The following is a 72,089-nucleotide window of genomic DNA, read 5'->3' as shown; positions in this document are numbered from 1 at the left end:
TAAATATTAATAGATTAGACTTAGATACTATTCTGTGTATAAAGTACTCTCATACATATTTGATCCTTACAAGGACCCTGTCAGCCTGGTTGGGCAGAAATTAGTGTTCCTTTTTGAAAATACACCCAGTTACTAAATGGTGGAGCCAGAATTAGCACCCAGGATTCTTAATCTCTTTCATTCTTTCTACAGTATCACAGCACCTCCATTGAACATCCCCAAAGAACAAACTTTAGACATGGAGAAATTGAGTTCATATGTCAAGTCTTTCCAATTCTACTGTTTTCTGTTTTAGTACCTGTCTTGAGCAACATCCTGTTTTCCACAACTAAAATTGTTTTAAACACTTCTACAAAAAGAGAGGTTTACAATTAGGATAAAGGTATTTGTGTAAAGACTCATAACTTGTTGACATCAAAGATATATTTTATGTATAAAAGAATATTTAAATGTTGGAAAATTAGTTTTAACTTAAGTACATTGTTCCTTCTTTTATTCATTTTTTTAAAAATATTTTTTTGGGAGAGTGCAAGAAGGGGAAGGGCAGAGAAGGGGTGCAGAGGATCTGAAGAGGGCTCTGCGCTTACAGGCTGACAGCAGTGAGATGGATGTGGGACTTGAACTCACCAACCCTGAGATCAGGACCTGAACCAAGTCTAAAGTCCGAGGCTCAACCTACCAGGACACCCAAGTGCCCTTTATTTGATTCATCTGCAACAAAGAGTAAAACCCTTTTGAAGAGAGAGGGTGCACAGATAAATTTTTTTGTACTGTTAAAGCTGGGGATATCCTTAGACATCAAGTATTAGGGGAAAGCACAGCATCTCTTTCAAACAATGAAAATAAAACAGGAAATGGTAAGCACTAACAAAGCCTTAGGCAAATGTACAGCAGGAAGTGGGCATGGCAAACAGGGTAGCTTCATTTGTGCCTTTTTCAGGTTAGGAAAACTCGTCCATGATAAATGAGTTTAACTGACAAATAATGTGGCATAAAATATATGAGGTACATTTTGTTACAATAATGAGTAAACTGAGGTAGAAATATGTAATATTTACCCAGAATGAATAAATTAACATTTTAAAATAGTAATGAGTGAAAAGAAGTATATATACAATCACACACAGAATGAATAGATTCAAACATCACAAAGCTTTCATTGCACATTACGCTAAGCCAAATGGGGTTATCTGACGTCTATCTTCAGTACTGATAAATATTGTGATTGTTTTTAAACTGCCGTCTTTACAAACAAAGAACACTGAACATAACTGGTTCAAAACTGGAGTTGGAAAGGACCATGGAATAACTTTGTATGCTTTCTCTACAGAAGCCTGCATTTCAGTTCAGCCTCTGCCGGGTTTGTTTTCAGCTCAGGTTCCCATTTGCTCTTAGTCTCCACAGTAACTAGGCATATTAGAGAGCTCAAAAACTTATAAATATCATAAGCCAGATGCTCTCTTACCCATAGGATTTCTGAAAAACTTCCAATGGGAAAAATGGGCTGGCGTCCAGAGCCAAAATCCCTAAGTCTGAATTGACAGAAATAGAACATGAGACAGAATAGAGAGGAAAAGAAAAATAAGATATGTGATTAACAATTCTTGGTAATTACCAAAGCTAGTACCTTTGATTTTTTCCAGGTGATTGGAACCATTCAGCACTCAATAGTGAGGTTTGGTATAAACTTTCGTTTGCGTTATTTTGTTCATACATCTGTTTTCTCAGATGTATATAACTCACAATAAAGCATTTTGAAAGAAATACATCTGTTGAAGTTGAACATATAATGCCTTTTGAGAAACAGAAAGAGAGAAATGGTGATCTCATGAATAAGAAAGGAAAAAGAAAGTAATTTGCCAAAAGGCACGTCTGATTAACCTCCAAAGAGTGCGAGATTTGAGGTTTTCACATGTGTATAGACAAACTAGTGTGGGCTCTTCAACTATCAGACGGACACATTTGGAGAGATGGCTTATCTCTAATTCCAAGGAACCCAATATCATGTCCTGTGGAGACAGATAACTAGATACTATAGATCTCCAAATTCAGATGGGAACTCTGTAGGTGCCAGTAGCCAAGTGGAAAAGACATAAAAACTTTCCTACAGATTTCATAAAAAGTTACTTACAGATGTCATTTGAAATGCAAGAGACATGTGGCACCAGCACTCCGGGGTTGAGGAGGCAAGAAAAAAAAAATGCAAGAGAAAAGGTAAATTTTAATATCTTATGTGTTGAAATCACTGCCGAATTTTTATTTCTATAAACATGGAGAAGAAATTGTAAAGTTTTACAAAGGCATATAAATATTTTTTTAGAAGTTTGACATCTATAGAATTGTCAGTTAATGTATACTTTGCATATGGCAAGAGCATTAGATAGTTACGAAACTTATGGAAAGCCGTTATCAACATCTTTGGTTTTAACAATAAGAGCTGAAACAATCTACACTCTAATCTAATATTCAACACCATTTTACACTACCTTCTTAGTGCTTATCATCATAGATGTGAGGGTTCGTTCTCCCTGTTTCATCATTATTGGGGCCAGAAGTAGTTTGTCACCACCTGATAGAATTTGGCCACTTCAGCTTAAATATTCTGATCAGATTCTGTGGCTAGCTGGACCTTCTGGACTGTGGTTGCAATGCTAAGAATCTTCCAAGCAGTGGGGGCGTTGGTCCTGGAGGATACTGGAGACACAGGAATCTACCCTCTACCCTTCTGCTCCCTGAGACTGAGTGGTTGGTCACTTCTCTGGCAAGAGATGAGCCTCACTTCTCCTCCAAGTCAATTCTCTTACCATCCTCAAAGTGAATATAAGAATGCCTACCTCTCTGCTGAAAAGCAGGGTAAGGGGAACACAAGAGTCAATCTATCAATAAGAATAATCTGTGTTATTGTGAGCTTTAAATGTGTTTACATACCTGGCAATTGCAAATTATCTTATGGGAAAAAGAAACAAAGTTTGAATTGCTTTCTTGTTTCTTTCTGCACTGCTAATTCTATTACAGATATGAATTCAGGCTTTTAATTTTATGCTTTAATTATGCAGGCAAGCTATATACACATGGATAAAATAACAATCTAATGCACAGTATCTAAATGTGCCATAGACTGGAATTGATAGTTATTGATAAGGTCTATGAAAACTATTTTGATCAATCTAATTTCCCTTAGTATCATGATCAATATCTAAAAATATATTTTAAGATTATTTTTCTTAATTAATTCCTATACCCTTTATTGTTCTATAATGAGGGAGGCTTTTTTTGTCTTATCCACTTGCCTGGTAATAATAAGTATTCAAGAAGTATTTGTTGAATAAATTAAATAAGGAAAATATGAGTTTTACAATAACAGGAGAGAATGTTGTAATAAAGGAAACACTTATGGGGAAAAAATAACAAAATTTATTTTAGCTGGAGGGATGTTTGAACAGTAAGGATAGGAAGACAGAAATGCTCATGGTGTGTTCAAAAGACCATGACAAGATCAATCTGACTTAAGCAGAAGTTTTTGGAAGAGAGCATACGGAGACAGAGTTGGAGAATCAATATACAGCCAGATTACCAAGGGCTTTGAAAGTTAATTTAAATAGCTCAGATTGTATTCTGGACAATTAAGAGTAGAGGAAACATATGGGCCAACAGAAACATGTCTCCCAGTTTTGGTAAAATGAGTACTAAATATGTAATACTGCTCATGAAGCAGATAGGAAAAATAACTTTTGTACATGATACTCACCTTTATTAAATCCTCTAGTTAGATCTGGTGCCATAAATTCAGATTCATAAAAAGCCAAAACCTTGAATGAATTTCCAATATCTTGCAGCAATAAAGGCAAAATTCCTAGAAAAATAAAGAAAAAAATACATTATTAATATTTTCATATCATATTCCATGGTTCACAATATACTTATCAAAATAGAATCCATTTGCAGGTGGAGTCCAGACAGGCATTAAAAGTGGGTTATGGTAGCTGGGGCACAACAGGCTAGGGATGGTTGTGACACGCAGCCAAGGCATTCAGGGAGGGTATCAGCAGTGCAGGAGCAAAGGACAGAGCCTAGTATCTATTAAAAGACTCTATGTGCAAAGCCCTGGGCTTTCAATACACAACCTTGTTAATAGGTATTTAAGAATAAAAAGTCTCAAGTATATAGTGTGAGAGAAGACCACAAGAAAACACTTTTTTAAAAAAAATTTACATCCAAGTTAGTTAGCATATAGTGCAAGAATGATTTCAGGAGTAGATTCCAATGACTCAACCCCTACACATAACACCCAGTGCTCATCCCAACAAGTGTCCTCCTTAATGCCCTTTGCCCTTTTAGCCCATGTCCCCACCCACAACCCCTCCAGCAACCCTCAGTTTGTTCTCTATATTTAAGAGTCTCTTATGTTTTATCCCCCTCTCTGTTTTTTTATTATTTTGTTATTATTTTTGCTTCCCTTCCCTTATGTTCATCTGTTTTGCATCTTAAATTCCTCCTGTGAGTGAATTCATATGATATTTGTCTTTCTCTGACTAATTTCACTTAGCATAATACACTCGAGTTCCATCCACGTTGTTGCAAATGGCAAGGTTTCATTCTTTTTGATTGCCAAGTAATACTCCATTGTATATATATACACCACATCTTCTTTATCCATTCATCTGTTGATGGACATCTGGGCTCTTTCCATACTTCCACAACAAAACAGCTACTATCTGCCTACCTTTTTTCTTAAGCACATATTGTTGTCCTTCAAATGATTTCTGTTTTCAAATAATAATGCATGTTTTCCCCAAATTGTCCTATCTCCGTATTTGGGTTGACTATTAAATCTTTCCCTCTCAGCCACCTGGCAGTTGTGACACATTAGTCAATTATACCTGCCTGAGTGAATATCTGCTTACTTAACAGTTGAATCAGAAATCACTTAGGAATCAATTTACAGAAAGAATATTAGCCAGACTTATAATTCTATTGATACCACTTCTGATAAAATTATTTTATTTTATATCTAGCACTCAAATTGGAAAAATTAAGTCACTGGTTAGAAAAACAAACACATTGATCCAATAGTTGAACACTCTTTTCAGCAATGTTTCTATCACAATGTAGGTAGAACAGAGGATGAAATTCTGAATTGCAAAGATATTAAGAAGAGCCAATGTTTAAAAGTTTTAGAAATGCCTTTATTTATTTTGCTTGCATTTTCTTTTAATGTATGCAAGCAATGCTGTGTGATTTATATATGTGTATGTATATATTATTTCTTAATGTTTATTTATGTATTTTGAGAGAGAGAGATAGAGATAGAGAGAGCCAGAGAGAGAGGGAAGGACAGAGAGAGTGGGAGACAGAGAATCCCAAGCAGGCTCTGCACTGTCACCACAGAGCCTGACATGAGGCTCGAACTCATGAACCATGAGACCATGGCCTAAGCTGAAATCAAGAGTATGATGCTTAACTGACTGAGCCACCCTAGTGTCCCTATATATGTATACATATGTTTGAAAGAGTTCTTTCAATAAGTATAAAGTGAAATCTCTAAGTGATTATAGACTATTGAGTCATAGTGTAATTACTCTTCTTCCCACTATAAATTAAATAATCAAAAATCTTTAAATCAATGTCCTCTTAGATTTGATGAAACACAGTATGCTCCAGGAATTGTGCTAAGAGCTCTATAAGTCAAACTCTACTTTATTCTCACAACTTGTCTGTTCTACAGTATACTATACTCCAGATATGTAAAATGAACCACGCATGCTAAGTCCATTTCCATAATACTATTTATAGTAAATAGCAGTTTCATTAGAACCTATTAACATCAAAATCAGATATCAGCCTTGAAAATTCCCTTGAGCACACTTACCTAATTTCATTGGCTCTACATCTAAAAACAAAATAAAGTAACAAAAATAAAAACAAAACAAAACAAAAAACACTTTATCATCAAAATTAGATTTTAATAGATTCCAAAGAATATTAGAGTGATATCCACAAATAAAGAACTTTGATTAACTTAGAGCATGGACATAACCAGGTGGAAGAAAGGAGATACCCTATTTATCTCCCTGATAATACAAAGAAACATACCACATGTAAATAAGTTGGAGGATGCCTGGGAAAGCTTTATTTAGAGACCCTACTAATTAATAAAGGCTGGAATCAGAAACAGATTATGGGGCATCTACAATATAAATGTCCCCCTCAGTCACCTCTGGGAAGCACGCCAGACAAAGGCAGACACACTAAATTTAGATTCTGTAGTAGTGCTTGAACAAGCTTATTATTTGGCATGGATAGAAATGCTGATCCCTTATTACCACATAAAATGCAAAATACAAAATTCACTGACACAGAAGCCAACCTAACACTGGCTTCTACTTTTCCCAACAAGTTTCTGTGTTTCTATATTGTTAGGACTGAACTATTCGAACATGTTAAAATAGGCAGTTGGACAGAATATAAGCAATTAGAAATTATCTCAACTTTCAACTGTAAAAGAATAAAAGTATCTTAAAAAAATTTTAAAGCCTCACTAAACATAAGAAAACATACTCCAACTAAATAAAAATGGACGTTTTTACAAACTCTGTAAAATTATTTATGAAACAGAATAAAAAACAATATAAATTTTAGAATATTTGTAATTTTATTCTTAGTAATATTCAAGAAGAAACTGCATCTATACAACTTGCTAAAGAAGGCCTTATTAGGAACCATTTAAGGAAAAACCAATTGGAATTTTTAAGAGAAGTTAAAAATAAAACGGAATCAGAGAATAACAGATTTGAAATAATAATTTTAAAAAAGCTACTGTGAAATAGCAGTCAAATTTAAAACTTTTTCCATAGTAAGAAGAAACGGGGGGAAATAATATAATAAGAGATAAGATTTATTTATTTTTTTAACATTTATTCATTTTTGAGAGAGAGACAGAGTGTGAGCAAGGGAGGGGCAACGAGGGAGAGAGACACATAATCTGAAGCAGGCCCCAGGCTCCGAGCTGCCAGCACAGAGCCTGACGTGGGGCTCAAACCCACGAACCACAAGATTATGACCTGAGCTGAAGTCAGACGCTCAACCAACTGAGCCACCCAGGCGCCCCAATAAGAGATAAGATTTAAAAAGCATGTTTGTTTTCATTAATATAATATGGCTACCAGTAAAGGTATAAGAAAAAATCATTTTCTAAGCATTGAAGAAATGGAAAGTTAGAGGTTTTTGGCCAAAGTCTAGGGAAGACTGGAGCTGTAAGGAGAAAAACGAAGCTAACTTTTCCTTGATGGCATTTACCAACCACTGAATCTCAGATTTTCTCATTTTTATGGGGCAAGGGGTATTACAAATAACCACTTTTTTGCTTACTGTAACTTCCTTATTCCTTCTCCCATCTGCCTATAAAAGTCTTTCGTTTTATACAGCTTCATAATTGCAAAGTTACTTTCCTTTAGGAATGACAGGGATCTATTAGGCAGATTACCTAACCAGTGCTGATCAGGCAATTCCTGATTGACTGTTTAAGATTCCATTTCCATAAGAGTCCATACCAATTAAGTCCTGGATTGGTGATGTGGGGCCTAGAGTAAAGTATTCCATTTGGGCCTGTTGTTTCACTTTTAACAGATTGTGGGCTGGCAGGGGGTGAGGAGGGAATCATCCCAGATGTAAGGGTGAGGATATAGGAAGGACTGGGCAGTAAGTGCTTTCTATTCCAGGAGTAATGGGACAAGTCATATGTAATAATCTTATGCTACACAATTAAAAACAACTGAACAAATTATTTTTTAAAAGTCACCACATTGAATCCATCTAAGAGTTATTTAAGAAAGATGAATATTTGGGGCGCCTGGGTGGCTCAGTCGGTTAAGCGACTGACTTTGGCTCAGGTCATGATCTCATAGCTCGTGAGTTCGAGCCCTGCGTCAGGCTCTGTGCTGACAGCTCAGAGCCTGGAGCCTGCTTCGGATTCTGTGTCTCCCTCTCTCTCTGCCCCTCCCCCGCTCACACTCTGTCTGTCTCTCTCTCGCTCTCACAAATAAATAAACATTAAAACAAATTAAAAAAAAAAGAAAGATGAATATTTAAGCCAATATTTTAGAGAAACTAGGAGTAAGGTAAAAATGACATTGGGTACTGTTTTTCCATCACATTGACTAGTGTTATCAAAAGCTATGATGGAGAGCAGAACTTTCCATAGCTTCATGCGTTTGAGGTGGGGGAGTGCAAATGAAGACCTGCCAATGATGGGGAATTCTTGTAAATAACCGAGGTTTGGGAACCTAAAGGGCTACAAAATATAATTAAAGCTGAACTGAAAATAAACCAGAGAGTAAAGACCAGCTGTGATCATTTCAAGGGCTGATAGTATTAATTAGATTTGTCATCTGCCTGCCAGAAGAAAAAGTCAGTCCTCTCTGGAGAAAGCATTATCAAGAGCTCAAATGATTTTGAAAACATTTTTCATGCAAAGTTTTACTTACAAACAAACAAACAAAAAAAAACCACTAGGTATAAAATGAGACACAATTTGAATAAAAATCAATAAAAACAACAGAAAATAACAGAAGAACCATAGGAGAAGCATAAAACAGATTATGTTTTAAAACAAAAGTATGACTAATGTGGTCAAGATATAAATACACAAGCTAGAAGAATTTTGGCAGAGAAATGAACAACATATATAAAAACCACATAAGTGTATTATAAATGCATGAAAACATCTCACTAAAGGGGTGGGAAGAAAAGGTGATAGTCTGAATAACTTTGGAATATGTGGAGTCCGTAAGACTAAACACAATGAAACGTTGCATAGCATTGTACTCTAGTTGATAAATTCGTTTTCCTAAGGGTAAAGGTTAACAAGTCTAAAACCACCATATGTTAATACTATAATTATAATTAAACAAATGGATGGTAGATATGAGAACCAGGTTTCTCAATGTTGCAGTGAGCAGTTACAGATAAGCAAAGAAATGTTACATGTGATAAAAGATTAAGAGTTGGAGACATCAAAAGGAACTTGTGATTTAGCTTAATACAGATACAGATAGTTACATATAGAAATATTTATAGGAATGTGTTAGTATTCAGGGGTTAGTATCCATGCATATATTTCCTTGTGCTGTCAGCTAAGAGGGATTAGAAGCAAGAGCACATCCCCTGCATAGATCTTCATTTCTAATGCCATTCTCAAATAAAAGACACCAGTACTGGGCACCTGAGTGGCTCAGTTAGTTAAGCATCTGGCTTTGGCTCGGGTCAAGATCTTGCAGTTTGTGAGCTTGTGCCCCGCATCAGGCTCTATTGCTTGTGGTGTGGAATCTGCTTAGGATTCTCTCTCCCTCTCTCTCTCTCTCTGCCCTGTCCCCATTTGTGCTATCTCATGAAATAAAAACTTAAAAAAAATTAAAAACTAAGTTAAAACCAGTACTTGTTGGAAAAATAGCTGATTCTAGGACTGGAGCAGGAAATATACAAGATGAGCTTGGAGCATCTTATTAAAGGGCCAGAAAGTATGGATATACATCCTTACCCCAAAACAGTATGTACACAATGATGAGATGAGGATTTGTCAAAGGGACATAGGGGCCAACTGAAAGATCTACCAATAGCTAAAGCTGGAACAATTTGAACAAAATAAATAAAGCAGGGTTGAGCTGTATCCTATGGTATAACATAGGTGTGTCTGGCAATGATATGAATGATTAAATAGATGTGGGTGAAAAGACAAATTTCCCATGTGGAAAACCTCTAAATAATTTTTTGTTAATACTCTGCTCTGAAGGAGGTGGTCACTTCCCACTCATTATGTAAGGACTGTTCATAGTGACTTCCTTCCAAACAGAACAGTTATGGAAATGGAATGTAACTTCACAATGGAAACACCTAACAAACACTACATCAACCTCAAGGTTACTACCATCAGTAATAAGCCATACTGATAGTATGCATCATTGATACGATACAATGAGAATGGCAATTTTCCTTTCTGGGGTTTCTCCCCAAAACATACAACTGAAGTCCAACTATGGGGAAAACATCTGGCAAATCCCTCTCGAGGAACACTCTACAAATTAACTGACCAGTACCTCTTCATATGTAAAGGTCTTAAAAAACATGAAAATTCTGAAAAACTGTCACAGCTAAGAGGGGGCTAAAGAGACATGGTGACCAAATATATTACAATATCCAGTAACAGAAAAAATTGGTAAAGACTACAGAAACATAAGTACAGTACCTATTTAGCTAATAATGTATCAATAATGTTTCATTGATTATTTCACATATACCATTCTGATATAGGATAGTAACACTGGTGGAGACTACTGTGTAGAGCATATGGGAACTTTCTGGAATATCTTTACAATTTTTCTGTGGATCTAAAACTCTTCCAAAAGTTTTTAAAGTTTGCTAAAAACTGGAATAAGTGCAATACCATTTACATTAGCACCACAAAAGAATAAAACACTTAAGTATAAATACAGCAAAATACAGACAAGATCTATATGAGGAAAACTATAACACACTGATGAAAGAAATAAGACAACATAATTTAAATATTAATAGAACAAATAAATTATATGATCACATACAAATGCAAAAAAACCACATTACTTGTGAATGAAAATTTCTCAGCCAACTAGAATTACAATAGCAATTCTAAAAGCAGGCAGCAAAATCATGCTTAAGAGTTAGATGTTGAAATCTTTTCTCCTAAAATTGAGAATGAGACAGCAATATCCACTCTCATCATACTTCAATGTTATACATGATGTCATGAAAAATAAAACACTTTTGAAAAATAAAGATTATTCATAGATGATATAATTATGTAGATAGAATATCTAAAGGAAATTATAATCTATTAAACTGTAACTGTATTCAACAGTGTAGTATGCAAAGGCAACCAAAATATAAATTTTTTCATGATTACCCTAAACACAAAAGATTGGGATATATCTTCAAATACCAACACTGCAAAAGTGAACAATAAATTTGGTTTTATTAGGGAGTCAGTAAGTTAGGGACTATGTTAAAGGTTTAATTTATCTTGGGGCCAGAACAAGATAGATTGATCCTAATTTTGTTTTCCTTTGTTTCGTTTTGTTTAATCATAAGCGAAAAATGTTTGCTTGCTTCTTTCTCTTTTATTATGAGATATATGTTCTCATGTTTTCAGAACTGAAAGTGTCAGTTTTGATTCTATGAGGAAAAAGTGTTCATACAACAAAGCAGAAATAATATCCTCAAATAAACACAAAAGTAAGAAACTCACAGGAAAAAAAATGGGCAAAAGAAAAAAAAATAACAGTCCATTTTCAGAAAAGAACATCCAAACTGGTAAATTAACATTTGAACTATGTTCAGTAAGATTAGTAACCAGAGATGTTCAAATCAAAGCTATAGCGAGATACTTTTCACACTAACACTGACAAATTTTAAAAATAAGGGATATATGGGGCGCCTGGGTTGCTCAGTCGGTTGAGCCTCTGACTTTGACTCAGGTCATGATCTCGTGGCTCGTTGAGTGTGGCTTGTGAGTGTGAGCCCCATGTCAGGCTCTGTGCTAACAGCTCAGATCCTGGAGCCTGCTTTGGATTCTGTGTCTCTCTCTCGCTCTGCTCCTCCCCTGCTCATGCTCTGTCTCTCTCTGCCTCAGAAATAAATAAACATTAAAAAAAATAAGGGATATCAAATGTGGTAAGAATATAAAGCAAAGAGGCCCCTAATATGCTGTTGTGGAGGGTAATTTGACCATCTATAAAAATTAAATTATAAAACAATTACTCAGAAATGTCTCTTCTAGATATATTCCCCATTAAAAGTCTCACACATTTGCATAAGAGAACTATATGAGCATTGATAGCCCCAATGTTTGCAGTCAAAAACTAAAATTCTTAAATTTAATTTCATTAACATGGTACTAAACATTAAAATATATTAATAAAGTGGATTTATATAGAAATGTAAGCAAAAATACTAGAACAAGAGATGGATGGGTGAATAGATGGATAGGTGTATGGATAGCTCGCACAACATGAATTTAAAAAATAGCAGAAGAATACAGAAACTATGATACCATTCATAAAAAAATGAGTGCAACAGTATATATACTGTGTAGGATGTATTTTACTGGTTTGAAAATATGCCCACAGATCTTCTGACACTTCTCTTCAACAGATGGAGTCTAATTTATTTCCCCTTAAAGGTGGGCAGATTTATCTAACAAATTGAATGTAGATTAAGTGGCAGTATATGATCTCCAGTGCTAGATCAAGGGGCCATCTTGGCTTCTGCCTTAATCCTGAATCACTTAATCTGGGGGAATCCGGCCACCACTATATCATGAGGACATTCAATCTGCCTTGTGAAGAGGAACATGGAAAGGATGGTTAAAGAACCTGAACCATGCCCTAACCACCAGCATCAGCTTACCAGGCATTTCAACCAATCAAATAAGAGGATTGGAGAAAATAAAAAATATGTTAATGTAATATTATGCATTAAGAATTATAATTTAATATTTTATATAATTTTAGAATTAGTAATATGGAATTAAAAGACAACTGTATTAGTTAAGATAGAATCCTGGGGTGCAGAATTCAAGACTGCAATTACTGGAAACCCCTGTACACGACTGGGAATGCAAACTGGTGCAACCACTATGGTAACAGTACAGATGTTACTCAAAAAATTAAAAATAGACCTACTATATGATCCAGCTATTCTAATTCTGGCTATTTACCTAAGAAAACTTAAAAATACAGTTTGAAAAGACACATAAACCCTTATGTTCACTGCAGCATCATTTATAATGGCCAAGATACAGAAACAACCTGAGTGCCTATAAGTGGATACATGGATAAAGAGATGTTGTATACATATTTCACTCATAGGTGGAATTTAAGAAACAAATGAGCAAAGGGAAAAAAAGAAAAAAAGAGACAAACCATGAAACAAACTCTTAACTATAGAGAATAAACTGATGGTAACCAGAGGGGAGGTGGGTTGGGGGATGGGTGAAATAGGTAAAAGGGGATTAAGAGTACAGTTATGACGAGCACTGAGTAATGTATAGAATTGCTGAATCACTACATTGTATACCTGAAACTACTGTTACACTGTATGTTAACTAACTGGAGTTTAGGTAAAAACTTAAAAAAAAAGAAGACGTAGGGGTGCCTGGGTGGCTCAGTCAGTTGAGCGATTGACTCTTGATTCTGGCTCAGGTCATGATCTGATATGTCATGACATTAAGCCCCGTGTTAGGCTCTGCACTGACAGTATGGAGTCTGCTTAGGATTCTCTCTGTCTCTGTCTCTCTATCTCCCTCTTCCTCTCTCCCCCTCTGTCTGCCCCTCCCCCACTTGTACTCTATCTCTCCCAAGATAAATATAAACATTAAAAAAAAGATGTATGAACATATGGGAAGGGGGAAAAGAGAAAAGAGGGGAAACAAACCACAAAAGACTCTGAATAACAGAGAGCAAATTGAGGGTTAATGGAGGGAGGTGGGTGGGAGATGGGCTAGACGGGTGATGGGTATTAATAGCTCTCGTCGTGATGAGCACTGGGTGTTGTATGTAAGTGATGAATCAATTCTACTACTGAGACCAGTATTTCAATGTATGTTAACTAAAATTTAAATTAAAAAAAGATGTGGTATACACACATACAAATACTACACAATGGAATATTACTCAGCCATAAAAAAGGACATATGGCTACTGGCTACAAAATATGCTAAGTGAAATAAGTCAAAAACCATACTGATTTCACTTATATATGAAATCTAAAAGACAAAACAAACAAAACAAAACTCATAGATACAGAACAGATTGGTGATTATCCGAGGGAAAGATTTGGGTGGTGAGAAGAGTAGGTGAAGGGGGGCCAACTGTATGGTAATCATTGGTAACCAGACTTATTGTGGTGTATACAAAATTCAAATAGCTATGTTGTACACCTGAAACTAATATAATGGTATATACCAATTTTATCTTAATAAAAAAATTGTAATTGTCTTCAAACATGTCAATTATGTACAGTGAAAATATAAGAAAATTAATTCCTTATTTTTATACATAAAAGAGTTAAATAAGTAGCCAAATTACATAAAAATTAACATACATAAATCATTTTTCTACCTATGTACCATTTGTATCATATAGAAAATGTAATGAAAAGAATTATAAAAAGTATAAAAAATATTAAAAACCCACAAACATATACACAAACAAAAAATTAAAGAATTGTCATGTCTAAATGGAAAAGAAAAGCTATAAAGCTTTCCTAAAAGTCATATAAGAAGACCTCAATGAACTGAGAGAGAACATTTTCCTGTAAGAGAGAACTCACCATTGTAAAAATGTCATTTCTCCTTCAACTACTCTATAAATTCCTAAAGGACATTTACAAAACTTGTCAAACCATCTTAAAATGTATCTGGAAGTGAAAAGGTGCAATAACAGCTTAGTACATTTTGAAAAGAACAGTGAGCAGAGACTTCTGCTGACAGATACCAAAACACACATTTATAGTACTTAATACAGGATGGTATTATCAAAGGTATGTGTGGTCCTCATCTTCCTTCACCCTGCACATAAATAATGTTTTAAAGTATTAATTTTTACACTTACCCCTTAAAGGCTCAGCTGCCTTGGCAACAAATGCAAGTAGATACTCTAATCAGTTTCAAACTTTCAAACTTTTAAAACTACTTATCTGCTTTGTTCCCTCACTCTTTAATTCTTTCCCATACAGGAGTTCTCCATTAGGAACCTGTTGTCCTCATTTTGTACATTTCTTCCCTACTTGCCTGTTATTAGAATCCTAAGTGAGCTCTTTCACCGGTGGATGTGAAATAAACAATGCAGTGAAATTCTGACAAATTAGGCTTGTTAAAGCTCTAATCTTAGGAACTTTCAAGTAGTTCTTCCTCCCTTCCAAAATTCTTCTAAGTGCCACCTAGCAATGGCCTCCCCAGAAATGCTCCAAAGAATGCAGTTCTCCAGTTTAGAAATGTTTACATTAAGTTTACACAAGCCTTCTAGGAAAACTATAATCTAATGATGGATGTAACTACATAAAATTTAAAGGTTTTATATAACCAAAAGCATCATAAACAGATATCATAAATGACATAGCTACATTAAATGTTTACATTGTATAACACAGAATCAACCTCCTTAATATATGAGAAAGTCCTATAAACTAATCAGGAAAAAATAACTACCAATGGAAAGTGTTTCAATTAGAAAAAAACAATATCCAGAAGAAATACAAATTGCCAATATAAAAAATCCTCAAAATTTATCCTTAACCTTACAAGTAAACTGGGTAATAAAAAATTTTCATCTGAGATGCAACTTTTAACTGATCAGATTAGAGAAAAAAAAGTAAACTATCTTGAACAATGCATAAGAAATTTGGTATTTTCATACATTATTATAATAGTACCATTTGATGCATATATTTGGTGGTCCATTTGGTAAAAACGATCAAAACTTAATGTTTTTATAACTTTTAAACTGGCACTTCTCAACATTTCTAAGCAAAGATATGTGGTATTCACTGGTTCTTGGCTTATGGTTGAAACTAGGTATCATCCCAAAGTCCATTAAAGAAAAAATTGCTAAATAAACCATGGTACCTCAGTACCATGGGTTACCATGTAGTAATTTAGAATCAAAATAGAACTACAGATACAGAAATGTACAGCATAAAGTTATATTCTCAAGTGAATCCTTCAGCAGAAAACAGTGAAAGCATATGCAGTTTCTTCCATGGAAACAGTAATCATGGTGGTTAACGACACTGGCTCTGTAGCCAGATTATCTAGGTTTGAATCCAACATTTTCTACTTCCTTTAAGTATGGTCTTGGGTGAGTCACTTTAACTTTCCATGTCTACTATTTCAATCTGTATGCTCTGAGGGAAAGTGTTTAGCCCTAAATGTTGGTTTCTTTTTTTGGCTCATTTTAGAATGTAAGATGAATACTGAAGAACTTTTGTTCTACCCATGGACATTGAACAAAATTCATTAACCAAAAGAAAAATCCTATAGAGTTATAACAACAACAAAACAGTCTTTTCTTTAAATGTTTATTTATTTTTAGAGAGACAGAGAGAGTGCGTATGCGTGAGCAGGGGAGAGGGGCAGAGGGAGAGAGAGAGAGTCTTAAGCAGGCTGCATGCTTAGCATAGACACTGATACGGGTCTCCATCTCACAATTGTGAGATCATGACCTGAGCAGATGGAAATCAAGGGTCAGACACTTAACTGACTGAGCTGCCCGAGCTGCCCAAGCTCCCCAACAAAAGTCTCAAAACATACTACAAACCTGTATTAAATTGTTAAAAGTAGTTACCATTTGAAAGAGATTTCAGATTACAAAATAGCATTAAAGAGATTTCTAATTGTTATTTTCTTGAATCTGCTGTCTTATAAGTATGTATAATCAAATACTGTGTAATTTACACAGATTTTTTTAATCAAGGAGAAAAACAAATCATAAAAAAACAACAGAAAGTAAACATGATAGTTTCCTACTTCAGGAAGTTTTTGTTTTGTTAGCACACCACTTTTTTCTTTGTTTAAGTAATGTACTACATGGACCCTGTTTATATTCAGATGCTTAATTCATTCTGTTGCAAAATGATTTATAAGCCGTACTTCAAAGTCTATTTCAAGCTAATCTAACCCAGTAAATAAATGCTGGTTAATGAATTCATCTTTTTTCTAGTCTACAAAATTTAACATTTACAGTTAATTTTTTTTTTTTTTAATAAAGAGGGCTCATGATACATATTTGGAAATCCAATTTAAAAGATTGCTAGGGCACCTGGGTGGCTCAGTCGGCTGAGCGTCTGGCTTCAGCTCAGGTCATGATCTCACGGTTTGTGAGTTCGAGCCCCGCCCCGTGGGGCTCTGTGCTGACAGCTCAGAGCGTGGAGCCTGTTTCGGATTCTGTGTCTCCCTCTCTCTCTGTTCCTCCACCGGTCGTGCTCTGTCTCTCTCTCTCAAAAATAAATAAACATTAAAAAAATTAAAAAACAAAAAAAGATTGCTGGCTAGGGGTGCCTGGGTGGCTCAGTCAGTTTGGTGTCCAACTTTGGCTCAGGTCATGATCTCATGGTCTGTCAGCTGTGCTGACAGCTCAGAGCCTGGAGGCTGCTTCAGATTCTGTGTCTCCCTTTCTTCTTCTCCCCTGCTTGTGTTTTCCTGTCTATCAAAAATAAACATTAAAAAAATTAAAAGATTGCTGGCTAGTTGTTTCTTATATTTATAAAGGGCCAAATGATAAAAAATTAAAGATTCTCAAAGAAACTCCAAACAACCAATGGGTCAGTTTTATTAGTGCTCATTTTAAATACAGATTTTGTTTTGCAAATACTCTATAGACACTTTTATATTTTAAACACTCAATTCTATTATAAAGGGTGATCAATACATTTATTATCCAATTACACAGATAAGCATGTACTAGGGACATATTTCACAGCACTAGTGCATCAGATATATAAAGCACTTCCTATTATATACTATTATATATATATGTATATTATATATACTATTATATACATGTTTAAGTTAAAATTTTAAGCTGCCTAGTGAAAATAATTTTTGCCATTTTCATCCCCTTTGCAAACATGTATATGAATACCTTCTGGGTTTTTATTAACATCCAGTAAGGTATCACTGCATTTAAAATTACTTTTGAACAAATTTAAGCTATAGCAGAAATTATCAATACAAACAGATTAGTAGATATTAATATATTTTTAAAAGCCCAGTATAATATAATCTTTTTGGAGAAAAAACATATTAAAATATCTTTCTTCATGCAGCATTTGCATATAGTAAAGCAATGTAAAACCCCAAGATATCAGAGTAGTTTCATAAAAGCATCCAAATCCTGCAAATTGGAAATTAATGAAGATTACAATTAATGACATAAAGATATAATATACTAAGACATTGTCATTTTTCCATAATGTTTACCAAATTGATGCTGGTTAGAGATAATGAATAAAATTATGAACTAATCTTACAAGGGCATTTTGTTTTCTATTAAAATAACAAATATGAATGTGTAAAGATGCTAAAATATTAATCGCTTTTCAAGTTAATGCATTGAATATTATGCTTTTTATATATTATTTCTGTAATATAACATATTATTTGAAAATTTATTATTTTTATTCATTTCTATCTACCACTTTCATTCCATTCACCAACAACCTTCGTGAAGGCAGAAGTCTTGTCTCTCTGTTCACATTACTTCTAACGTCTGCCATTGCAAACATGTGCTATATATTCAGTATATATTAATTGCATGAATAAATCTTTTTTCTTATTTTTATTCCTTTTATATATATTTTTTTCTACCCACATGTTCAATTTACCTTATTTTCCTCATTCTTCGAATATTCAAATTTATTAGTAAGTGATCTGACCATAATTTAACATCAGTCCTGCTTATTTCAGCAACTCTAATTTTTAAAGTCCAAGTCACCTACTGACATGGTAGAATTTTTTTAGTCATTCTCCACTAAATCAAATCTCTAGACTAACTTACAGCTCCCATTCTTTCCATGAAACATACTGATGTATGTCTGTGGCCAGTCCTTCAGAACGTTGCTTCTCTCATCATTTTCCTGAAGTCAGTTACATTTGTTCTCAAACTTATGTCATATTCTTGTTATTAGAATTCTCTAATGTGGGGCACCTGGGTAGCTCAGTCAGTTGAGCATCCAACTTCGGCTCAGGTCATGATCTCACAGTTCTTGAGTTCAAGCCTCACATTGGACTCCCTGATGTCAGTGCAGATCTTCTGTCCCCCCTGTCTCTGCCCCTCCCTGCTTGTGCTCTCTCAAAAATAAATAAACATTAAAAAAAATAATTCTGTAATATAATTTTGTATTATATTAACTACGAGTGTAAAACAGGGAATTTTTGTTGTTGTTGTTCCTAGTTAAACCATGTTTTGATTTGCTTTGAAAGCATCAATAAAAGAACTGCTAAAAATAATGTGCTGTTAAGTTATGGTTGAGAGAAGTGTAAGACAAAAAAATAATGACCTAGAAAGATTCTGCATATAATTTTTATCACATAGCCTTCATTTTTATTCCTTTAAAGAAAAACAAATTTGAAAATCACAAATAATGTATTTTAGATAGGATTTATGAAAGCAAAACAATAAAAAATTCTAATCACCTTAGCTATAATCAAAGAAAAAAAAACTTGTCTATTTATTAAGTAATTTATGAGTGTGTACAACACTACACGCATAATTTTTGTACTTCCAACTTTATCCAGTATTTAAAACTTATTATCAATTACAAATGAATTATTGTTCCTGACTGCATTGGTAAATAAGCTTCTTTATTACACTGGAAGCATGTTCTTCATCCCTTCTACAAAATGAGTATTTCCTCTACATGCAGTGTTGTTAGTGATGGCATTTAACTCAACAGCCTATGTTTTTATTTACTATGCTCATCTCCCTCAACTCCATTATCAATAATAATGTAAAAGCATTAGGTCTATTCCACTAAATGTTTTAAAATAAACTTTTTAAGTTATGTTTAATCAATAACAATTGATTAAAATGTAAAAAATCAAGGAGGCGTTCAAATTCTTGCAAAATTCTTGACAGCTACCTACTAACTATAAAAAATAGGCACAATAATGAAATACTGTGGTATTGGCATAATACTAGACAAATAAGTCAATATGAATGAACTTTAGTTCTGAAATAAATTCAAATGTATTTACAGTTTAATATACAGTAGTAGATTTTCAAGATGGTGGGAAATAAGGATAATTTAATAAATATTGTTTGGGACAACTATCTGTGGAAACAAAATAAACAGGTAATTTGAAAATAAAAAAAAATATTGAAATCTCCAAAATTTGAACACACATTCAATTTCACTACCAAACAGATAAGAAGTAAAACAACCATAAAGTACTTCTTGTGCACTTGTGTTGGGACTCCCAAGGCTATGAACACTAGACTCATGATTTTCTAGGAAGACTCACAGAACTCAGCATATAAAATCATCTCATAGCTATGATTTATTACAGCAAAATGATAACAAAACTGACAAAGAGAAGGGGAACATGGAGGGAAACCCAGAGGAAATCAGGTGCACGATTTCAAGAGTCCTGTCCCACAGCAATTATGTAGGTCATGCTTAATCCCCCCCGCAAAAATGTGTGACCACTTGTGTAAAATATTGTCTACTGGGGAAGCTCATAAGAGACTACGGACAAACAGTTTTCAGTGGCAGCCAGTCACATAGGTATCCTCTACCCAGCACATATTAAAATTCCAGACTCCTGGGAGGAAAGGAGGTGTTCAGCATAAACCACATAGTTTACACACATAGTTTAGGAACAGTGAATCATTCTTCTCATTAGGGGTTGGGAATCCAACCAAAATCCAAGTTTCTAGACACCACCCAAGGGTCAACCTTTTTATTACACAAAGACATAATGGCATTATTCACATAGTGAAAATAAAAAGTATACATTTCTAAACTCCAGGGGATGCATGCCAATGTTTCCCAAGCAGTCTCTCACCCCTCTTGGGCCTACAAGTTCCTGGTGTTCAGTAAGCCTTTATCCACAAAATCATATATCAATGTCTCTTCCTTTTAGGCTTTGCCAATCTGTATAAGACATCCTCTTAGCACTGCCTCAAGCCCTTTCCCACCCCAAACACACACATATTTGACTTTCATGAAAAAGAACCTATATTTAAAATAAATAAAAAATTTTAATATATACTTCACTGTTGTATAACACCTCTCAGTTCAATTCAACTCAATGCTTTTCAAAGAAACCTATATTAGAGATCTTACTTAATGTTGGACAATGTGATAAATCAAGGTGAGTAAGATTTATTTCTTCCTCTGAGGAATTTACAGTTCAACAAACATCATCAGAGTAAGACAGCTTTTCTCTAGAGATTTTCTGGTGAAAACAACGTTTACTATGCCAAGAAGCAAATGTTTATGATGAAATGTTCAATTTTTCACTCTAGCAAGGTAAGGTATTTTATTTAGTCTATTTCACTCATCATTTTGAATGCCTTTGTATTTCAACACTTACAGTAGAAATTTAAGACAGTCATTTCAGTTTTGTGATATTCTTGGGTTTGGCCTTCCTTTTTAAAATTTTTTTATTGAGATATCATTGACATATCACATTACATTAGTTTCAGGTGTAGAGTGTAATGATTGTACATATTGCAAAATGTTCACTACCATAAAAATAGTTAACATTAATCACTATTCAGTTAAAATTTTTTCTTGTGATGAGAAATTTTAAGAAATACTCTCTTAGCAGCTTTCAAATATGTAATACAATATTGTTAACCACAATCAACATACTGTACTAATTACATACCCAAGACTTATTTATTTCATAACTAAAATTTATACCTTTTGATCAACTTCAACCATTTTGCCCACCCTCAAGCCCTACCTCTGGCAACCATCATTTTTTTCTCTGTATCTATAAGCTTGGAGTTTTGTTCTCTTTTAGATTCCACATATAAGTGAGATTTTTATGTAATTTGTCTTATTCCGTCTGATTTATTTCAATTAGTATAATACCCTAAAGTTGCATCTGTGTTGTTGCAAATGGCAAGATTTCCTTCTTTCTATGGCTTTTTATGGAAATAATATTTCATCATATGTATATACCACATTTTCTTTGTCCATCAGTTGATGGGCACTTAGGTTGTTTTCATTCTTGGTTACTATAAATAATGCCACAATGAACATGGGGGTACATATATGTTTTTGAGTCAGTGTTTTCATTTCTTACAGATAAATACCTAGAAGTGGAGTCGCTGGATCACACAGTAGTACTGGTCTTTAGTATTTTGTGGAACCTCCATATTGTTTTCCATAATCGCTATGACAATATAGTTACACCAGTGCACAAAGATTCCCTTTCCTCCACATCCTGGACAACACTTATTTCTTGTCTTTTTGATACTAGCATTCTAACAAGTGTGAGGTGATATCTCATTGTGGTTTTTATTGGCATTTCCCTAATGACTGGTGATGTTGACTACCTTTTCATGTACCTATTGGCCATCTACATTTCTTCTTTAGAACAATGTCTACTCAGACACTCTGCCCATATTTTCATCAGACTGTTTGAGTTTTTTGGCTATTGAGCTGCATGAGCTCTTTATATATTTTGGATATTAACCCCTTATCAGATATATGCAAATGTTTTCTCCATTCCATGGGCTGCCTCTTCATTTTTTGTTTTGACGGTTTCCTTTGCTGTACAGAAGCATTTCAGTTTGATGTAGTCCCACTTGTTTATTTTTATTGTCATCTTGGCTTTGGTGTCAAGTCCAAAAGATTATCATCAAGACCAATGTCAAAGAGCTTACTGCCTATTTTCTTCTGAGACTTTTATGGCTTAAGATTTTATATTTAAATCTTTAATTCATTTCAAGTTGATTTTTCTGTATGGTGTAAGATAGGAGTCCATTTTCATTCTTTTGCATGTCTATTCTGTTTTCCCAACACCTTTTATTCAATAGACTATCCTTTCCCCATCACACATTCTCAGCTCCTTTCTTGCAAATTAATGTCCATATATGCACTAGTGTATCTCTGGACTCTCTGTTCTAATGATGTCGGAGACTTTAAAAAAAAATTTAATGTTTTTTTATTTTTAAGAGAGTGAGAGAGAGACAGAGTGTGAGCAGGGGAGGGGCAGATTGAGAGGGAGACACAGAATCTGAAGCAGGCTCCAGGCTCTGAGCTGCCAGCACAGAGCCCAATGTGGGGCTTAAACTCTCAGACTGTGAGATCATGACCTGAGCCGAAGCTGGATGCTTAAATGACTGTGCCACCCAGGCACCCCAACGTAGGAGACTTTCTATGCCAATACAATACTGTCTGATTACAACAGATTAGCAACACAGTTTGAAATCAGAAAGTGTGATGCCTCCAGCTGTATTCTTTTTCAAGATTTATTTGGCTATTCAGGATCTCTTATGGTTCCATACAAATTATTATAAGGTTTTTCCTAGTTCTTGGACAAATGTCATTGGAATTTAGATAGGAATTGCGTTGAATCTGTATCACACTTTGATAATATGGAAATCTTAACAATATTAATTCTTCCAATGCATGATCTTGAAATATCTTTCCATTTATTTATCTTCAATTTTCTTCATCAGTGTCTTATAGTTTTTAATGTACAGCTCTTTTACCTCATTGGTTAAACTTATTCACAGATGTTTTAATTTTTTTAATGCAATTGCAAATATAATTGTTTCCTTAATTTCTCTAATAGTTTATTGGTATATAGAGATGTAACTGATTTTTTAATATGGATTTTGTATCTTCCAACTTTACTGAATTAACTTATTAGTTCTAACAGATATTTTGGTAGAGTTGCTAGGATTTCCCAAATATAATAGGTCATCTGCAAATAGAAACAGTTTTACTTCAGGGTGTCTGGGTGGCTCAGTTGGTTAAGTGTCCAGCTTCGGCTCCGGTCATGATCTCACAATTTGTAAGTTTGAACCCCATGTTGGGCTCTGTGCTGACAGCACGGAGCCTGGAGCCCACTTCAGATTCAGTGTCTCCCTCTCTCTCTGCCTTTCCCCCACTCATTCTCTCTCTCTCTCTCTCTCTCTCTCTCTCTCTCTCTCAAAAATAAACACTAAAAAAGTTTTACTTTTCCTTTCCAGTTTGGATGCTTTGTATTTCTTTTTCTTGCCTAGTACACTAGCTAGAACTTCCAGTACTTTGTTGAGTAAAAGCGGTAAGAGTGAGTATCTTTTAATTCCTGATCTTAGAGAAAAGTCTTTCGGCTTTCACCATTGAGATGATGTTAGCTTTGGGTCTGTCATATTTGGGCTTTATAATGTTGAGGTATTGTTCCCTCTACTCTTCCCTCAGTTTGTTGAGACTTTTTATCATCAATGCATATTATATTTGGTGGAATGATTTTTCTACATCTGTTGAGATGATAATATGAATTTTATCTTTTAGTTTCTTAATGTGGTATCCTACATTGTTTGAAGATGTTCACCCATCCTTGAATCCCTGGAATAAATACCACTTGACCATGGTGTATTATCCTTTTAATGTGCTGCTGAATTTGGTTCGCTTAGATTTTGTTGAAGATTTTTGCATCTGTGTTCATCAGGAATGTTGGCCTGTGATCTTTTCTGGTAGTGTCTTTGTCCGATTTTGGTATCAGGGCAATGTTGGCCTCATTAAATGGATTTGGAAATGTTTCCCCCTGTTTTTGAAAGAGTCTGAGAAGGACTGGTATCAATTCTTTTTTAATCATTTGGTAGAATTCACCAATGGAGTCACCTGGTCTTGGACTTTTGTTTGTTGGGAGGTTTTTGATTACTGATGAAATCTCATTATTAGTCATTTGTAATGCCCTTACTCATTGGTCTGTTCAGGTTTTCCATTTCTTCATTATTCAGTCTTGGCAGTTTGTATGTTTCCAGGAATTGATCTACTTCTTGTAGATCGCCCAGTTTTTGGCATATAATTCTTTACAGTAGTCTCACGATCCTTTCTATGTGTGTGGCATTGGTTGTAATGTCTTATATTTCATTTCCAATGTTGCTTATTTTAGCCCCCCTCTTTTTTTCTTGGTGAGACTAGTGAAAGGTTTGTCTATTTTGTTTATCTTTTCCAAAAAACAGCTCTTAGTTTCACTGATCTTTTCTATTTTCCTTTTAGTCCTAATTTCATTTATTTCTCTTCTGATCTTTGTTATTTTCTCCCTTCTTCTACCTTTGGGCTTAGTTTGTCCTTTTTTTTTCCTAGATCCTTTATTTTTTAAAAAAAAATTTTTTTTAACGTTTATTTATTTTTGAGACAGAGAGACAAAGCATGAACAGGGGAGGGGCAGAGAGAGAGGGAGACACAGAATCCGAAACAGGCTCTAGGCTCTGAGCGGTCAGCACAGAGCTCGACGCGGGGCTCAAACTCATGAGCTGTGAGATCATGACCTGAGCCGATGTCGGCTGCCCAACCGACCGAGCCACCCAGGTGCCTCTTTTCTAGATCCTTTAGATGTAAAGTTAATAAGATGTCTCTTCTAATGGAGCTTAAGCTAGTAAGAATGATAGATAATAAACATGTAAAGAAAACATGAAAAAATATCAAATAGCAACAAATGTGAAAGGATAACTTACAAGAGAGGTAGGGAGTGGTGCCTTGATGGTTCAGTCAGTTAGGCGTCAACTTTGGCTCAGGTCACTATCTCACAGTTTATAAGTTTGAGCCCCGCATCGGGCTCTGTGCTGACAGCTCAGAGCTTGGAGCCTGCTTCAGGCCTGTGTCTCCCTCTCTCTCTGCCTACCCCCCCCCCACTCATGCTCACTCTTGCTCTCTCTCTCTCTCAAAAATAAATAAACATGAAAAAAATAAAAGAGAGGTAGGGAGTCAGGGAATAGCTCTCTAAATGAATGGCAAAAAATAATCAGACACATGAAAACCAACATAAAAAGAACTCCTAATAGATGGAACGATTGGTACAAAACCCCTAAGGTGAGTTTAAACTGGGCACCTTCGAAAAACAAAAATGACAGCAGTGTCACTAAAGCAGGTGAGAGAAGAAATGGCATGCATAGCACCAGGCAGGTAGGCTAAGGCTATTATCACACAGAACTTGATACACAAAAGAAAATAATTTGCATTTTACTATAAGTTACCCATTGGAAACTCACTGGGAATTAATGGCTTACTATTGTTCTTAAGAGAAAACAAAATTTCTTAAACAGATCTGATATTTATGTCTGCTAAACTGTTACAACGCCTTGTATTGTTATATCCTTCAGACTCTTTTTGCATCATATTCTTCCTTGCTTTGGGCACCGCAGCAGCATAGCTAGCTATCTAGCTGTGTGTTGAAGTGTTACGATTCCTTGGACAACAGGGCATCTGACCATGCTGATTCTTTTATCTGAGATTACTGAATTTCTACATAAATGAATGGATAAGATTTAGACACTGTAAGAAATCTACCAGTACCTAGATTTCTGAAATAACAAAACAACTAAAAAAGAATAAAATAGGAAGCTTTCTCCCAACTCACTTCTCACTTCCACATGAAAGACTTAGTGCCAGTGCCACTGAAGTTCCCTAGGTCAGCCTTCCTCCTGATGGGAGCCTCTGTGTGTGGCTGTAAAACCACTTCTACCTCTCAGTCTCAGTGCTTCTATATTATTAGGTCAGACAATTCTCCATAAGGCAACACAGGCTGAAATAGAAGGGGATCTGTGATGAGGCATTTTTTTCTTAGTTAAGTCATGTAAAGTGAAGCAAAAACAAGATAAACACAGAGAGCTGTGCATTCTAGAAAGAACACTGTTTACATGCAAAAAAAAAAAAAAAAAAGACCTATAGGTTGCTTTAAATTATGACAGGAACCAGGAATGAAAAATGTAAAATTCTCATCTCAGAGCACAGAGCTGTATTATATAAATACCTAAAATAAAGTAAAGCCTACACATGAGTGACCTAAATAATTTAACCTAAAATTTTAGAACTAATGATCTATGGAAATACAGAACATAGACACACTGTCAGCAACCTCCGGTCAGAGCAAATCTCTATTGCTTCAAGACTGCATAAACTGGGGGTAGGGGAAAGTGAAAAAAGAAATAATACTGAGGCCTATAAAATACTTCATAACATAAAAGCCTGGGACCAGCTTCTTAAAATAGGTAGAAAGATGGGGCGGCTGGGTGGCTCAGTCCGTTAAGTGTCTGACTGGCTCAGGTCATGATCTCACATTCATGAGTTTGAGCCCCACGTTGGGCTCTGTGCTGGCAGCTCAGAGCCTGGAGTCTGCTTCTGATTCTGTCTTGCTCTCTCTCTGCCTCTCCCCCACTCTTCCCCCCCCCTCACAAAAATAAACATTAATTTTTTTTTAAATAGGCAGAAACAAAGTAAACCTATACAAATATTTACTATAATAAACAATAGGACATGTAAAACTATATTCATTTTGAGTTTCCAGATATATTAAAAAAAAACATAGTCCAACAGAAATGAAGTATTAAAAGTTAAATGAAAAGGTAACTAGGATATATTAGCAACAAATGCTTAAAAATTACAGATGAATGAGGTAACTGGGTAGCTCAGTTGGTTAATCATCTGACTCCTGATTTTGGCTCAGGTCCCGATCTCAAGGTTATAGAGTTCGAGCCTCACATCAGACTCTGTGCTGACGATGCAGAACCGTTTTGGGATTCTCTCTCTCTCTTTCTCTCTTTCTGACTTTCCCCTGATCATACCTGTGCTCTCTCTCTCTAAAAATAAATAAGTAAATAAATATTTTTTTTAAAATTACAGATGAATGCAGAAAACATTCTTGCATGAGTTAAGAAAGAACAGAATCAACCAAACACAAATTTAAGTCTACTATTTGGGAAACAGACCAAAAATATACTTAACATACAATAGCTATGAAAGACATGATGGATATCAAAAGCAGAGAATATGAAGTAAATATAGAGAGAATATAATTCTGTCATGAATGGACTACATTTCTGAAAAATGAACTGGAAAAAATATAGAAGAACAAAAAATATTCAAAAATAGTCTCTGCATGTGTTTGTGTGTTTCTGTGCATGTTAAACTCAAGATCATAAATACCCATGCTTAAAAAAAAAAATAAGTTACCATTTTTAGGGTAAGTAATGTAATCCTGGTTTACATTATATTTGCATAAACTCCCATCAATGTGTAAAGATAATCTAAAGAGATTTTTGGATATGCAAAATCAGAACATGAAATAAAAAATGATCTGTTACCTGTACCAGCAATGTATTTTAATTGAAAATATGAACTAAAATAGAGGAGGTTAGATTCATAGTATAGCATAAGTCCTGATTCTATCTCATATCATCCTCTCTGTGACAGCTATTCTATATATTTAAAATTAAGTTTAGATTACTCATTAATTCAACATATGCTTTCTGAGGACCAATATGTGAAAAACTACACCAGGCAACAGAATGATGACAAAAAATAGTGACCAGTACGGTAACAAAATTGCAAAAAGAAAAGACTAACATTGATGCCTAAAGGATGACATAAAAAATAATAATTATACAAGTATATGTATACATGCAGATCTTACTGCACTGAGAGACATTGGAAAGGAAGAGAGTATTATGCTAATCTCTTCATTTTACATTAAGAGGGAGTCATAAATAATGAAATTGTTGTTGATGGGGCAACTTGGTGGCTCAGTTAAGCCTCCAAATTGGCTCAGGTCATGATCTCAGAGTTTGTAGGTTCAAGCCCCGCGTTGGGGTCTGTGTTGACAGCTCAGAGTCTGGAGCTTGCTTCAGATTCTGTGTCTCCCTCGCTCTCTACCCCTCCCCCGCTCACACTCTGTCTCTCTCTTTCTCTCTCACAAAAATAAATAAACATTAAAAAAAATTGTTTTTGACTATGACAATCTGGAAAAGCATAAATCTAATCACATGTATTGTTTTAAACCTATTGCATAAACACTAAATCATTTAAAATAAATTTAAAATAAAGATATTCATATATATTTAATTCTATATGTAATGAAAATAATCAAAATAGCATGAAAAGTAATACATAAAAAGACATACCACATATTATCATATTAAAAAAAACTAAACTCCCCATTAGGAGAAAATTTCTATTTGATTTGTATAAAAGTAATAAATTGCAAGAATATACTGCTTATTTCAAAAAATACCAAAAGCACAAGAGTAAAAAGTAAAAATATGAAAGGATATATGAACATAGTTTTGAAGATGGAGAATTTTAAGTGTTTTTGTATATGACACGTATGAGAATGAGTACAGGTAAATAATATCCCCAAATATCTGTACTTGTATTATAGGATATTTTATAATTTGTAATTTCTATGTTTCCAATTAAAAACAAATTTATTTTAATGTTTATTTATTTTTGAGAGACAGAGAGAGACAGAGTGTGAGTAGGGAAGGGGCAGAGAGAGGGAGACACAGAATTCAAAGCAGGCTCCAGGTCCTGAGCTGTCAGGACAGAGCCCGATGTGGGGCTCGAACCCAAGAACTGTGAGATCATGACCTGGGCTGAAGTCGGACACCCAACCGAGCCACCCAGGCACCCCTCCAATTTCTTTTTCTTAAAAGGTATATACTTTTAATTTAGGGAAAAGGAGGTGAAATTTTTCTGAAAAAAAATATTTTTGGCTTATTTACTATTTAGTTTTTTACAGAATATTTCTCATCTTCCTTGACTAATTACCTAGCCAGGTCAGTACTTTATTATTTTAGTAAAGATGAATAAATCTGGGAATTAATGGCTATCAACAGGGAATATTCTTAGATATCATGACCTTGATTTTAATGTGTCTCTAGAAATATGAGAGATTAAATGAGCTAGAACTTGTTTGTTTTTCATCATTTGAAGGAATATTTATTCCTACCTAATGTGCCTGCCCCCAAGCTCTTGAGATTTCTTGTGCTACTTTTCTACTATCAATGGACAGTTTTGGAGTTTTTACTTCACTTGAAAAGTTGTGCATACATTGCAACAGTTCAAATATAACAGAGAAAAGAGATCATCATGATTCCAGCTTGAGGCACAATTTATATTTTACAATTGTTAATCATTTTTATAAGGCTACTTTAACCAGTCATCAGCTCCCCACTCATCCTCTGATTCCTGGGTCCAGACAGTAGCATTTTTTTTTATTTCTGCAAAATGCTCTCCTGCCCCAAAGCATTTCTGATCATTCACAGGCTTACATACCCAGAGCTAATTTCTTAAAAATCCCTTATACATTTTCCTTTTCCTAAATTCCACCTTAAAATACCATTAGTAGAGATTTACTTTTGCTTCTTTCCCCCTCCCCTCTCTGTATGAAAGTCTTCCTGGCTCCTTTCCCTCCCATTTATTCTTGAGATCTTTTAATCCCTCTTCTCTTTTTAATGCTGGAAGATGAAATTCAGCCCCAGTTCTTCTCCACAGACATGCATATCTTAACTTATGCCAAAGCTCAGCAAAGCAGAAGGGGATTAGAAGGCATTTTATTCAGCATTCATTTTGAAGTCTTATGCCCCTTCCCCAAAACAGGTATTTGTTCTTAATGCAAAGCATACCCTCCCCAAAGGAGTTCAGTGAATTTGGATTTTTCTGTCTCCTTCCACCACTATCATAGAGCTCAGTGGTTCTAAAAATGTGGTCCCTAGACCAGCCTCTGCAGCACCTGTGACCAGGTTAGCAATGGAGATTCTTGGGCCCTAATCCATATCTACTCAATCAGACATTTTAGTTTTTCTGGTGATTCTGATGCATATGAAAGTTAACAACTAATGTATATCATCTGAAGTAACGTAAAGAAAAGGTAACATAACATGTAAGCCCTCAAAATATATTTCTGTATAATCATATCATATTAAAAATGGCAGAATAGGGATCGAAATGGGGGTGAGGCATTGAGGAGATACCTGTACATTCAAAACAGAGTTTGAGTCAGGCTGCCCAGAGCCTGTCCCATCCCTAGCTTCAAAACTCAATAGAACTTGAGTCTGTTTGTTCTACCCCCACCTGCTCCCTCTGTCACATAGTCTATATCAATTCACTGCTGGATTCCTACACACCTGGCCTGGATTGTAACTGTTCCAAAACTTTTCCTGTGCTTTCCATGGACAGGGGTCACCCAAGAGACTTTCTGACTGTCCAAGGCCTCCTTGCATCCTTTCCCTAATTTCCTGCTTCTACAGCCCTGAAGCTCCTGATAATTTCAAGGCATAATTTCACTAATCCTAGTCAATAATCTTATCACTGACATAATTTATTGCATATTTGAAACTGGTCTCCTTTTGCCAGTTTAATCATACAGAATTGGTCTAACCAATGGATAATTTAGTATGATTTCAAATTTTTTTTTATTTCAAATTCTTAATTACTACAATTTTTAGTTTTATTTTTTCTCTCCGTTAGACTCTAATTATCAGTATTGAATGGTAGATTCATGACAGATTGAAAAGAATCTTGAAGATATTTTATCCGATACACAATGCTAACACTGGAAGATTTTAATGGGATTAGAGAAGTCATGTCATGAGGGAGGGAAGAAAAGGACTACCTGTGAGGAAACAAGGTAGAAGGTTTTGGAAAAGCCTGAGTGAAGGATTATGGTAACAGTTGGATCTAAAACTGAGACAGTCAAACTTCAGGTGAGCAGCAAAACTCATGGAAAATATATTGGGCTTTGGAATAGATACTATAAAGTAGGGGGGGGGGGAGAAAAATGCTAAAAGTAGTCCTCAGTCTTCTGTCTTGCATCAGTAAATGGTGAGGAAACCATTCAAATAAGAAGTCATGCAAAAGAATGAGGGGATGGGTGTGGATGGATATTAACCATTTATTCTTTCTTCTACAATAACCACATAACAGAACATTTTGCTCTCTTTCTCACCTCAGCACTGGAGAGAGAGAGGCAGTCATAAAACCCTTTACCAATTATTTACATGTGTTAAAATACAAGTGTGTATATGTGTGTGTGTATATACATACAGATGTGTATGTATATATATATATATATATATATATATATACACATATATGAGGCTACACATATTGAGAATATTTGATATTCTCAATCTCGCAGAGGGAGAAACTGAAACACAGAGGTGGATGGCTTGCTCAGAATCACATAGATAATAAGTGGCAGAAATCAAACTTTGGAGTTCAAACTCTGAACTTATGTGCATTAGCCTGCCTATTTAAAATATCCCTTCCACTCCAAAGCTGATCATCCTGCATCAGTCTCCTACTGGACAAACTCAGTCTAACTATAATATTGGACTCTTTCCTGTGGCATATATCTTTTCTAAGAATTGCTTCTTATTAGCAGACTCCCAAATCAGGTATATCTCTCTACACTGTTTACCTATTAGATTCCCTCATACACTACTTCATCATAAATAGCATGCATTTTTGCCCCATATCTTAACATCTCTAAATCAAGATCTCTTAATATTCATGGAATCAGAAAGAATCATGGCATAATTTAGTTGGCACACATTTTTTCTTCTTAGTGGCACATACAATTGGTACATCTTACAAATAATGCTATCTTAGATTCTTTATAAATTCTCCATTTCTTGACTATTTCCAGAGAAACTCATACATTAATATTAAATTAATTTATAGCTCATGTGATTAAAATGTCATAAATTCAAGTGGCCCTAGTACTACCTAGAAACTGATGTTTCCCTAATCTAACCATTTGCCTACTCTTCTAGATAGTAATCTCATATCTTCCTCTCTTCTCAAACTTCCAATAATAGGTCTCCTATACTTATTCTCAATTTCAGCAAGAAAACAGAATGAGTACTCTGAAATTATTGGACACAGCACTCTGTGCATATCAAGTACATACTTTGTTAACTGTGGCCCATATACACTCATTAACATTTTTGTCCATTTCTTCTATCAAGTTTCCATTTCTTTTTTTTTAATTCTGTTAATCTTTACTTGAATCATTTAAGGTTATGATCTTATATGTATATGCTTTTATAATTTTTGTATTCTTATGAACCAGAATTTACCTTATCATCCAATTTTTCATTTTAATTTCAGTATTAATTTATGTACATTTAATGCAATTATTGATATGTTTAGAATCTAATCTATCATCCTGTTATTTTCTACTTGTCTCATCTATTCTTTGTTCATGAGTTTATGCTTTCTTGCTGCTGTTCTTTGAATATTTTCTATTATATATTCTTTCACTATTGGCTTTTTATATCGGTAGCCCTAAAGATTACTACATAACTTATCATGGTCTAATTTTTCAAATATAATTTCAAGTAAAATGCAAAACTCTTAAAACTTCAAGCTGTCATCTTTCGTGTCTTTGTTTTTAATGTTGATTCTATCTAGACATCCATAGTTTTCTAATTTTCTGGTTCTAATTATTTTGGAACTTTTCCATAAAGCAGATTCCCTAGAAGGAGTGACTTTCTGGGAATTCTGGGAATAGGTATGACATATTAAAGGAGGGCTCTCAGGAGAAGGGGCATGAGGGAAGCAGGACAGGAACAGGGAAGAAGAACAAGTCAAGCAAGGGATACAGTTTTGAGCAGAGGCTAACTTCAGCCAGGTCCTACAAGATGCTCTGGTACATAAACGAAATCACAAAGATGTTCTCTGCGGAGGCAAAGCGGGCCAGGTTTGTGATCCTCATTTCAGTCAGTCATCGACTGACGGCTCTCCCAGGCAACGGAGGTAGGCAGTTTTGGGGTGGGATATATAACCTTCCACGAAGCTTTCCTTTTATTTAGCTGAAGGAAATTCTCCAGTGAAAGTATTTAAGCCTTCAGCTGCGAACATTCATCTTGCTGGTCCAAAAAACTGGAGTAGGAGGGGCGCGTAGGTGGCTCATTTGGTTCAGTGTCTGACTCCTGATTTCAGGTCAGGTCATGATTCCAGGATCATGGTATTGAACCCATGTCAGGGTCTGCACTGAGCATGTAGTCTGCTTAGGAATCTCTCTCTCTACTCTGCCCTTCTTCCCTGCTTGTTTTGCCTCTCTTCTCTAAAAAATAAAATAAAATAAATAAATAAAAAGAAAAAAAATGAAGTGGAGGAAAAAAGCATCCACTACAGTCTTAAAAATAAAATAAATATTTTTTGATATAATGAGTAAAAATGGAGTCTAATAAGGTAGCATTAGGACTTAGTTTCAGCCATTTTCCTTGTCAGTTCTAAGCTTATTCTATAGAATTGAGTTTGTTGAAAAAGTAGAGTGCTACCATGTATCTTGCAAAATATATTTTTACAGGTCTGCCTATAAATCACATCTCTAGTTAGTTTGAGAACTTCTAAATTATTCAAGTTAAACCTGAATATTTTATCTTGGAATATCTAAAATATCTAATGTTTAATGTCAGTCACCTTTGTTAGATATCAAGGGAAATTTTACATTTCTGCTTAAATTGAATAAAGTTTTGAATTTGAATAATTTCCAATCCTGAGGTGAAAATCCCAGAAAAAAAAGACAACTTTGATACCTTAAAATCAGCAATTCAGATTTATTCAAGGATAGTAGAATCATCAATTTTCTTTACATATAAACATGTATTCCCTTTGTAAAGAAAGAAATGATCTCCAGAGAATTCTTTAAGTCATTGTGTGCCTTCCTACAAGCGATATATAACTTCCTTCCTATTAGTTTTGCCAAGGGTATTAGCATCATTGTTGATAATATTTACAATTATATGCTTATCTTTATGCAGGTATTTTAAATGCTTATGAAAGTTATGAGAGGAAGTCTTTTTGAGTACAATTTGGTAAAGAATATTTTTTTTAAATCTGAAACTTGAATTTTTATACCTGACACCACAATTAAAAATATTTATTCAAAACAGGATGTTCTTGATATTTACTATTTATTGAACATACATCATGATGCATGCAGTGATTTTTTTTGTTTTCTTTTCCTCCTCCAAACAAATGGAAATCATTTTATCCAACTTTAGCCAACAAAGAAGAATTCTCACCAAACATGTATGAATTTATGCACACTTACAATCTTCTAAGGGTGATCTATAACACCTGTTTTCAATTAAAGTGCAAGAAATACCCTGTATAATGCATGTTCTGTCAGAAAAGCAATATGGGAAATGAACACTAACATTTCATAAGGCTGCTGCATCACTTCATATTGAAAAGAGAGGTCAATCAATCAATATTTGAAATAAAATTGCTGATATGCATTTTATGTGGAATACTGCACTACATGTTTCAAAAGGAAATATAATAGGGAAACCTACTTCTCAAAGTTTTTGCATTATAATTGGTGGCATCCTAGCATGATAGGAGCCAAAAAGAAGAAAATGAATTCTTACCTTGGGTACCTGAGTGGGAAGAAATAGTACTGACAAGAAATGAAACTATTGAGACTTTTAGTAAAAGAAGGAACACAAACAGAAGAGGAGATGCCCTTCCTTAGACTCTACTTAGGATATAAGCAGAGGAATGCTTCATAGCATAAATAACTCATCAATCTATCAATAATGAGAGGGGAAAGAAGCCTTAAAATAGGTTTCACAAAATAAGTAAATCTTCACATACCACCAACCTTGAAAATATAACCTTAGGAGCTTTCAGAGAAAAATGTTGCAAACCTTCTAAGAGGATTCATAGTGTTAGCCCTGTAGCCTCTGAGACTTATATTGAGAGGCTTCTGTGAACATTAATCCACTTCCCAATGAGTAGTCTTGACAGATTCAGGAATAAAAATCAAGGGTTGGTCAATTGTCATTCTCTCACCTCTCCTGGCAATTCGTTTGGCACTGTGCAGACCTACCCATAGAGCTTAGCATGAAAGACTCTGTGAAGAGCACTTGAAATTGAAATGTTTGAAATTTCAAAGGACTTAAATTAAGTTGGGTTATCCTGGCCTCATTTTCCTGGTCAGTGAAGGCTTTTCAGAGGGTGAAAGCGTACATTTTAGCAGTGCATTCTACATAAATAAAAGAATCTTCACATAAGACATCTGTTTTAATTAAAGCTGGAAAATGGAATGCTTCATTGGAAAAAACAAAGCTATCTCTTTTCTCAGCTCTCTAATCTGCAGGTACTTTCCTGAATTTAAAATCAGAAATGTTTAAGTGGTAACAACAATGCATTGGCAGATTTCCCCAGCCCTGCAAAATATCAGTGAGACATTTGCATTTGAGTATGCTCATGTAATGAGTGTTCAATCCACCACCTATGGAGCTAGAGTGTCTAAGAATTCTGCCAGAAATAAAAAATGTCATTTGTTAGTTGTACTATATTTTATGCAGCTAACACTGAACACAGTCCTCATCTGGGGACTTGAGTAGACCCTGCCAGGGGGCCAATGACAGGTCAAGAGAATGAATTGGAGCTGGGTATCCCACTCATGGAGCTAAGAGAGAACAGTGATGTTACTCAGCCAGCATCCTAAGAGAACACTAGTATTAAGTCCAGAAACAGAAAACCAGTGTACAAATCCAAAGACTGGAAGAGGATATGAAAAATGTGGATACAGCTGGGCCAGGATCTCTGAAATAGAAGGGTAGTGGTATGAGTATAAAGCAAGGCTGACCCAAAACAGCTAATGCAAGTGTGACTGGTTACTGTTCTTTGCTAAGGCAGCAAGTTTCACAGGGTCAGGCTGGATCAAAGGTATGAAGTCAGGATAAACAGGCAACAAGAAAGACCGAAATCCATAAAATTGGATGCAGTAAAATGCAGTGAAGCTTCAGCTATGATCCAATATATATTCTAGTGAGAAAATTCAGATTTATTGTAGTGCCTGATATAGAAATAGATTTCAGAGTATTTTGTTGTTGTCATTAAAATCCTTGCTTGCCAATCTCTCATTATATATCACCCTGCTTTTGTTAGTTCAGTTGCATGTTTAATTTAAAAATAAATAGTATTCTCCATTATGCTCTACACTCATGCTACTTTCCTTGATCTTCCACAATATCCATTAGTGTAGTGGGCATATCTGTTATAAAATGAGTGGCCTCTTGGATTTGGTACCCGTATTGCCATCTACTGGAACTTACTTCAAATTACAGATAGACACATAAAATGAGCGAGGATGATGCTAAAAGACCTCCACTCTAAATACAGTGACATAATGGTGAAATTTCTGATGGACAAGAGAGGTAAAAATAAGCACTGTGGGATAACTCTGCTTTCATTTATAAATGAATATTGTCTGTGTGAATTTCTTCATTCAACATGTCCTTCGTGATTTTGTTGGTGCAATCAATACCTCATCACCTGAGTGTTCTAAATGTTCTATTTTTGATATTTAGGGATTTTCAAACTTTTATTAATAAAGAAAAAGACAAGTTTGAGTTTATTACATAAGGAAAATTATCAGTACTTCTTAGTTTCACGTTTTATTCTAAACACTGATATTCTGATGTTGCATATTCTTAGTATTCTTTTCATGATGTTCACAAAGAAAATAGAAAAGAAATGCCATGTGCCATAAAAAAGTATAATTTAAGGCAAATAGCACAGATATTTGAAAACCAAGGAAAATGTGACATAATGCATCAAAATACAGACTTCAATATTTCTTTCATTGTACAGCTAATAAATTAGGACCAGAAAGACTGGTGATGAAATCACAGCCATGTTAGGGTAACAATTAGAATAATACCAAGCCTATGGGAGAGTATGATTTAATTTAATTGTAACCACAAAAGCCTTTTTAGAGGGTTCACTTTTCATTACATTTTTTAAAAAAGACCTTGAGGATCTGGAAATCATTTAAACAAATCAAATTAAATATTGGGGATACCAAAATGTATGGTTTATAATTGTCTACAAAAGAAGTGGGATTTCTTGATATTTCAAAAATGTTCTGATTCCAAACAAAATGTATCAAAAATTATTTCATTACTATACTAGAAATTGTTTCACATAATAGAGTATAACAATGTATTGGGAATTTTACATTCTTCATCAGAGATTGAGAAATGTTAAGAAAGGAAAAAGCCTGGGGCACCTGGGTAGCTCAGTCAGTTAAGCATCCAACTTCGGTTCAGGTCATGATCTCATAGCTTGCGGGTTCAAGCCCCAGACTGAGCTCTGTGCTGACAGCTCAGAGCCTGGAGCCTGCTTCAGATCCTGTCTGTGTCTCTCTCTGCCTCTCTCCCTCTTTCTCTCAAATATAAAAAAATAATAATAATAATAAATTTTTTTTAAAAAGGATAAAGCTCACTATATACCATTTATCAATATCTGTAAATATTGCAGAAGTGATTTGTATTTGCAACAATGCTACATATGACTCTGCCTTCTGACCTTTGAATTATGCTTCTTAAAATATATTGCATCAGTCTTGTAGAATTATAGGATGGCAAAGGGCCTTGAAAGTGTATCTGATTCATCCTTTTGGCTTCTGCTGGAAATGCGTAAGAGTCTTGCTAGACAGGTCTTATTATTCAATAACTACACAGTAGCAGAATCCATGAATTCTCTTCCAAATAGTCCATTCTTGAATTCAATGACCTTTGCTATCAAAACAGTCCTCAATATATGTGACTGAGTTTATACTGCTGTAAGTTAAATTTATTTCCTCAGTGGAAAGAGAGAACAACATGACACTGCACATTTAGGATTTTATCAGTGAGTTCCACAGAATGACAGTTAATTACAAGAACACTCACTAAAAAATCCCTTTTTTTGGTCAAAATTGATGTTTAAATATTAAATTTACATTATATGCTAGTCTCAGCTTTCTCTTTTAAGGAATAAATGTGTTCATTTATCCGCATAGATCACATTCTATATTACAGGATTACTGTTTTTAAGCTTAAGGGAAAGTTTCAGTATCCTGTTTTAGCTTTGACATTTCTGAAGAACAAATTATGAGTTCTTTACCTGGATTTCAGTATATTGATTTTCTTTAGTACTTTCGATTCAATTCTTTCTCTACCAAGAGAACAATAGACTCATTACCCCAGGAGATTTGCCCTTGACCATACACTGGTTAGTATGACAGAGAAACACTATAGAGTAATATCCAGCCAAAAAGTTTGACTTTGAGAGAAAAAGGCTGAAATGCTTTTCCAACGTCTCCACTCACCTTCCCTCAAGTCATGAAGAAAGGCAGTCTCTTAAATTTTATTTCTCACTGCCATAAAACACTGATCTGGACTAGAAGTCTGGGTTGATCATTGTAATCCCTCTCTCCACCTTAGGAGAGAGAATCAGGCTTAATGACATAGTTCAGCTGAACTGAACCATTATCAGTGTTTGTGATGATATCTTCTAGATACATCCAATCAAATCTAGCACTGGTACTTGTGTCTACATAATCTTTTGTAGTGTTCTTCTTTTCTGATTTAATGATTGTAGTCTAAGAAAAACAATTATTCTTCCCTAACTAAATCAAGACTTTGAGCTAGCCGGGCACATGATGAACTCTTTCAAGAGACCAATAATGTCATCAAGTTTGTAACAGATTCTTTGTTTTATTCTTTCCTCTTCTATCTCCTTCAGTTTAACTGCATCTATTCCAAAATGGAAAAGTGCTCAGGAAGAATAAATTTTGGTTAATACAGCAGGTTGTCCAATTAGAAGAACAGAAATCATTCACTAAAACAATTAAGGATTCATCCAGTCGGCAAGTCTTTCTATAGCATATGTTATATGCAGTGAACTTTGCTAGGTTTTATAATTTCATAGGTAAATATGTTACATTAAGAGAAGTATATATTTTGGAAAACATTTTAATCTGAAACATATGCACGTGTTTTGTCCTTTGAATTAGGTCCCTTGAATCTTAAAATACAAAATGTTTTATTTTGTGTCTAGCATATTTTAGTCAGCATTATGTTTATACACTCCATCCATGTGGTATGTGTAGTGAAGTTTGCTGATTTTCAGTGCAATAGATGGTTTCATTGGATAATTATATCATAATCATTTACCCAACTCAATCTTTTTTATTATTTTATTTTTTTTAGTTTACATACAAGTTAGTTAGCATATAGTGCAACAATGATTTCAGGAGTAGATTCCTTAATGCCCCTTAACCATTTAGCCCATCCTCCCTCCCACAAGCCTTCAGCAACCCTCTGTTTGTTGCCCATATTTAAGAGTCTCTTATGTTTTGTCCTATCTCATTCTTGATGACCACTTACGTTACTTTCAGTTTTTAGCAGTTATAAATAATGCTTCTATGAACATATGTTGTTAAGTCTTGCTGCACATGTACACCCACATGGAAATAGAGTAGAATTTTAAAATCATAGAAAGCTACCAGATCATGGCAAATGGTTTTCCAAAGTGTTGATGCTAAATTTTACTTCACCAGCAGTGTATGAGAGACTCTGTTGCACCAAACTCTTGTGAAAATGGTACTGTTAACCTTTACAGACATTCAGGAGAGTGGTGAGTGGAGTAAGGTAGTTGTTTTAATTTGCATTCCCACAATGATTAATAAAGTCACACACCTTTTCGTATTTGTATTAGTCATTTGGATATCCTGTTTTGCGAAGTGCCTGTTCAAGTCTCCATCCCATTTTCTTTTGGATTTTCTGTTTCTCCTATTGATTTGTACTTTTTCTATATTCTGGATAGGAGTCTTCACTAGATTACATGGATTATAAATATTTTCATTCATTCTGTGTTTTCTCTCTTAATGGTTACTTTTGAAACACAATTTTAATGTAGTCTAATTTGTTAATAATCTTTTTTATTGCTAATGTTTTTAGGAATCCTGTTTAAAAATACTTCTTTTGGGGTGCCTAGTTGGCTCAGTCAGTTGAGCATGGACTTCCACTCAGGTCATGATCTCCCAGTTCGTGAATTTGAGCCCCACATCAGGCTCTGTGCTGACAGCTCGGAGCCTGGAGCCTGCTTCAGATTGTGTGTATGTGTGTGTGTGTGTGTGTGTGTGTGTGTGTGTGTCTGCCCCTCTCCTGCTCACATGCTGTCTCTCTTTCAAAATAAATAAACATTAATAGTTGTCTACCCAAGGTCATAAAGTTCTTCCACGTTTTCTAAAATATTTCATGTTTTGCCTTCCAAATTCTGCAGTATACAAGCAATTGGTACTTCCTATATGCCATGAAAAAAAGGTCAAGTTCTTTTTTTTCTATACAGATATCCAATTGACACTGTCCCATTTGTTGAAACAATCTTTGCCCACCCATAGGTCACTGTCGCACCCTATGAAGGTTTATAGATACACAATGCTGTTCTGATATGTCAGTTTTGTTCTACTGATGTGCTTGTTTATCTTAGCCAATACCAACTCTCATAGTCATTGTTGCTATATGATAGGACAGGTTCTATCACCTTTTATTTTTTTCAGCAGTGTCTTGGCTTAGAAATACCATTTGTATTACTAAATCAGTATCACCTTACGAATAGTCACATAAAAATCTGCCAGTTTTTTTATTGGGATAGTACTGAATATAAAAATGTATTTGTGGGGGGGGGGAACTGATATCTTTAAATTATTAAATCTTTTCATCCTTGGACCAGGTATATGCTTCCGTTTATTTAGGTCTTTTTAAATCTATCTAACAATATTTCTAGTGTTTTCTGTGGCAGATTTTCACAGGATTTATTCCAATGTATTTGAAACATTTTAATGTTACTGCAAAGGCCATATATACATATATATAATTTCATATCTACCTTTTGACATTGTATCCAACACCTTTGTCAATTTGCATATTAATTATAATAATGTATATGTGTATTCTCCCTTCCTTTTCCATGTTCTTATCTTTTTTTTCTTTTCTTGCCTATTGTACTGGCTATGACTTCAGGCATGATGCTTATTAGACATACTAAGAAAGGAAATCTTTGTTTTAGTCTTAATCTCTGAAAGAAAACATTCAATAGTTCACTACTGAACACAAAACCTCCTTTATGTTTTCTGTGCCTATCTATGATCAGAATAAGGATGTTTCTTCTATTCATAATTTGTTAGAAGTTTTTTTTAAGTCATAAATATATGTTTAATTTTACCAAATACCTTCTCCATACTGATTTAGTGGTTATATATTTGTGCTTTTATTTTGTTAATATGAATAATAAAACTGGCTGATTATTGAAGGTCAAACCAACCTTACATTCCTGGAATAAACCTAAGTTGATCATGATACATCATCTTTTTTATATACTACTGAATCTGATATGCTTTTATTTTGCTTATAATTTTTTAATCTATGCTTAAAGTTGTCCTCCATTTTACCTTTCTTATAATGTTACCATTGGGTGTAGTTTCAAAGAGTATCCTTCCCTCATAAAATAATAGTAAAAGATCTCTCTTTGTCTATCATAGGAGTGTTCTTTCCTTCTTAACCATAGGCTTAAACCAATAAGAACTGCAGTTTTATTTGTTGGAGGAAATTAATTTTATATTCAATCACTTTAAACTCTTAAGATTAGGTAGGTTTACTAGACACACACACATTTTTTTTTTCCTGTGTCATTTACAAGCAGTGTTTTCTTGTCTATTCCTTCCTCTCCTTTGTGTTTCTATTTGCATATGTGATAGAGTACTCAACTACTGCCCCCATGTTAATAGTTTTCTCTTCTGTGCCATCCATCATCTTCTGCTTCTGGGCTTTTCTTTAGCTATGTTCTTCTGATCCTTCTTCCAATTTACTAATCCCCTCTTCAGTCATAACAACTATGGAGTTACACTAATCTATTTAGACCTGAATTTTAAGTTGTTTTATTTTTCAGTTCCATAGTTGCAATTAAGTTAATGTATTTTTCTGTATGTATGTGTATACATGCACACATACACATCTCTCATATATTCTCTGCTGAAGTTATAATTTTGTGCTTTATTTCTTTGAATTAAGAATATTGATTAGAGGGGCATCTGTCTGGCTCAGTTGATACAGCATGCAACTCTTGATATCAGAGTTGTAAGTCTGAGCCCCACACTAGGTGTAGAGCTTGCTAAAAAATTAAAATCTTTTTTTTTAAAAAAGAATTGTGATTAGATAGTTTGTGTCCGAGAACTCCATCAAACAGATTCCCTTGGGATATTTTTCTTGGAGTCTATTGTTCCTTCCCCTTGTCTTCTCTTCTTCTTCCTTCCTTTTCCTCTTCTTTCTCTTCTATTTTTTTTTTTTGTTTTTTACTCTCTCATTTCATCTCCTCATGTGCCTAGTTTCTTTTGATTTCACAAAATAAAGAAATAATTTGAAGCCTAGGAAAATATCATATTCACACAAAGAAGACTTATGCTTGCTACTAACAAGTGGGCAAGGGCACAACAACCCAAACCATTTTGATCTAATTTGGGATTGAGAAAGTCCAAAACTGAAATTTCTTTAAGTGCCAATATCTTCCACATCACCCTTACTTGGGGTGTATGGGCATTCACCAGTATCTCCCCTCCATGATGCTCTCTGAAAACCAATTTTTGTCCCCAAGTCTTCTGAGGTTATAAAAAGTCTGCTTGTATTTTTGAAATTTATCTGGAAAAAAGAAGCCACCCCAAATATGGGGCTCAACTCAATGGATTTCTTTATTTTCCTAGATCTTGACCTCATTATTCCTCACTGCCTTGATAATTCTGCAATGCCTTCAAGCTTAGTTTTGTCTGTTTGGTTTGATCTGGTTTTTAAAAAGAGAGAGAGCATGAGAGCAGGGGAGAGAGTCAGAGGGGGAGAGAGAAAGAGAAAGAGGGGGAGAGAGAAAGAGAGAATCTTAAGTAGGTCTCATGCTCAGTGTGGAGCCTGATGCAAGGCTTGATCCCATGACCCTGCGATCATGACCTGGGCCAAAATCAAGAGTTGGACATGAAACCAACTGAGCCACCCAGGTGTCCCCAAGCTTAGTTTTAATAAATTTCTCTTTGAGTCTAATTTCCTAGGCTGCCATTAATCTAAAGTTGAGTGTAATTTTTAAATAGATAAAAGGAAGAGACGTAGTAAAAGAAAAACAAAAGCAAATAACAAAAAAAAATTCCCTATAAAACTATACTCTTAAAAGGTATATGCAAACCAAGAAACAGACTCTAACTACAGAGAACAAGCTGATGGCTACCAGAGGGAGGTTAGTGGGGGATGGGTTAAAGAGGTGATGGGGACTAAGGAGGGCATGTGTTGTGATGAGCACCAGGTGTTTAATGGATGTGCATAATCACTATATTGTACACCTGAAACTAATATTACACTCATTTTAACTAATTAGAATTTGAAAAAAAAAAAAGAAGATATAGTTTTCTCTATGGCATGAGTTATTCTTGCCTTAAAGATGTATTTTGTTGGTGTTCTTATATCTAAAAATTAACCTTACAAAAATGCTAATTGGTACAATTTCCTAGAATTATGTTTCCCAAATTGCATTTTTCAATAAACTCTTTGTGGGAGAGGAGAAGTTCATAGGCAAGTTCTCTTAAACTACTTCTATTTAATGGATTTGCTGCTGACTCTTCACAGTCCTAGAAGATATTCTAAAGTATACACACAGTATGCTAATTATTTGTGGATGGCTCTTTGAAATGTGCTTGTATATTTCTGTTCATACCCATCAGATTGGATGACTTGTTTATACCATAAACTGCTGAAGTCTGAGGGACATAAATGTTACATTTATTTAACATTTATTGCTGACTCAGCTGTATTTTTTTTTTTTTTTTTTTTTTTTTTTTTTTTTTTTTGAGGGAGGGAGGGTACAAGTGACAGAGGGACAGAGGGAAATGGAGGGATAAAATCCCAAAGCAGACTCCATGCTCAGCGCAGAGTCCAATGCAGGGCTGGATCTCAGGAACCATGAGATCATGTCCTAAGCTGAAATCAAGAGTCAGATGCTTAACTGACTGAGCTGCCCAGGCACCCCGACTCAGCAGTATTCTGGGGAATTTTTTCTTAATGCTTATGTGTATTTACTATCTTAGTTTCCTTACAAATACCAAGAATAAAAGCAAGCTTGGAAAATGCTTTTTATGTCTCACACTTAAGAAATAATGTAAAGGATTTATTCTTTCTATAATTTGTGGGTAAACTGGAGAGAAAACACCCTAAGCATGTGAGCACATTCATGTACACACGCATACACTTTATTCTCTAGTGCTACCTTTTTTTTTTACAAACTTTTTAAAAGTAGGTATCACCTTTTTGTTCCTTACTTTCCAAGGAACATATTTTTAGAACACATGTCTTCTTTTTCTACCCATTTTATTATCCTGTGTACATATACATGAACCTCAAGTAATATTTTTTTTCAAAATAATAGATGCATCATTTAGAAAGAATTTGAGAAATGTTATATGTAAATATATGATCTGATTGTTAACAGTTCTCTAAAACTTGTTTTGCCAAATATTTCTTCATATTGCCTCACTAAAACAGTGTTCTAAAATATACATGATTCAGAACAGGCGATTTCCAATTTTCCTGAAAATTCAAAGCTCACATGATAGTTAAAAAGCTTTCTACCTTATCCATTTAATCATTTAAGTTCTACTCTTGAGAAACCCACTGTGTAATTTTATGTGGTATAAAGTTAACATTTATGGTAAGATTCAGTGAAGCTATATTAAAGGTAAGTCAACCTTCAGAATCAGAGGTACCTTATTTCCATCATCCATTATGTGGATGATGGTCTTCTTTCTCCCTATAAAATGTGTGCTACGTTTTCATTAACCATAAAAATACATTAAAAACTCATAATGATGGCAGTCAGGATGCCTTTTAAATAGTGCTAAAAAGTTTAAAAGTACAAAACCTCTCCAAAGACTTCTATAATATGCAAAATAAATTATTATGCCATCTCATTTAGTGAATATTAAGTAAGCGTCTCTAGCTCCTTGTGCCATCAGTTTATTTCACTCAGCTGAATAGTCTAATAATATTTTCATTAAATATTTATATGAACAATCAAATGCTGCAAATGAAGAGCATATCCCTGACATTCAAGATGGTTTCCAGGCTGATATCAGCAGTTTGTTATGTTGGTAGGGCTCATTTGCTGTGGCTTAGAATGATGTTCGCCATTAGCTTTGAGTATCTTACGTCTGACCTTAGAATAAAGGCTATTTATCATGTCCTCCAATTTCTAAATTTTATTTCTTCATTGAGAAAGTACTGACGATAGAAAATTAAGTACATTTCAAAGCTAGGATCATGCCATACTAATTCAGCCAAAGAAACTGATTAACACAGATCATTTTTTAAAGTAATAGAAAATATACTCTTCAGTTTTATATGTTTAATACCACACCATTCATACAACTTCTATATCCATTAATTAAAGGTGAATCTAGTAGCTGGCTTCAGATTTATATGTGATATTTTGATTTACGAATGCATGATAGCATGGTGACTGCAATTTAATTGTAATATTTAATTTGAAATCCTACAAATGTCATCACATGCTAACCTGTACAATTCTCTTCATGAAATATTTGTCTCACTTTCATGGGTATTATTTGAGATCACTTAAAGTTAATATTGAAATGATCTTGTATATGATATAAATCTAGAAATTAGATTCAAATAAACACAAAACGTTTTGGGTGGCCATTTTGAGTACTTACGAAGTTATAACTAAAACTTAAATAGGTAGTAATTATTAGCTTTATTATACACTTCTAGAAAATGTGGTGCTAGAAATTTGTAGCCACAAACTTAGATGTACCCCACAGTAAAGCTATTTTATTTAAATCAAATAAAGGACACCTGGGTGGCTCAGTCAGTTGAGCGTCTGACTCTTGATTTTGGCTCAGGTCATGATTTCATAGTTTGTGGGATCAAGGCCTTTGTGGGGCTCTGGGATGAGAGCACAGAGCCTGCTTGGGATTTTCTCTCTTCCTCTCTCTCTGCCTCTCCCCTGCTTACACACGCACCCCCCCCCCCAAAATAAAAATAAATAAATAAACATTTAAAAAAATAAACACTATCCTCAATTTTAAAAAGTAAAAATAAAAAAAATTAAATATGACTTATTTTCATCGCTTGGGGTTAATAGAGAATTTAATCTTCACCATTATTAGGGCTGATGCATACGTAGCTCAGGGCCATGTGAAGGACCTAGGTGTGTTTCATAACTTCAGGCTTCAGTGGTCCTTGTTTGCTAATATGGAATATTATCCAAACCTGCATAGCCCCTATGGTCTGATTGTTCTGCTATTTCTATGATATATTTGGGCACAGGGAACTTTGATAAGGACAGAAACCCTGGTGTCTAGCATTGAACCTTTAGTCACAGTAAATAGGCAAATAAATCTTCTAACCTCTCCAGGGTATTTCAAGGGTCTGAATCACTATACCCACTTGTTCTGGAAACCACAAACTTTAGATCAAGCCCTGTGGTTGAAAAGCCTTTTCTCTATGATGTTTCCAATTTCCTACCCCATAGTCTCTACTTCATGTCTCTGTATATTCCTTGCGAACACAGTACAATGTCCCCAGTAAGTTATGTTTTTATAATAGCTTGAGTGATCATAAAATTTGTCATTCAGGGGCGCCTGGGTGGCTCAGTCGGTTAAACGTCCGACTTCAGCTCAGGTCACGATCTCGCGGTCCGTGAGTTCGAGCCCCGTGTCGGGCTCTGGGCTGATGGCTCAGAGCCTGGAGCCTGCTTCTGATTCTGTGTCTCCCTCTCTCTCTGCCCCTCCCCCATTCATGCTCTGTCTCAAAAATAAATAAAACGTTTAAAAAAAAATTTGTCATTCAAACCAGAACATTTTGAGAAAGGATTAATAATCATAGCAAGGCAACAGATAAAGCTGGTTGTCTTAGATTAGGCTCCCCAGCAGATTCTGACTTGTATTAAAGTGATTTCTTAGGATATATTCCCAAGGAAACATGGTAGATGAGTGCGGAGGTAGAACTGTCTGAGAGAGAAGCCAAGCAAGAATGCCATTTCCAGTCAAGTCCCACAAAAGTGAGGGTCGCAGATCAAGTACAACACATCCAGTTACACTGGATTTCAAGTTGAACAAAAATTAATTTTTTGGCATACATACGTTCAGAATATTGCATGCGACATACTTAAAAACAATTTCTTCCTGGACATTCTGTGTTTTTATTTGCTACATTTGGCAACCCTACCTAAGACATCTCTGGAGAGAGAAAAGGTATGGGTCACACTTAAGAGGGCCAGGGGACAAGGGAGCTAGAATATTTAAACCACTGCACCCATCAGTCAGTAAGTGCAGCTCTAGATGAATATAAATAACTTCCCAGATACTTCCAGTTCTCTGTGTGCTGCCAAAGTGGGTCACAGGAATCTGTGAGGAGTCTTCCCACAATAAGACAGAAGTGCCCACTGTTGGGACAGAAGACACACTTCCATGAAAAAAAATCTGAGAGGGGTATGGGCAGAGCATGGGCATCATCTGTTGCCCTCATATGAACCCAGGAAAAAAGAGATATGTGGTCATCCTAACGTAGGTAGCAGTCTATGCTTACCACTGGAAAGAGCTCCTAAGACAGGAAAAAACACTTTTTTGTAATTGAAGGGTAAGGGTTCTTCAAGAACACTGGAAAAAATAGCATGCCCCATCCTCATACTCACAAATTTACATCTCAATAAATTACCTTGCCACAAGAAATAACTGGGACATATATCCTCCATTTTCCAGATATGGAAATGAATTGATTCCTTGAAGACTATTTTAACATGACAAAAATTGAAAGGTCATGAAATGAAGCTTCTTGCTTTACTTCCACACAAATTTAGCCATTTATATTATCCCATAAATGGAGCTAACATAATTTACACTCTACCTGAAGATTTATTGGAACTTCATGTTGTACAGAAGGCAATGCCTCCCCCAATTAAGAGTGAGAAAACTCAGAAGATAAGACATAACTTGGAATAAGCTTCCATTTCCTTTTAGGTTCTTCCAGTAACTTCATATCCTAAACTTAGTGTATAGGCATCCTAGATAATGAGGATGCTAATTACTATTGGAATTTTCCTCTTACCCAAAAGACCTGTGTAGTTAAATTATTCTAAAAGTTAACTACAGTTTTCTGATTCCTTGCGGTGAGTCAGGAAGTCACACAGTGAAAATTTGCCTTGAGATTTATTTATACTATATTATATGTAATATATACTGCCTAATTATTTAAAGACAGAAATATTATTTCTTTACATAGATAATTCACAGTTTCTATTCTACTGGACTTGGCCATTAATTACCTCATTGAATCTGTTACTACATACATAGAAGTATGAATGTACTTATCCTAGAGACAGTGTTTAATAGCACTACATAGCCAATTGTGATGTACTTTAAGGAAATGAGAAGTAACTTTAAGTAGAGAGCCCTAATTGGGATGTATACATACTTTCTGGCAAGCCATATTGTACAGATCCTCTTCTCTTGAGAGCCAAAGGGCCAAAGGTATACAATACAGGGTACTGAATGCTTTTGTACAGAGAAATATGGAACAAGTTGTTCGTCAAGCAGGAAAAACCTTGGCCCCTCCTGACTTATTTGATTACATCCATGTTCTTCACTTAGCCTGCAAGGTTTACCTTTACCTGGCCCCTGCCTCCTTTCTAAGCTCCCCTCCTAGTGGTCCCCTTTTTAGCGCACACTATATATAGACATGCACAATGAACATTGTATCTTCCCTTCTTTGTTCAATCAGCTCCATCTCAGGGAATGGGGTCACCACATCCCTTCCTTGCTTTCCTTGGCTAATAGCTACTTATACTTTAATATTCCATTCAGAGAACAAACTACAGGAAGACTTCTCTGTTCTTTCATCAATTTGTGCACATATTTGATTTAGTCTCCCAGTATATATACTATCTTTACAACTTGATGCATTGGTGTACTTGACCTACTTATTTATCCCATTCCCTGGAGAAGAAATTTTTTAGAGGAGAAGATGAGCTCTAACTTTCTTTACATTCTCTAAATTTAGCAGAACATCCAGAACACATAGAAGAGTTTCAGTAATAGCTTGATGAATGAATAATAGATGAATGAATGATGAAGACTTTGGATGACTACCAACACTGAAAATCAATAAACATGAATGCAGGGTAAGAAAATATCAAGACTTCAGTTTAAATACAGGTCTAGTTTGTTCTAAGTTGACCCTTAAATAAGGCTATGATGCACATAATTGTTAGATGGTAGATTTATGAAATATTATATTAATTCCACAGCTAAATGAAAATGTGAAATTCATTGTAGAGTTTTTTATAGATCATTAATTAAGAAATGGTTTAATATACAAAAATTTTTACATCCCAGTTTAAATTATTTTTCATATTCATACATACATATGAATATATATAATATAAAATATATATATACATATGAATATATAATATAAATTATATATATATATATATATATATATATGAATGATTATAGTAATTTTACTCTGAGGAAAAAAATCATAATTATTCATGTATGTATATCTACATCATCTTATTCCTTAAGAGCTAAAGAAAACAAGAATTAACTTTTTAAGAGTTAAAGAAGTCAAATGATTAGTTCTATCAAAATCAATTAATGATATTTAAAATGTCAGACCAACTCCAAGAACTCTCTATTTTTTTTTAATTCTTATGAAAAGAAAAATTTCATTAAGTTTCATCAGCAAAAATAGAGATTGCCTAAGACCAACACACTTAGAACTAGATTCTAGTAATCTAGATGATTAGGACTCTGCCTATCATCAAAGCATTAGACCATTACTCTCTCTTACTATTTAATTAGAATCTGGTAATTGTCATTTTGCACATAAATTAAATTCTTTGAGGCACATTAGATCATACCCTAACATTTAAATAATGCTTTTCATCTTTAATATAATTTATAAACATGAATTAGTAATCTTCCAAAGTGGCTATTTGAAAATTTTATCTCCCTTGGAAGTAATTATGCCTAAAATTTCTACTTAGTGGCATTGTACTTAATTTTGCAACTATTACACTTCATAACTAAACTAATCCATCACTTTCTCCCCAATTACCATTTACTTTGATACTAAATGAGATAAGCATTAGACACTTAAATAGTAATTTTATCAGGGACTGAGACCAGTGAACAGTTTGACCTGCATATTCTAGTTCTTGTGCTTCTGGAGCGGGTCTCAATGGTGGATGGAGTTCTATTCCTTGGAAATAAACTGGACGACAGTCTTTTATACCCGGTTCTTAGTAAGAAAAAATGTTTACCACTGAAAGTATCACTTAGGTGTCATATTACTGGTGAAATGAAAGGGAGAACTGTGTTATGTATCATTTTTTGGTTCGCACTCAATGAACAGAGACACGTTCAGATAATGTGAGTAATGCAGGTTTATTTTGACAGGAGAGAAGACAGGAGACGGGAAACAGGAGAGAAGATACATATCTGCGAATGTCACATTCAAATTTCCCCACTGAAGGGAGATAAATGCCCCTTTGGGCTCTTGATATATCCTACATTTAGCCCTAGGCTACTAGCTGTTTGCTCAGTCGACTGGTTACAGACCAATTAAATGCTGGACAGAATGGCAGGGCCACATGATATAAGGTATAGTGATCTTTGTATAAAGATCTTTTTGGTGGAGAGCTGAATAACCATCAAATCCTTACCAAATGTCCAAAGGACAAAGTAAGTGGCAGGTATATGAGGCTTATCAGAAGAAACACATTACAACTGGTGATGGTGAAACGTCAGAGTTTTTCCAGTATAAAAATAATCATTTATGGAGTACTTACTTTGTGTGATATACACTGCATATGTCAATTATTTTATTTAATCATTATAACAACACAGGAAGGTAAACATTGTTAGCCTAATGTTGTAGATGAGGCACAGAAATTTAAGGAATTTGATCAAGTTCACATGGTTAATAAGTACTAAAACCAAAATATCAGCTCAGGTTTGCCTGTTATTTCCTCAATTAAACCACACTGCCTTTCTTGGTAATTATTATAAACTCAATTAATGGCTGTAAGTTGATGCTCATGCTGATTGGTCATATGCATACAATAATCTCTTAATCTTGCTAACTTGGAGGAGATTCCTCTCCTATTTGGGAGAGGGAAACAAAAAATTATACACGTTCATGTATGTGGAAGAAATAATTATTTTTCTTTGGCTCAAAACTAATGGGCATTCGGCATAGACAAGATCATTAAAAACAGTCAGGGAGTACCTTGTCCCTTGTCCTCTGTCTCCTAGGCTGGTGCTTCTTGAATGGTACCATGCTGCCTCATTGCCTGCTGACCTTTCTACTGGACAGTCAGCATTCTTTTTATAGCTAGAAGAAAAATGCAATAGTTCAAATCACAGGTAAATCAAATATACTTTGATACGATGTACACAGCATTTTGCTCTCTATAGAACAAATTCTGCATTGATAAATAACTTTTAGAAAACCACATATAAACTACATGGACTCCAAGAAAAATTTAGACCTTTGATCCTAGAATAGAATGTCTTGAATATTAAAATAGGTTTCTCACTAGAATTCAGCAAAATAATAAAAAAGAAACCTTTGATTTTGCTTATTGAAAAAAACTCTTTAAATTTTCCATATTGCAATCAAATTTTTATTGCATAGCAACCAGCAAAGATGGTGGTGATAAAATAGAAGAAAAACTAAATAGCAAAGTACTTCTGAAGCATATCATGTTCTTCTTTTACTGATACAAATTTTGAAAAGTCTCTTTGAACCTACAAATTGACCTATTTGGAAAAAAAACACCCAAATATATATAATGACAATAATGTGATTTGTGAGCATTAAGGCTTTCAAACCAACCTCTATCCCTGAAAAAAAGGCATGCTTCATGTATTTATTATCTGAAAAAGAGGAAGTACTTCTAAAGAAGCTTTTACTTCTATGTTCTAATATATATATATATATATATATATTTTTTTTTTTTTTTTCTGAAACCTGAGAAAATACCCATAAAATTCAAAAGACTGTAGGAAGTGCTTGCTCTTACACAGGCAATAAGAATTCCTGTCTTGCCCAGAGGCTACAGCAAATCTAGTTCTTTTTAAGAAAACTGGCTTTCTTGGCCTATGGAATTTTGTTTAAAATGTGTTTTGCCTTATGAGTAATGTAGTTTCATCGACTCCTTATGTCTATATAAAGCACTTTATTCCTGTGATACTAAACAGCAGTATTAGTCATTCGAGATTTTCAAGTTGTCATCTCTCTGGATCCCTCTGGCTAATACCGTTCTCCTTTCCTCTCTTCCTCCCCTAGGAAATAAGGTTTCTATTTAAACAAAACCACAAAGTAGTCAAAATAATTTACCAATTTCCAAGAAGGAAGCTAAATGCAAATATGCTCTCTTTCGCACAAGGTAAAGAGTCAAATGAATAGATATTCTAGCAACACCTCAACAATGAGGAGGTCTTGAGAGTAGAGTCTACTGACTCAGAAACATTACATGGACTACATGGATGACACAGACATTTCTTCTGCTTCCACACCACACAGGAAAAGGTAAACTCTGGGATCTTGCTGCATTCTTGGCCCCGTCAGACAACAGTGGCATGAGGCTTCTTCTGATCTAGTTGCCATAGGGGTTCTATCATCTCTCTCCTGGGAACTCTAAGACACACTAGCTTTTAATCTTTAGACTTTTCTCTCATTCTCCTCTCTCTTTCATCCCAGACAGGGCAGAAATTTTAACCTCACGGATAGAAAAAACTGACGTTGACTGATCAAAAAAAAAAAAAAAAATCTAATCCTTCTGCCATATGGAATAGTTGGAAATATCAAAAAAAGAAGCTTCCATCTGTTTACATCTCAAAACATTATCCTCACATACTTATTCAAATTGATGTCTTTCAGCAGATATCTTTGCCTGCTAAAGACAAAAATGTCACAAAAATTGGGACATTTGACATCTCCTTATTATGTAGATGCTTTTTAAAATCGTGGCTCAAATCTTTTAAGGCACTATATAAAGAACCCAATGCAGTTCCTGAAACATAGTAAATATTCAACTAATGATACTCATTTTTGATTATTATTGTAAGACTAGGTTTATAATTATTTGGAGTAGGACCTGCCACCAGAAGAATGTGACCCAATTTCAAACTCTGTTTAGGTTGACCTACTTCCCCAGGTATCCCAGCTCCAAAGTTACCTTTCTTTCATTGTTTTTAGTCTTTTAAACTGAATTTTGTCACTCATTATTCACAGTCCTCATTCAGCAAATATTCAGTAAGGTAGCAAGCATTATACTAAATAAAAATAATAAAATAATAACATTATTGTGTTAACAATAACTAACACAACCTTGCCTTCACAGAACTATAGTCTAGTGACAGAGATAGGTATTAACCAAATAATTACCCAAATTGCTATTATCATACGTGCTAGGAAGGAAAACTGCAAGAGAATATATTTGTCAAGGAAGTCAGGGAAGGCTGCATTGCTTGATCTGAGACCTGAGAAATATCTCAGACTCCTTCTTCAGTTAGGAAGTGGAGGAGAAGGGAAGAAATTATGCTCCAGGCAATGAGGATAACATATACAGAGACCCTTGGGTAGAAAATTACATGACAGTAACTATGGATTATTGTAAGAAGGGAGAACAGAAAGGACAAGAGAATAGTGCAAGATGCAGTTAAGGTTGGGGAGTTAGATATAGGTGAGGTCATTCAGGCTCTTAGGCTTTAACATGGACTTTAGCTTGACATTCGTATCACAACTGAGGGTTGAAAACATGAGAGTGACATGGACATAATAGAAAATAAATTGAGAAGGGAACAAGTGGAAGCAGACTGACCTGGGAAGTAGTACTTTTCACTTGTACTGAAGAGATGCAGAGAACTGAGATGTCAGCTCGCACGAGGAGTAGAATGGTGGCAGGGAGAAATGATGGAGTCCTGAATATTTAGGAAGAGAAGTCAACACCACTGCTAATAGACTACATGTGAGAGAGTGCATGAGAGGGAGGTGTTAAGGATGACTAACTGATTTCTAGTCTGGGTTCTGAATTGCAGGGACTAGGTTGGAAAGAAGTGTTTTAAAACAAGAAAATGATGTAGGCAGTGCCTTTACATTCATGGCCTGTTTTACTCATGTGTGTACAACAGCTAGTACTCTGGTGACAGGATGACTATGATTTTCTATAGATTTATAATTATTCCTCTACTAGAAAAAGTACAAAGTTTAGTTTAACTTAGTTTCCTCTTCCCACCTCATATGATTACATTATTATAGAGGAGTAAGCCAATCCATTCAACAAAATCATATAATACTGTTTTGAAGATCAATAAATACATATTCCATATATATTCATAACTTTACAATAGTGTAATCCAAGTTAAACCCCATCTCCAAGTTTCACCAAAAACACATTCCTGCTTTATGAGCATATATGTGACAGTTAAATTATGTGTTTATCATTTTCACTGAGAATATTTGACATTTATAGGTTGTGGTAAAAACAAATAGGGTAATTTTGCTGCCTTAAAAAAGACAAATCCACTACAAAAACTGGATGATCTCTGCTTTCAAAGGAGGACAGATGCTGTTTCAAATGGGGTTTTTACATTTTTTTCTCACATGTACATAAAATAAACGGAATTGCAGACACTGACAAGCTTTGTCAACCAAATTTTTATAAGCAGGATACCTTAGTTCTGGGCTAATAGTCATTTAAGAGACAAGCCACTTATTGACTTAAATGAAATAAAATCATTAACACATTTCTCTTGCTGGGACAATCTGTGTTGTTATTCCCAGAATGTTCTGCTGAAGCAGACTTATTTTGCATTGTAACATATGACCAAGGTTAGAGGTGTTCTATGGAAGCACAAGTATATCTAAGCCCTACCACCCAACCAGAATTATTTGCAACGTTTCCAGGGCATTACAATAGAGTTTTGTGTGACGGTGATTGCCATCAGGAAGGTCTACATTTTATCCCTACATTCTAAGTCAAAAAGAACAGCTTGACTTTCAGGTCTTCACCTTCTCTTGGGGGAAAGGGAGGTGTAAATTAGATACCAGAGAACCTTCTAGTCACAGCATTTAAGCTACAGTACTATAAAATGCTTGCTAGAGATTCAGGTTTTGATTTGCAAGATAAGTATCATAGAGTTCTTCTGTGCATTCTCAAGGAAATAACCAAAACTTAAAAGAGAGATGGGATTCCTCATTACAAACGAAATTATATTTGTAATTTTGGAGTTTTTATTACTCATCCTGTAAATAAGAGAATCCCTAAATGATACTTATCTGCAATAGATCATTAAGACAACATATTGTGAAAGTATTATTTAGTATCCAGTATCCAGTATTCCACCCTATCATGTTGTAAGACATTTAACCAGGGAAATAAAAAACAAAATGGTGGGGGCCCTGGGTGGCTCAGTCAGTTAAGCTTCCAACTCTTGATTTGGGCGCAGGTCATGATCTCACTGTTCATGGGATCGAACCCCAGTTCGGGCTCTAAGTTGACAACACGGAGCCTGCTTCGGATTCTCTCTTTATCTGACCCTCCCTCATTTGCTTGCGCTCTCTCTCTAATAAATAAACTTAAAAAAATGGTAACTAGGGGGCGCCTGGGTGGCTCAGTCGGTTAAGCGGCTGACTTCAGCTCAGGTCATGATCTCGCGGTCCGTGAGTTGGAGCCCCGTGTCGGGCTCTGTGCTGACAGCTCAGAGCCTGGAGCCTGTTTCAGATTCTGTGTCTCCCTCTCTCTCTGCCCCTCCCCCGTTCATGCTCTGTCTCTCCCTGTCTCAAAAATAAATAAAATGTTAAAAAAAAAAATGGTAACTAGCAAGTGTCACAGTTTTATGGCAAGATGGCATTGTGACTTGGGGCCAGAAAATCTGAAATCTTAATCTAATACTGCAGAAGGGTGCCCTGTTGAACTTGTCTCGAAATTCCACCATTTCCACTAACATCTCTTAATGCTTTCAAGCTGCACATCCCACCAAAAGAGTGACTGATCCTACTTTTGTGGTACATCAGACTCCTATGTCTCATTTAATCACATTCTTTCATTTACTTAATAAATAAAGACATTAATTCTTTTAATATGTACATGAAAAAAGAAATACCCAACATCTGGACAATGCTTAATTTTAGATTTCAGTCATATTTTTCCATGATGTATCCTACTCCTTAAATACTGTAAGATCCCTTTGCATTGTTCAAAATATGGAAAATGTCTACTTCTCAGGTTTATTATCAGAATGAAATGAGACACCAGAATATATTAGTTGAATGTCCAAAACATTATAAATCTAAAAAAAGAGAGCAGAGAACTCTTTTAATCTTGTCAAGACTTTAAAATATAAAAAAAAAAAATCTCTCAAATAGTTTTTGGTTTAAAACCAAAACAGACTGTCTAGAAATGAGCACTAATGAAAATATTACATTCAATAGTCTATTTAACACATGTAAAGTAGTCTTTAGAGAAATATTGAATAGTTTAATGATTTACATTACTAAGCAAAAAATAAATACAATAAATATCTAACCTAAAAAGTTAAAGAGCAATAAAGAAGGGAGAATGTATTGAAAAAGTAATAAATAGCCATATTGAACTAAAAAGTTGAATTTAGTTTAATTTCTGAGAAATGCAGCCATAGTTAAAATAAAGAATAAACCAGATAAATCTTTAATCTTTTAAAAAAGGTTAAAGATGCAAAGATGGGAGAGACAGGGAAGATGGCGGCATAGGAGGACACTGGGCTCACCGCGCGTCCTGCTGATCACTTAGATTCCACCTACACCTGCCTAAATAACCCAGAAAACCGCCAGAGGATTAGCAGAACGGAGTCTCCAGAGCCAAGTGCAGACGAGAGGCCCACGGAAGAGAGTAGGAAGGGCAGCTAGGCGGTATGAGCTCCACGGACTGGTGGGAGGGAGCCGGGGCGGAGGGGTGGCTCACCGGCCAAGCAGAGCCCCCGAGTCTGGCTGGCAAAAGCAGAGGGGCCAGACGGAGTGTGTTCCGACAGCAAGCGTGACTTAGCGTCTGGGAGGTCATAAGTTAACAGCTCTGCTCAGAAAGCGGGAAGGCTGGAGGACAAAGGGAGGGAGAGCTGCTGAGCCCCGGGACGACAGAGCTCCGTTTGGTGGGGAACAAAGGCGCTCCCCAGCGCCATCTCCCCCGCCCATCCCCCAGCCAAAATCCCAAAGGGAACCAGTTCCTGCCAGGGAACCAGTTCCTGCCAGGGAACTTGCTCCCTCCACGCAAATACCCAACTCTGTGCTTCTGCGGAGCCAAACCTCTGGCAGCGGATCTGACTCCCTCCCGCTGCCACAGGGCCCCTCCTGAAGTGGATCACCTAAGGAGAAGGAGCTAAGCCTGCCCCTCCTGCCCCCGTGCACCTTGCCTACCCACCCCAGCTAATACGCCAGATCCCCAGCAACACAAGCCTGGCAGTGTGCAAGTAGCCCAGACGGGCCATGCCACCCCACAGTGAATCCCGCCCCTAGGAGAGGGGAAGAGAAGGCACACACCGGTCTGACCATGGCCCCAGTGGTGGGCTGGGGGCAGACATCAGGTCGGACTGTGGCCCCGCCCACCAACTCCAGTTATACACCACAGCACAGGGGAAGTGCCCTGCAGGTCCTCACCACGCCAGGGACTCTCCAAAATGACCAAACGGAAGAATTCCCCTCAGAAGAATCTCCAGGAAATAACAACAGCTAATGAACTGATCAAAAAGGATTTAAATAATATAACAGAAAGCGAATTTAGAATAATAGTCATAAAATTAATCACTGGGCTTGAAAACAGTATAGAGGACAGCAGAGAATCTCTTGCTACAGAGATCAAGGGACTAAGGAACAGTCATGAGGACCTGAAAAACGCTTTAAATGAAATGCAAAACAAAATGGAAACCACGACGGCTCGGATTGAAGAGGCAGAGGAGAGAATAAGTGAACTAGAAGATAAAGTTATGGAAAAAGAGGAAGCTGAGAAAAAGAGAGATAAAAAAATCCAGGAGTATGAGGGGAAAATTAGAGAACTAAGTGATACACTAAAAAGAAATAATATACGCATAATTGGTATCCCAGAGGAGGAAGAGAGAGGGAAAGGTGCTGAAGGGGTACTTGAAGAAATAATAGCTGAGAACTTCCCTGAACTGGGGAAGGAAAAAGGCATTGAAATCCAAGAGGCACAGAGAACTCCTTTCAGACGTAACTTGAATCGATGTTCTGCATGACATATCATAGTGAAACTGGCAAAATACAAGGATAAAGAGAAAATTCTGAAAGCAGCAAGGAAAAAACGTGCCCTCACATATAAAGGGAGACCTATAAGACTCGTGACTGATCTCTCTTTTGAAACTTGGCAGGCCAGAAAGTCTTGGCACGATATCTTCAGTGTGCTAAACAGAAAAAATATGCAGCCGAGAATCCTTTATCCAGCAAGTCTGTCATTTAGAATAGAAGGAGAGATAAAGGTCTTCCCAAACAAACAAAAACTGAAGGAATTTGTCACCACGAAACCAGCCCTACAAGAGATCCTAAGGGGGATCCTGTGAGACAAAGTACCAGAGACATCACTACAAGCATAAAACATACAGACATCACAATGACTCTAAACCCGTATCTTTCTATAATAACACTGAATGTAAATGGATTAAATGCGCCAACCAAAAGACATAGGCTATCAGAATGGATAAAAAAACAAGACCCATCTATTTGCTGTCTACAAGAGACTCATTTTAGATCTGAGGACACCTTTAGATTGAGAGTGAGGGGATGGAGAACTATTTATCATGCTACTGGAAGCCAAGAGAAAGCTGGAGTAGCCATACTTATATCAGACAAACTAGACTTTAAATTAAAGGCTGTAACAAGAGATGAAGAAGGGCATTATATAATAATCACAGGGTCTATCCATCAGGAAGAGCTAACAATTATAAATGTCTATGCGCCAAATACCGGAGCCCCCAGATATATAAAACAATTACTCATAAACATAAGCAACCTTATTGATAAGAATGTGGTCATTGCAGGGGACTTTAACACCCCACTTACAGAAATGGATAGATCATCTAGACACACGGTCAATGAAGAAACAAGGGCCCTGAATGATACATTGGATCAGATGGACTTGACAGATATATTTAGAACTCTGCATCCCAAAGCAACAGAATATACTTTCTTCTCAAGTGCACATGGAACATTCTCCAAGATAGATCATATACTGGGTCACAAAACAGCCCTTCATAAGTTTACAAGAATTGAAATTATACCATGCATACTTTCAGACCACAATGCTATGAAGCTTGAAATCAACCACAGGAAAAAGTCTGGAAAACCTCCAAAAGCATGGAGGTTAAAGAACACCCTACTAACGAATGAGTGGGTCAACCAGGCAATTAGAGAAGAAATTAAAATATATATGGAAACAAACGAAAATGAAAACACAACAATCCAAACGCTTTGGGATGCAGCGAAGGCAGTCCTGAGAGGAAAATACATTGCAATCCAGGCCTATCTCAAGAAACAAGAAAAATCCCAAATACAAAATCTAACAGCACACCTAAAGGAAATAGAAGCAGAACAGCAAAGGCAGCCTAAACCCAGCAGAAGAAGAGAAATAATAAAGATCAGAGCAGAAATAAACAATATAGAATCTAAAAAAACGGTAGAGCAGATCAACGAAACCAAGAGTTAGTTTTTTGAAAAAATAAACAAAATTGACAAACCTCTAGCCAGGCTTCTCAAAAAGAAAAGGGAGATGACCCAAATAGATAAAATAATGAGTGAAAATGGAATTATTACAACCAATCCCTCAGAGATACAAACAATTATCAGGGAATACTATGAAAAATTATATGTTAACAAATTGGACAACCTGGAAGAAATGGACAAATTCCTAAACACTCACACTCTTCCAAAACTCAATTGGGAGGAAATAGAAAGCTTGAACAGACCCATAACCAGCGAAGAAATTGAATCAGTTATCAAAAATCTCCCAACAAAGAAGAGTCCAGGACCAGATGGCTTCCCAGGGGAGTTCTACCAGACATTTAAAGCAGAGATAATACCTATCCTTCTCAAGCTATTCCAAGAAATAGAAAGGGAAGGAAAACTTCCACACTCATTCTATGAAGCCAGTATTACTTTGATTCCTAAACCAGACAGAGACCCAGTAAAAAAAGAGAACTACAGGCCAATATCCCTGATGAATATGGATGCAAAAATTCTCAATAAGATACTAGCAAATCGAATTCAACGGCATATAAAAAGAATTATTCACCATGATCAAGTGGGATTCATTCCTGGGATGCAGGGCTGGTTCAACATTTGCAAATCAATCAACGTGATACATCATATTAACAAAAAAAAAGAGAAGAACCATATGATCCTGTCAATCAATGCAGAAAAGGCCTTTGACAAAATCCAGCACCCTTTCTTAATAAAAACCCTTGAGAAAGTCGGGATAGAAGGAACATACTTAAAGATCATAAAAGCCATTTATGAAAAGCCCACAGCTAACATCATCCTCAACGGGGAAAAACTGAGAGCTTTTTCCCTGAGATCAGGAACACGACAGGGATGCCCACTATCACCGCTGTTGTTTAACATAGTGCTGGATGTTCTAGCATCAGCAATCAGACAACAAAAGGAAATCAAAGGCATCAAAATTGGCAAAGATGAAGTCAAGCTTTCGCTTTTTGCAGATGACATGATATTATACATGGAAAATCCGATAGACTCCACCAAAAGTCTGCTAGAACTGATACATGAATTCAGCAAAGTTGCAGGATACAAAATCAATATACAGAAATCAGTTGCATTCTTATACACTAACAATGAAGCAACAGAAAGACAAATAAAGAAACTGATCCCATTCACAATTGCACCAAGAAGCATAAAATACCTAGGAATAAATCTAACCAAAGACGTAAAAGATCTGTATGCTGAAAACTATAGAAAGCTTATGCAGGTAATTGAAGAAGATATAAAGAAATGGAAAGACATTCCCTGCTCATGGATTGGAAGAATAAATATTGTCAAAATGTCAATACTACCCAAAGCTATCTACACATTCAATGCAATCCCAATCCAAATTGCACCAGTATTCTTCTCGAAACTAGAACAAGCAATCCTAAAACTCATATGGAACCACAAAAGGCCCCGAATAGCCAAAGTAATTTTGAAGAAGAAGACCAAAGCAGGAGGCATCACAATCCCAGATTTAGCCTCTACTACAAAGCTGTAATCATCAAGACAGCATGGTATTGGCACAAAAACAGACACATAGACCAATGGAATAGAATAGAAACCCCAGAACTAGACCCACAAACGTATGGCCAACTGATCTTTGACAAAGCAGGAAAGAACATCCAATGGAAAAAAGACAGTCTCATTAACAAATGGTGCTGGGAGAACTGGACAGCAACATGCAGAAGGTTGAAACTAGACCACTTTCTCACACCATTCACAAAAATAAACTCAAAATGGATAAAGGACCTGAATGTGAGACAGGAAACCATCAAAACCTTAGAGGAGAAAGCAGGAAAAGACCTCTCTGACCTCAGCCGTAGCAATCTCTTACTCGGCACATCCCCAAAGGCAAGGGAATTAAAAGCAAAAGTGAATTACTGGGACCTTATGAAGATAAAAAGCTTCTGCACAGCAAAGGAAACAACTAACAAAACTAAAAGGCAACCAATAGAATGGGAGAAGATATTTGCAAATGACATATCGGACAAAGGGCTAGTATCCAAAATCTATAAAGAGCTCACCAAACTCCACACCCGAAAAACAAATAACCCAGTGAAGAAATGGGCAGAAAACATGAATAGACACTTCTCTAAAGAAGACATCTGGATGGCCAACAGGCACATGAAAAGATGTTCAACGTCGTTCCTTATCAGGGAAATACAAATCAAAACCACACTCAGATATCACCTCACGCCAGTCAGAGTGGCCAAAATGAACAAATCAGGAGACTATAGTTGCTGGAGAGGATGTGGAGAAACGGGAACCCTTTTGCACTGTTGGTGGGAATGCAAATTGGTGCAGCTGCTCTGGAAAGCAGTGTGGAGGTTCCTCAGAAAATTAAAAATAGACCTACCCTATGACCCAGCAATAGCACTGCTAGGAATTTACCCAAGGGATACAGGAGTACTGATGCACAGGGGCACTTGTACCCCAATGTTTATAGCAGCACTCTCAACAATAGCCAAATTATGGTAAGAGCCTAAATGTCCATCAACTGATGAATGGATAAAGAAATTGTGGTTTATATAGACAATGGAATACTACGTGGCAATGAGAAAGAATGAAATATGGCCTTTTGTAGCAACGTGGATGGAACTGGAGAGTGTGATGCTAAGTGAAATAAGCCATACAGAGAAAGACAGATACCATATGGTTTCACTCTTATGTGGATCCTGAGAAACGTAACAGAAACCCATGGGGGAGGGGAAGGAAAAAAAAAAAGAGGTTAGAGTGGGAGAGAGCCAAAGCATAAGAGACTGTTAAAAACTGAGAACAAACTGAGGGTTGATGGGGGGTGGGAGGGAGGGGAGGGTGGGGGATCGGTATTGAGGAGGGCACATTTTGGGATGAGCACTGGATGTTGTATGGAAACCAATTTGACAATAAATTTCATATATTAAAAAAAAAAGATGCAAAGATGTAAATTTTCTTTTTTTTTAATTTTTTTTAACGTTTATTTATTTTTGAGACAGAGAGAGACAGAGCATGAATGGGGGAGCGTCAGAGAGAAGAAGACACAGTATCTGAAACAGGCTGCAGGCCCCGAGCTGTCAGCACAGAGCCTGATGTGGGGCTCGAACTCATGGACTGCGAGGTCATGACCTGAGCCGAAGTTGGCCGCTTAACCGACTGAGCCACCCAGGCACCCCAGAAGATGTGAATTTTCAAAGATGACAGTAAAGAATTATAAATAAACAATGAAAATTAATTTGCATATGTAGACAAAATAATAGAAGATAACTCACTCCAGATAGCATAAATTGAAACATACAAATTACCACAGAAGAAATAGAGAAACTTGTCAACGAACAACCTCTCACCTCCCACACCTCTGAACACATAAACCCATTCAAGATAAAGCACTAATTACAGATTCCTCAGAAAATTCATGGAATTCTACCAATTATTTAAGCAACATAAAATTTATACTATTTAAATTGTTCAAGAGCATCTTTAGCAAATCTAAACAAAAGTGAAAGACAAAGAAAATAATACATTTTCACTACTGGACACAAATCATAAATTAAGTATTAGCAGACAGAATATAGGAGTATAATCATATATTAATGCATATTAATGTAAATAATAAGAACAATATTTTATTAATTAGAGTCTACTGGATTCAGGTATAAGTCAGTATTTTTTAAATTTTTTAAATTTTTATTTATTTTTGAGAGAGAGAGAGAGAGAGAGACAGAGCATGAGTGGGGGAGGGGCAGAGAGAGAGAGGGAAACACAGAATCCAAACCAGACTCCAGGCTCTGAGCTGTTAGCACAGAGCCCAATGTGGGGCTTGAACTCCAGAAGGACAAGATCATAACATGAGCTGAGGTCACACGCTCAACCGACTGAGCCACCCTGGCTCCCCCAAGTATAGTTCAACATTGAAGGGGGTGCCTAGGTGGCTCAGTCAAACATCCAACTTTGGCTCAGGTCATGATCTCATGGTTCATGGGTTTGAACCCCATGTCAGGCTCTGTGCTGACAGCTCAGAGCCTGGAGCCTGCTTTGGATTCTGTGTCTCCCTCTCACTCCACCCCTCCCCCATGAGCATTGTATCTCTCTCTAAAAAAGAAATAAACGTTAAAAAATATTTCTAAAAAGAAAATTTTAAATATTGAAGGAATGTACTGATATTGTTGGGCACCTGCGTTGCTCACTTGGTTAAGCATCCAACTCTTGACTTTGGCTCAGGCATGATCTCATAGTCGTGAGATGGGAGTGCCACATCTGGCTCCGCATTGACAGCACAGTCTACTTGGGATTCTCTCTCTTCCACTCTCTCTGCCCTTTCCCTGCTCACTTTCTCTCAAAATAAATACACAAACTTAAAAAAAGAGAAGGAATCTACTATTATAATTTGTATAACAATATAAATGTAAAATATTTATCATCACTTCTTAAATGGTAAAAAGGTATTTGATTAAAATTTTACATCCACATCTGATTTAAATAGTACATAACGAATTTAAAATCCTGGATATTTATTAGACATTAGAAAATACAGACAATAGATGTAAGTTTAAACACGTATTTAGACATAAATCTAGAATTTATAGTTTTAATGTGGATACAGATTTTTGCATGCAAATCAGTGTTCTTGTTAAATTTATAAACAGTGCAAGGATATACACTATGACCACTGTTGTTTAACACTGTTTTTGATATAAGAGCTTACATGACTTGACAAAAGAGAGAAATAAGGTAAGAAACAAGCAAAATCATCATTATTTACCAAAACAATATTGTGTGCCTGGAAAACTAAGTAAATCAACTGAAAAATATTTTTAAAAATAAGGGCATTGTCTTAGAGGTTGAAATTTAAATTGCCTTCCTCTATCAAAAACAAAACCAGTTTGAAAACTTTCATTTACAATAGAAACAAGAAAGGATTAAACCTACAGAAATATATTTAATAAGTAATGTTCAAGATTCATATGAAATAAATTTTAAAACTCTCTTGTGGGACATAAAAATAAAATTTGAATCAATTAAACGGCAATATGCTGTTCCTGGCTAGAAACGCTCAGTAAGAAAAAATGTTAAATTTTCTAAATTAATATTTAAAGCATTATCTGTTACCAATAAAAGACACAATGTAATTTTTTTAAACAAGTGAATTCTAAAGTTCCTACACATACATTAAAAATAACGAAGGAATATCAACAACTGTAAACTTCTGGAAATCCTATTATTCTGTTACTCGTGCAATATTAGACAAACCATAAGGAAGGAGAAAATAAATAGCCCTAAATTAGACCTTCATTACCATACACATGCGCGCATACACACACACACACACACACATACACACAAGACTTTTGCATAACACTTCTACGATTTTTTTATTATCAGTTAAAACAATGCATTGTTCAATGAATAGTGTTGCAAAAATTCATACATCTTGAGGATATATAAAACTACCATCTCAAGGTTACACGAGAAGTAATTCCTGATGGGTTCAAGATGTAAATATTAAAAATAAACTGCAACAGTACAAGAAGAATGTATATCTTCAGTGTGGAAAAGACCTGCCTAAATTTCATATGAAACAAGAGAAGCCATAAAAAGTTATGTAAATTAAAATGAAGTAGCCTCTTTGGCAATATATACTATTACAGAGTCAAAAACAAACATCAAAAAGAAACAAAAGAAAAACAAGAAAAAAAGCAACATCACTAAAGAACATCTGGTACCAAAGGGGCTGTTTCCTTCAGAGTTCCTTCAAGTCCATAAAAAATTCAGAAATTAATTGATAATTTGTAAAGAGCAATACAGTGGACAGTTCACAGAAAAAGCAAGTATGTATGAATATACATAGAAATAATAAAAATAAGCTAATTTTTTCTTTTATTCCAGTATCATAGTGGTCTGCTGCCCTCTGATAACTCATAGATACTGAATAAATTACAATAAGCATTTTTACGATGTATGTCTAAGTTTGTAAAAAATCAGGGGAAATCCCAAAGAACCTACTTAGATAGAGGTAGCAAATTGAAAACAGCAAATACTAAGAAAGGGACAAGTATCCAAATCGGAAAACTAGAGCACTGAAAATTAAGATGCTCAACTCTCAAAGCTCTAGTTAAAGGGCCATTTGGGAAAAAAGAAACTATTCTTGAATAATGAGAAGTGAGACCCACCCAGGCGTTCCAGCAGTGCCATCCAATAGGACTTTCCATGTTTAAGTGTTTTATAGCTGTGCTACCAATACAATAGCCACCAGCCATATGAGGCTACTGAGCACTTAAAATATGCCTAGTGCATACTTGGTATTTATCTAAAAGGATACAGGTGTGCTATTTTGAAGGGGCACATGCACCCCAATGTTTATGGCAGTGCTATCAACAATAGCCAAAGTATGGAAAAAGCCCAAATGTCTGTCGACAGATGCATGGATAAAGAAGATGTGGTATATATATATATACAATGAAGTATTACTCGGCAATCAAAAAGAATGAAATCTTGCCATTTGCCATTTGCAACAATGTGGATGGCACTAGACGGTATTTTGCTAAGCGAAATTAGTGAGAGAGAGACAAATATCATATGACATCACTCATATGTGGAATGTAAGATTAAAAAAAGATGAAAATAAGGGAAGGGATGCAAAAATAATATAAAAAATAGGGAAGGGGCAAAACATAAGATACTCTTAAATATAGAGAACAAACTGAGGGTTGCTGGAGGGTTGTGGGTGGAGGCATGGGCTAAATCAGCAAGGGGCATTAAAGAGGACACTTGCTGGAATGAGCACTCGGTATTATACGTAGGGGCTCAATCATTGGAATCTATTCCTGGACTCATTATTGCACTATATGCTAACTAACTTGGATGTAAATTTAAAAAATAAATAAATAATAAAAAATAGGCCTAGCACAGTTAAGGATTTAAATGTTTAATTTTGTTTAATTCACTTTTTTTCCCTTTTTTCTTTTATTAAGTAGGCTCTATGCCCCATGTGGGGCTCAAACTCACAACCCAGAGATCAAGGGTCACATGCTCTACCTAATTTAAATTTTAAAACCACACATGGCTAGGACCTATGGTATTATCACAGCTAAGAGTCCTCAGCACCAGTAAAAAGTGGTTACACAAAGGTTTCTTTCCATGCAAAATGGAGCTAACAATGAAATTTAAAACTTAATTATCTTTAGAAGAACGTTGTATAGAAAAAGGAAAATTAATATGGGGTTAGATATATATTATTTACTGGTTATGGAAATACTAAGTCAATATATTAGACATATTTTTAAATTAAAAATAAACTTAAAAGAACTAAATAGCTGGTCACTAAGTCCATGTAAACTGGGATGATGTGTGTGTGTGCACACGTGGTCAAAATGAAAACATACTAAGTTCATTGAATTCTTCAGAAGGAAATTAGACACTGATTAACCATACAAATAATAAAATTCATAGTTGGATTTCAAGTATAGCTGGTTAAGAATATAAATAGAATGAAAAATTTCGTGTCTAGTACAAAGGAGAAAACCTAAATGGGAAAAAAATGATTGTTGAAAAAGTAAGTACGAAAGGAGAAAAAGACAGAAAAAAGGAAGATAACAAAAAATATAAAATAAGACTGTAGAAATATATTCAAATATATTCACAATTATCTTAAATGCTAGTAAAATAATTCAACTGAAAGACAGAGATTGTTTAGTTAGATTAAAAATCCACTCCAACTTTTTCTGATTATAAGATGTTTATTCCAAACATGAGAACATAGAAAGACTACAAGGGATGGTCTGGAAACACATACAGAAAAATGGCAACTATAAAATGCTGACAAACTGTCATTAGTATAAAACAAAAGAGATTTTAAGGTCAGAAGAATTATCAGAGATAAAAATGGTGACTACAGAAACATAAAAGTTTTAATTGACTTAGAAGATATTAAAATTCTTGGGGCACTTGGCTCAGTTGGATAAGTGTTTGACTCTTTGATTCGATTTTGGCTTAGGTCATGAACTCAAGGTTCATGAGACTGAGCCCCATGTTGGGCTCTGTGCTGAGCATGGAGTCCCGTTGGGATTCTCTCTGTCCCTCTCCCTTTGCCCCTCACCTGCTTGCACACTCTCTCCCTCTCTCAAAGAAACACAATTTTACGAAAAGAAATTAAAATTCTAAATTTAAATGCATTTAATTAAACATCTTACCTTAATATGTAGAAAAACAGAAGCTGATGAACCCATGATCACAATGGGTTATTTCAACACGTCACTTATAAATTACTAACAATACGGCACCATTTAATGAACATACACAGAATTGTACTGTCAATAATTACAGAATAAACACACATAGAAACTTCATTAAAAATTAACCTCACAAAGTTCTGAAATGGATATTTTATACATTACAAAACCTCTGACTAATGCAATGAACTGAGAAAACAACCACTAAAGGATAACCCTTTTTGTATGCAAAAATCTATTCCACATTCTTGAAAATAAAAAATGTGAAGAATACAACCTTACAAAAATATCAGGCACATCTTATTTATCTAGAAATAGTAAAATATCTCTCAAAGAAATCCTCAAATGTATACATAATTTAAAAAGCTGAAAAATTTGATTACACTAAAATTAAGAACTTCTCAATAATAGACCCTCAAATATGAGAAATATGTATAACATAAAGAAAAACTATTTCTACCCAAATTACATAATTTTTATAAGCAATTAAGAAAAGTATGTGCAACTCAATAGAAAAATATGTGTGTGTATGTATTTCCTAGAAAACTAAAAAAAAACAATAAAGTTTAACAATGCAAATTTTTGTTAAAGATATAAAGATCACTCTCACAAACTGTTGATAATGTATATAAGTACACACAAAGTTGAAAAACAACATGGCAGTATCTAATAACATACAGACTGCAGATTATTGGCTATTGAAAAAATTATTGTAAACACATTGGAAAATACTAACTAAGCTTTTTGTTTCCATATCTACGATTAAGTTTTATAAGACTGGAAGAAAATTAAACTTAAATCAAGTGCAAAGGTCACTAATGAAAATGATATTAACAAAAAATAAACAAAGTTGAATGCTTGACTTGATTAAAAAGGTCAAATATAATCACTCAAGTTTTACCATCCGTAAGAACTAAACTATACCACCAATTTTTTAAATCATATTTTAAATTATGATCTGTGTCTCCCTCTCTGCCCCTCCCCTGCTCACACTCTGCCTCTCTCTCTCTCAAAAATAAACATTAAAAAAAGTTTATTTTTAAATTATTAACAGACTTGGCCTCATTTGTTCCAAGACTGTACTATTAGGATAATAATTAAACATGAAATTTGAATTCTTTATTAATATACTTTCTATAGTGAAAAAGGAGTTTTAATGTCTATCTTAAAAATTTAGCCCACTGAAGCTCAATTCTTGCAGAGGAAGTACTTTTTTAAAAAAATTTTCTTAAGGTTATTTTGTGGAAGAGAATGCACTTGCACTCGGAGAGAGAATTCCAAGCTGGCTCCACACTGTCAGAGCAGAAACAGACCTGGTGGGACTCATCCCAGGAACTGTGAAATTATGACCTGAGCTGAGACAAAGAGTTGGGAGGCTTAACCGACTGAGCCACTCAGGTGTCCAGTATTTTTTTTTTTTTTTTTTTATTAATTTTTTTTTTTTTTTCAACGTTTTGTATTTATTTTTGGGACAGAGAGAGACAGAGCATGAACGGGGGAGGGGCAGAGAGAGAGGGAGACACAGAATCGGAAACAGGCTCCAGGCTCCGAGCCATCAGCCCAGAGCCTGACGCGGGGCTCGAACTCACGGACCGCGAGATCGTGACCTGGCTGAAGTCGGACGCTTAACCGACTGCGCCACCCAGGCGCCCCTTTTTTTTTTTTTTTTTTTTTTTTTTTTTTTTTAATCAGGATTCAATCTGATAAAAATTTTGCCAATTTATGCAGAGAGATAGTAGGTTCATTAACAAAAAGTGATGGAACTTTTTAAACTTACTCCAAAACAGAGGTTTGTGGGGTTTTTGTTTTGTTGCACTAAACAAAAAAATAAACACACAAAGATAACTTATGAACAATCTTGGCTTTGGAAATGCTGAGTCCATAATTCTCCCTGAATTATCAAGAACCTGTCCAAATAAAGTAATTTCTCTACTGTTTCAAATTTGTTTTCAAATTTCTATTGCTATCAGAGACATTAGGCTTATATCAATTATCTAACACTTCTGAATATGAATAAATTAAATACTCCAGTATAAAAATATGACTATGAAAACATACTCTCTGTCATACACATACAAGTTCTCAAAAAAATTTCCATATAATACATTCTAAAAATACTTAAAATAACTTTTTGTTTCTTCTCCTAAATCTGACTTTGTCTGTAGAATTTTAAAACCATTTCTCAAATATGACATTTCCAGTAGCAGTTAATTTTCTTTTTTAATTATATAGTGTGTATGTACCAAACGAGTGCTCAACTTCCTGACATTCATCCCATCTATACTTGATGAATGTCTCTATTTGCAAATGGTCACTAGGTTTCTTTATTTAGCACTGCATTTCATGGAAGATTAAATCTCCCCACTGCCCTGAAGTTACTGCTCTGAAGTTTGATTAGTGATGTCGTAGAGAAAGATTTTTCAGACAATCTATTTACCTTTTCATATTATAGCAGTAATTTGAGGTTATATAATGGTTAGAAAAGCTCTTCTAGTTAGAAACTCAAATTTAGACTGTTAGATCTAGCTAACTACTGCACATGAAATTTTGGTGCCTAAAGCAGGCAGATGAAGCAATCAATGCTCATTAGGAAGTATTATAGTATATCTTTGTTTTATTTGACATCTTAGAAGAATTCTATAGTTTATGATTCAATTCTAGAAATGTCTTCCCCACTTAGCTTTCTGACAATTCTCCTCTCTCATAATATTGCTGTTTCTGGCCCATCACTTCTTACTTTTCTATTTGGCCTTCTCTTTCCCTACCTAACCTCTGAATTCTGCAGTTTCTTAGTCCTTAGAACTAAGTCTTGGTTCTAAGTCCTTTTCTTTTTTCTATCTGGAATGTCCCCTACTAATTAATGAATTAATTAACAAATGATGATTAAAGGCCATCTATAAGCTATATATGACCTCATTGAGCCTTGCTATTTATAGACTAATTATGCTTAATTTCATATTTTAACTTAGTATTTTCCTTTGAATTCCTTTTTTGTAGATTCCCTGCCTAAATATCTCAACTTTGATAGCTGATAGAACTCTCACTTCTCAGCATATCAAATTCACATTCAAACCAAACAAAATATATAACCAAAAGAGTGAGAATTTATAAATGGGAGATGGTAACTTTTTTTTTAAATGTCATTTATTTTGAGACAGAGCGAGAGTGTGTACATGATCCAGGGAGGGGCAAAGAGAGAGGAAAAGAGAGAATCCCAAGCAGACTCTGTGGTATCAGCAGAACTTGATGTGGGGCTCAATCTCACAAACCCAGAACTCATGGCCTTAGCCAATATCAAAAGTACTAAATATGGTACCTTATTTTATTAAGCATGGGTGTTTATGACCTCATTTTCTTTATAGGATCTTTATAAGATTCTTTAAATCTTCAAGATTTAAAACTATTCCAGAATATGTCAAACTAAGGTTGTTTTTCAGTTATCTGAACCTGGAATGTAGTAAATTCTTGTAGTTAATAGGTTAAAATATATATATACACACACAATTTTCAACAGAAAATTCACCAAAAAAAAGACGTAAAAATGGTCCTCAAACATATGAAAAGATGTTCAAACTCACTGATAACTAGAGAAACGATACTGAAAATGGTATTAAAATACCATTTCTCAACTATCAGACTGACAACAATTTAAAAACATGACAATATTTTTTGTTCATGGGGATTAGGGAAACAGGCACACTGG

This window comes from Panthera onca, chromosome A2 (assembly GCF_046562875.1).
Source record: "Panthera onca isolate mPanOnc1 chromosome A2, mPanOnc1 haplotype 2, whole genome shotgun sequence".
Classification (NCBI taxonomy): Eukaryota; Metazoa; Chordata; class Mammalia; order Carnivora; family Felidae; genus Panthera; species Panthera onca.
The sequence above is the reverse complement of the archived record's forward strand: the minus strand, read 5'-3'. Positions refer to the sequence as shown.